This window comes from Trachurus trachurus (assembly GCF_905171665.1).
Source record: "Trachurus trachurus genome assembly, chromosome: 13".
In the NCBI taxonomy this organism is placed as follows: domain Eukaryota; kingdom Metazoa; phylum Chordata; class Actinopteri; order Carangiformes; family Carangidae; genus Trachurus; species Trachurus trachurus.
Window position 1 is genome coordinate 10,667,489 of NC_139892.1, and position 69,661 is coordinate 10,737,149.

Consider the following 69,661-nt stretch of genomic DNA (forward strand, 5'->3'; position numbering starts at 1 on the left):
GGAAAATACTCTGACAAACCAGAAACACGAAGTAATCAGAAAAACAGAACTTTTTTCTTGCTGATTGATTTGATTTCTGACACACTGACCCATCTGTCAACTTCCTCAAATATTAACTTTCGTTTTAAAAGATAAGAAAGATTTTTCCTCTAAATTGTCTGTTTCCACAATAACCAGTCTTTCAACTAAGAATGTTGAAGGACTGGTTTTAGTCATCCAAGCTACATGCTCTGTTATCTGACCTGGGCCTGCAACAACCCATCCTCCCTCTTCTCACTCTCATTCCTGCAGCAGCCACCGACTGTATATAAGTCAACTGTCCTGTCGGGTAGTGATCTGACTTTTGACGCCTCCCTGCAGAGCACCACTTCACTTTCAGGTAAACAGTCACTTTATTTACAAAGGGATGGGTACCTTTCACATTTAAACCAATAGAGCACCAATACCTGGTTCCTGGGAAGCGGTACCGGTATGCAGTGATACCTGTTTTTGGTATTTTTTGTGTGTTTTTCTGAATTTTAAATAGTTGCTGTTATGGATCAGTGTAAACAAGCAGACCTGGCATATTGAGGGGTCTTCTTTAATGGCAATGTAAATGGGATCTCCCCAACTATAACCTTTAAAACGGGCCTCAGAGTGTGCAAGGCTGTTCACAGACAGGTCCGTTATTAATGTGTTTGTGAGAAATAGAGAGCAGCTCTACAAGAAAATAAGACTTTACACATTTTGTGTTTATTTGCATCAGCCAGACATTTCTCTACTATCTCACAGACAAAAGGTTGCGATCGTACCTGAACCTGTGGTACCTTTGGATTTTATGTGAATCTTTACCCATTCCCACTTTTTAGGCTTTTTAGATTCTGTAAAAACTGCAAACTTTTATTCTTTATTCTTCTTTCTTTCTACTCCAACAGGTCAGCCTGACATCTGACATCTAACAATTGTCAAATCTGTGTGATTTGCTTTGCTGCCATCGCCTTGAATCCCGATCAGTTTTCAGAGCATCAACCCTTCGTCACCATGTCCAACGAGACGACCAAGAACGAGCTTGAAGCGTCGTACCTGTCGCTGATGAGAGGCTTGAGACAGCTGGATCTTCGCCCCTTACCCCAGACCCCCTGTGATCTGGTTCTGACCGGAGACCACGCCTTTCCTTTGGCCATGAACAGTAAAGGCCAGGTCCTGATGGCTGCCTCTCTCTACAGCCGTGGAAGGATTGTGGTTCTTGGTCATGAGGCCTACCTGACGGCTTTCCCTGCTCTGGTAGAGAACGCCTTGTCATGGCTGGTAAGAGATGGATCTGACAACCTGTCTGTAGGGATCCACAGGAACGTAAAAGCAGTCGCTGATAACCTCGGTGAATCCATCTTCGAAGCCGCTGTGGTGGAGGACTTCAGTGAGGATCTGGAGGTTGGTGTGTATGTGACGGACACCTACAGTGTGGGTGAAGACCCAAAGCACCTGGTGGCGTTCCTGAAAGCTGGAGGAGGAGTTCTCATCGCAGGTCAGGCGTGGCACTGGGCCTCAGAGCACCAGAACGTGCTGCTTCAGTTTGGGGGAAATAAGGTTTCTGGTGTAGCAGGGATCTACTTCTCTGGGCGTGTCGGGGAGAAAGACTACCTGCCTGTCTACCCTCAAATCCCTTCCTCCTGGATGGCTGTTGCGTGAGTGTATACTCTACATGTACCTCTCTTTTGTTATTGGTTTTCACAATTGAAGAGTTCATTTGCAAAAGCAGATAACTCAGATAAAAAATTCTAGAATTTTTTTTAATTTTTTTAATTTAGCCTACATAAGGTGATATCAGTCAAACCAAAATTGAGTGACTTTGAGATGTAACAAAACAGACATATCTCAAAAAAATAAAGTTTTATTGAAAACAATACTATGCAAAGAATAATTACAAAGCCTCAGCTCATCTTTTTCAAAATGGCACTTATCTGCTTTTGCAAATGAACTCTTCAGAAAATGTAACAGCATGTAAACAGAAATGCAAAGAACAAACTTTTTTCCTGCTGAAATTCTCATTAAGACGTCGTAGAGCCAGTCTAATCTTTTCTAGCTTCAGGAGTTGTAATGTATCTCTAACCCAATGTCTGTAGGAGGGCGGGGCAGCCTGTTTCCAATTTAAAGCAGAAGCGAGTGATCCGGTCGTTTTCGCTAATGCTGCGTTCCAGGCAGGCTTTTGAAATCATAAATTACAGCTTCAAGTCAAAACTTACGACTTCGTAGCGTTCCAGGCAACCCACTCGTGTTTTTCTGACCTGTTTTACCTGTGAAAGTCACTATAACGGCCACTCGTAACTTCCGACCCGTGAAATCGTACCAGTACGTCTTTTTGTACAGTCTATGTACCGAACTGGTACGACTTCACAGGTCGGAAAAAAACGAGTTTCCTTGAACGCACCATAACAGTCCTCGTCCCTACGTCACCACATTCACGGCGTCCCTTGGCTGCACACACAGCCCTGCATGCAGTTCTCTCTCCTCATTGGATAAAAACTGTAGGATACGATAAATGTTTTCTCCTCGACTCAGAGCAGAGCAGAGGGACTGGGAGACCCGTGTTTCAGACCAAACACTCTATGTAAGTGATTGCTGTCGGAAGATACAACTATTTAAGACTTATATTAACACAAATATATTCTGCTTTAAGTAAAATTATTCGGTAACGCTTTATATTAAGGTCCTTGTAATAAGCATTAGTTAATAGGTAATAAGGCCCTTATAAGTGATTACAAGATGCTTATTAACATTATTATGCATTTATAAGACTATATATGTATTAATAGACTCATTATAATATAGTTAATAGCAGACTATAAGAGATTTATAATAACTTATAATAAACTTAGTTAACTGTTTGTTGATGCTTATGAACATTAATAAAATCCTTATGAGTATCTTATAATTGTTCATAATAACATTACAAACACATATATTGACTCAACTAGCCCAATCATTATGTCTTTATTAATCTTAAGGTCTGTGTAATAAGCGTTAGTTAATAGGTAATAAGGCTCTTATAAGTGCTAACAAGTATTAATAGTCTCATTATAATATAGTTAATAGCAGACTATAAGAGATTTATAATAACTTATAAGAAACTTGTTAACTGTTTGTTGATGCTTAAAGGGCAACTTCGGTTTTTTTCAACCTGGGTCCTATTTTCATATGTTTTTATGTATATGTGAGTGATGGATAACATTTTTATTGAGGTCGCTCCAGTATTGAGCCCGGCCGGCAGCCGGCAGACAGCCTGCAGCCTAACTAACGCTCTTATATGGGGCAAGTGGCTCCCGTCAAAGTTCGCCGTATAAACGGTCATTTCTTTCAAACTGGCGGGCTCAGCGATAAGACACCGGTTGGGTATACCGTACGGTAGGCTACTGTTGCCAGGCAGACTAACTACTACCAAAGGGCTTTGCTACTACGTACTAATCCCAACCGGTGTCTTATCGCGAGTTATAGCGAGATTTCAGAACGAGATTTCTCGCCTGTTGACAGACTCAGATCACAATAAACAGCGACCTCCAGCAACAGGTAAAGGCAATTTCATTCACTTCTCCTCTCTAGTATGTTGCTGGACACTTTTTGTGACTATCTGAGCCCGCCAGTTTGAAAGAAATGACCGTTTATACGGCGAACTTTGACGGGAGCCACTTGCCCCATATAAGAGCGTTAGTTAGGCTGCAGGCTGTCTGCCGGCTGCCGGCCGGGCTCAATACTGGAGCGACCTCAATAAAAATGTTATCCATCACTCACATATACATAAAAACATATGAAAATAGGACCCAGGTTGAAAAAAACCGAAGTTGCCCTTTAAGAACATTAATAAAATCTTCATGAGTATCAATTTAACCCAACCATGATGTCTTTGTCATGCCTTTATTAATCTTTTTTTTGTTTGATTTATTAACATTATACTTTATTGCTCATCTATTATAAGTTTACTTGTTTACAGTAAACTGTGCTTTTTGCAGGTACTGGATCTAAAGCGAGAACAATGTCTTATTAAGGCTGATAAATCTTTTATTATGCATTTGATTTTGGTTTTCAGAAAGGTGCGTCACTTGAAACATTTTACCCTTTCGCTTTTATTTTGAAGGCAAACAGCAAACCGGAAGTTCCGGTTTAAGCTAGCAGCTGATAGCTTAACACATGCCCATGTGTAAAATGGAGGTAGTTGCCCAACATTTCTGCCCCCGAGTAGAATTCAAACCCATTCTGGGCCTCGAAAAGAAGCAGCTGACAAGAGGAAGCGTTGTGAGACGGAGGATGACTCTTCTGGTAAGTTTAACTGCTGCTAACTAGTTAGTACAAACTCAAACATGCATAGCTAACGTTAGCCGAAGCTAGTGTAGACCTAGCCGCCTCATGACTGTTGCTGCCCTACGGAAGCGCTCCTCTGTGTATCAGTGAGAAAGTTTTTATATTAAAATGTAGTTTATTTTGTCTCCAGCTAGGCTTATATACAGTACATACAGTGTACATTGTCGAAATATATAACTTCTCTCTTTCGTTGTGCACCGTCTGATATGTTCTTGACACTTTTCTGTACATGATAGCCTACTTACTGCTGTGAACATTCTGCACAGTCATTTGAGTTTGAGTTTAATGAAATGTGCTACATTTAAAATGCTTGAAAATTCAACTGTAAAGTGTTATTGCAGGATATATCGAGACTTTTATTTTTATGTTTTTACATTAAAAAAAATGTCATTATGAAAACTCAGATGTAAATTTCCTCTATCCTCATTCTCTACCGACCCCTCCTCAGACTCTCCTCAAGCTCCTCAACCTCAGATGATGGCAAGAAGAAGAGGAAGAGGGAATTGCTTTTGATGCAAACAAGAGTGCAAAAGAGCAGCTGCGTTAAATGTTCAATGGAATTAAAAATTACAAAAAATAAAAGTGTACTTTTTTTTCAAAGACCTGTTTTAGGTTATTTTTATACATTTTAAGTATAAAAATCATGTTGCACTTTGCAAAATTGCACTTTTTTGAGTTAAATTATTACCTGTTTTAGGTGATTTAGATTTTTATATCCTACATTTTCAGTAAAATGTCTCTTTACTTGACAGCAATGAATAAAACAATGTTGGGCTTCACTGTTGAAACATTTGTATTACTATGCAATCTTTTCTTTACATTTCATCAACCTTGACCACATGTATTGTTCATTACAGATGTGGAAGTTGTGAAAATCATTGTTAACCATTAATGAATGCATTACAAAAGATTTATTAGACTTAATAAGACATTGTTCTCGCTTTAGATCCAGTACCTGCAAAAAGCATAGTTAACTGTTAACAAGTGCATAGTTAACTGATAATAAGGGCATAATAATGCACAATAAAATATTTATCAGCCTTAATAAGGCATTGTTCTCGCTTTAGATCCAGTACCTGCAAAAAGCATAGTTAACTGTTAACAAGTGCATAGTTAACTGATAATAAGGGCATAATAATGCACAATAAAATATTTATCAGCCTTAATAAGACATTGTTCTCGCTTTAGATCCAGTACCTGCAAAAAGCATAGTTAACTGTTAACAAGTGCATAGTTAACTGATAATAAGGGCATAATAATGCACAATAAAATATTTATCAGCCTTAATAAGACATTGTTCTCGCTTTAGATCCAGTACCTGCAAAAAGCATAGTTAACTGTTAACAAGTGCATAGTTAACTGATAATAAGGGCATAATAATGCACAATAAAATATTTATCAGCCTTAATAAGACATTGTTCTCGCTTTAGATCCAGTACCTGCAAAAAGCATAGTTAACTGTTAACAAGTGCATTGTTAATTTATAATAGATGAGCAATAAAGTATATATTAAATGTTAATAAATCAAACAAAAAAGATGAATAAAGGCATGACAAAGACATCATGGTTGGGCTACACTCAATGTGTTTGTAATGTTATTATGAACAATTATAAGATACTCATGAAGATTTTATTAATGTTCTTAAGCATCAACAAACAGTTAACAAGTTTCTTATAAGTTATTATAAATCTCTTATAGTCTGCTATTAACTATATTGTAATGAGACTATTAATACTTGTTAGCACTTATAAGAGCCTTATTACCTATTAACTAACACTTATTACACAGACCTTAAGATTAATAAAGGCATAACAAAGACATAATGATTGGGCTAGTTGAGTCAATATATGTGTTTGTAATGTTATTATGAACAATTATAAGATACTCATAAGGATCTTATTAATGTTCATAAGCATCAACAAACAGTTAACTAAGTTTATTATAAGTTATTATAAATCAATTATAGTCTGCTATTAACTATATTATAATGAGTCTATTAATACATATATAGTCTTATAAATGCATAATAATGTTAATAAGCATCTTGTAATCACTTATAAGAGCCTTATTACCTATTAACTAATGCTTATTACAAGGACCTTAATATAAAGCGTTACCAATTATTCTTCTCGCTAAGAGGGCGACAAAAGCAATGCGATCAGATTGTGCCCTATAGAAAGATGATTGTCCTCACATTGAATACCAAATATGGCCGTGAGAGGGTTTGGGTTGATTGGTCTTTTAAATATCTTGGATAGGACAACGAGTATGGATGACCGGTTACCCGATAGTCTCGGACAAAATCTATGAGCTTGTGTTGCAGGTGAAAATTTGCATCTATTATCCGTTGCTGGATACATCTTTGCGATCCTGGCTTTGGACAAGTGCAGCCTGTGTGCTACTTTAAATTGAAGAAGGCTACTGTATGTCTGGCACAAATTGATGAGGAGTGTAGGCTATCCTTGAAAATATGTCTGACCATTCAGTATCTGTAATTTTTAAATTCAGATCAGCCTGCGTCCGTCAATGCATCAAGAGATGCTAACTGTAAAGATGAGAGTTTCATATATAACAGATATTATGCCTTTGTTAGATGGAGCTGTTGGATTGCAGGACATGTTCAGTTCAGTTCAGTTCAGTTCAGACAACTTTATTAGTCCAATTCAGTTTAAGCAGTTCTGGCGTAGAGAAAAACACACAAACAACAACCATGACATAACAACAAGCAGCAGACGACAACAGGAGTACAATATGCAAATCAGTACATATCCCCAGGGGGCTAAGGCACTTACAGTGAGCCACTGTCTCATAATTGTGTGGAATGGCACAATTTACAGTAATAACAGAGACCAACCATATGATCGTGTTTGGTTACGAATCCAATCCCGCACCTGTAGAAATCTTAAAAAATTTGATTTTGGTAATACTCTACTCTTCTTTATCTGTACATTTAGAAAAACAAAACGTGTTTACGACAACTTTAATTGCATGTCAGCGTCTAAACTCAATGTATTTGTTCAGATGCTTGTGGTGAGAAGAATTCATTGTCAGTTAAACTTGATCATCACGCTGAAGCAAAACTGTCTTTAATTCTTTGATATACTGTAGCCCTCTCTGTCCTCTCCTCTTCCTCCTTTTCTAACACAGGACCGGTAAGGACTTTAAGGACGACTTGGACTTCCTCCTCCAGGGGGTCTCAGACTTTGACCTCCAGGGTGGAACAATAGCTTCTGAGATCCTGGTCCACGGCCCTCTGACCTTCCCCATCGGCAAATCTGAGGATGGAAGCGTGTTTCTGGCAGGAGCCTACTACGGGAAGGGACGGGTCATTGTGATTAGTCATGAAGGACTTCTGGGACGAGAGGTAATGACCGGTCTTAAAGGGATAGGTCAACATTTGCCATAATCCCTATAGTCATAGCAGTAGGTTCGTTACCTTTAATTGTCGGTGCAAGCCATTTTTAGAACGGCGGAGCAGAGCCGCGAGCTGCTCAGAGCTGGGATTTCTTGGTTTCCCTCATCAAACTCATCAAATACACAATCCAACAACTCCAAAACGCTCTGGTGGACAAGTTGTGACCTGCACATTCACCACGCTATGAGATAATAACAGAACGTTACCAGACAGAGTTGTTTTAGAGGGAAAATCCGAGACTGCAACTGCTCCTGACGGGAATGTGCATCAGCGGTTTTGCATGAATTTGCCTCAAACAACTCTGTCTGGTAACGTTCTGTTATTATCTCATAGCGTGGTGAATGTGCAGGTCACAACTTGTCCACCAGAGCGTTTTGGAGTTGTTGGATTGTGTAATTGATGAGTTTGATGAGGAAAACCAAGAAATCCCATGAGTCTCCGTAGTGTAGCTCTGAGCAGCTCGCGGCTCTGTTCCGCCGTTCTAAAAACAGCTTGCACCGACAACTGAAAGTAACGAACCTACTGCTATGACTATAGGAATTATGGCCAATTTACCAAAATGTTGAACTATCCCTTTAAGTTTTCTGTCTTAATCAATCAAACTAGTCAATCAATTAGTTGTGGCATAGTAAAAACGTATTACATAATGATATAGTATTTAGGAAGCTAAAAAGAGAAAAGGCAGTATTATAGTATAGGGGGTGAGATTAAATAAGTTTATACTTATTCACACTCCTTTCGAATATGAAATATACAGTATATACAGTACATATAGTATATGTGTGTGTTTTGTTTGTCACATATTCAAAGAAAGAAAGAAAGAAAGCTGAGCGCTTGATAGATGGATATGACTTGGACTCCATTTTTAAATGATGAGTGTGAGGATCTGCCAAAAACATTTTCACGTGATTTGCTGCTGCCGCTGTTTTTCAATTAATTCCTGTCATTACAGACTTGGGCTCCATTTTGGAGCAACGCCCTTCACTGGTTGGACGAAGGCCGACAGGGGCTCATTGGTGTCCAGCCCAACCACGCCCTCGAGGTTCTTATGAAGTCGGGGTTATTCTGTGAGAAGACAAGCTTCAGAAAGGACCTGAGTGTGTTTGTGTGCACGGCGTACAGCGATCAACATGCGGAGGAAATCCAAAACTTTGTGGCAGAGGGAGGCGGCCTGCTGATCGGCGGGCATGCCTGGAACTGGCAGTACTCGCACAGTGGGCAAAACGCACTGACAGAGTTTGAAGGTATGATAATGCGCCACCTGCCTAAAACAGAGGCAGTTTTCATGATTTGCATGATGTTTTGTTGACTGCAGTGTGAGACAAATATGTTAAAAGCTGAGCCCAACACCTGTGTTTCAAGGTGTCAATTAGTAGCCTATATGTTGTAGCCTACACATTCTCTCCTGCAAGATAATCACAGGGTTACATCAAAGAACATGCATGGAGTGCTGCATGGGTATCAGTTGTCTTTGTCTCTTAATTTCTACAGTACCTCTAAATAATCACAGGGTTACATTTAATTCTGAAAACACTTGCAGACAGACAGTTGAGTTTAATGGAATTTGTGACCTTCACACTAAGCTAGAAAGTCACAGTAATTGGCAGACACATTGACAGTCCCTTTGTGCCACTTGGAAAGTTGTTGGCAGGGGGAAGGGGTTTCTAATGAGCTGTTCTGACGAGGTTTATTTTTGCTACAGAGAGTCAGGAGAAATTTTCCAGACCCAGATAATATGACAGATACGTATTTCCTGTTGGTACTAAACTTTGATGTCACGCCAGTGGCAGTGACAGCAGCAAATCAACCAAATGTAAACTAATGTAAACTTGGAGATGTTAAAAACAGAGAAAAACTCCAAGGCACTCTCTCTTGGGTCAATTAAATGCCTTTAATTAATCTGGCATTGTCACAATGACAAGTTAAAAATAACTACAACACGTTCATCAGAGAGTAAAACAAACCTGGCTTGGCTTCCTCCTGCTCCTTTTCTAGCATGCACTGTTTATTGATTTGAATATTCGTCTTGTGGGACACTAAAACACATGTTATTTGTTTAATATGTCTGTTTGTTTTTTAAATATGTTCGAAATAAAGAATACATTGAAAAATAGAATAAACTGATGCTCAGAAAGCTGCCGCTTGGTGGTAGGCCAATGGTCAAGAAGTAATCATTACAGTACAAGGCACTGATGACACCATGAGGGGGAAGTGGAGAATGACAACTTGTAAAACACAGATAAAATATGCAGTGTGAGAAATGTTAATACTGTAACAGACCAACAGACCTGCAGACTGGAATTTAAAAGTTTCAACACAGAAGATTAAGTCAGGTTCATTTTTTTTTTTTTTCATTTGATTTGATTTATTCGTCCATTCCACAAGTCAAACACAAGTCAAAATTTCATGATCAATATGGGCGAAAGGGCAAAGGCAGAAGCAAAGCTTATTAATGCCTACCCTATTTACAGGAAGAAAAATTACAATAACAAAACAAAACAAAATTTGTAGGAAGATTACACTCGAAGAGTAGATAAGTAAAGTGAATAGTATCAAAACAAAACAAGAAGAACCATCATTTACCATAATTAACTTACTTTATCATAGTGTTAAATATTTATTCAATACATTGATTTTAAACATCCTTTTAAATTGGGTAATAGTTGTACATGATTTTAATTCATTGTCAAGGCTATTCCATAATTTTACTCCAATAACAGAAATTAAAGCAGAAGTAAGCGATCCGGTCGTTTTGGCTAATGCTGCGTTCCAGGCCGGCTTTTGAAACCGTAAATTACAGCTTCAAGTCACAACTTACGACTTTGTAGCGTTCCAGGCAACCCACCCGTGTTTTTCCGACCTGTTTTACCTGTGAAAGTCACTCGTAACTTCCGACCCGTGAACTCGTACCAGATCGAACTGGTACGACTTCACAGGTCGGAAAAACACGAGTTACGAGTTGCCTTGAACGCACCATAACAGTCCTGGTCCCTACGTCACCACATTCACGGCGTCCCTTGGCTGCACACACAGCCCTGCATGCCGTTCTCTCTCCTCATTGGATAAAAACTGTAGGATACGATAAATGTTTTCTCCTCGGCTCAGAGCAGAGCAGAGTGACTGAGAGACCCGTGTTTCGGTCCAAACACTCTATGTAAGTGATTGCTGTCGGAAGATATAACTATTTAAGACTTATATTAACACAAATATATCACTTACTTCTGCTTTAATTTGGCTTTAGTATTTGTCCTTGCTTTTGGTTTGTTTAAAATGCAGGTCCCCCTGAGGTCATAGGCTACAGATTGTTTATTGCCTTATAGGTTATTACAGCAGTGTTTAAATTGATCAGGTCTTCGAATTTCAATGTTTTGGTACAGGTGAAGAGCGGATTGGTTGGTGCTAAGTAATCCTTTTGCTTCAATGTCTTTCAGGGAACAAGATCCTGAACCAAATGGGCTTGAGCATAATGGCAGACACAATCGATGGGGGTTTATTCAAGGCCCCCGAGCACCGTGAAGCCGCCGAGGACGGCTACCACTTCCGCCACCTTCTCCGCCGCTTCGCCGGCCACGTGAACGAGGGGAGGGAACTCACCGAGGGCGAGCTGGGATGTCTGAAGAAGCTGGGCAGAGACTGCAGCACCTACTTAAGCCTGAAGGCCCACTGCTGCCCCGCCTACACGCAGGTCTTGTCCACGCTCACTGATGTCGTGCTGAGGGCGGGAATGCCACAGGTGAAAATAAACTCCTCATGATCATGTTACAGAAACGAGCAGTAAGAGTTATTTCTGCAGGCTTATTGAAAGTGGCCGATCTAATAGAACTTCAGACCTTAAAAATAATGTATAAAGCAAAGAACAGATCATTACCAGAACATTTACAGAACTTGTTCAAACGGGAGGAAGAGGACAACAACAGACTGAAACTTGATTTTAAACATAAATGTGCAAGGCTAAGCTTAAAACAAATGTGTAATTTCTGTTGCAGGTGTAAAACTATGACATTCACAAAGCAAGGAACTGAAAAGTTGGACAAGTATATCTCAGTTAAAGAAAATGTTTTTTAAAAAAAAGAAAAGATAAGTGCCTACAAAAAAGAAGAAGGAGAAAGAGAAAAAGAAGGGGAAAAAAAGAAATTTTTTAATATTTTTTTTTTTTTTGAAATAGAGTATAATATTGGTGTTGATAGTAAGCCAATGCAATTATAACAATAGACAGGGGCAGGTACTATAAGTTTTTCTTCATCCTGCTCCTTTTCATTTATGGTGACTATTATGTAAATATATGCAACCATGTGAAGAATGTATACCATGAATGGAATAAATCGAAAAATGAAATGAAATATTCTAAAGCTATAAACCTTTTACAATATAATCATGATTGATTTTCTGTCAAGGTTTCCGGCAGCAGCCCTGTGAAGACCCCCAAAGAGCACCTGCTCCTCACGGTCGGGGGAGAGCTGTATGAAGCTTCTTCAAACCCCGACGCCCTCCTTCCTCACCTCATCAAAGACAACCAGCTGATGCCGGTCGTCTACAACCACAGGATCATGATTAACGTTAACACAGCCGGTCAGTGTCTTGTTGACAAAACACCCATCTCTTTAATCTGGCTTTTATGTTATTATCTCATAGTTAATTTATTCTATTCTACAGTTTTACAGTTCGTCTTCTATTTTATTACTTTCTTCTCTCTTATTGTTATCTTTCGTGTTTTTATATTTTGTCTTATATTTCTATCCTGCATTTTTTTCTATCTTATTAATTTTATTTTTTATTTTTACTATTGCTATAATTTATTGTTGTTTTTTAATCTTCATGCATTAGTCTCCACGTCATTCTTCTTGATTCACTTCTTATATATATATATACTTTTTCAATCAAAATGTAAAGCACTTTGATAATATGTATCGAATATATTTGTGATTACAGTAGATCAATTTTAAAATGCAAATCATTGAGTGTAACTTTGCTGCTGCTTTGTATTTATGTGTGTGTGTGTGTGTGTGTGTGTGTGTGTGTGTGTGTGTGTGTGTGTGTGTTAGAACGGGAGGAGTGGGTCAGTACAGGTCTCTACCTCGCTCCTGGTATGAAGACCTACGTGATCATACCTGCAGACATCGTCAACAGCGGGTGGGAGGTACAGTCTGCAAAATCAAATATTAGACAAATAATACAGGTGGACTGTGGAGTTCAGGTGTGTTCACAGTTGATTCAAGTGAGAATAAGGCTGAAAGTAAAGTTTAGGTTTTTAGGTTATAATAGAAATACACCTACTAACAAATCAACAAATAAATGATATCCAATAATGCAGCTTTTCCTTTTTCTTCCTCAGGTCCAGATCGGCTGTCAGACAGATCAACTGAAAGCTGAGGAGTTAAAGAGACCGCCGATGGTTTACAAACGATTCCCCATAACCTCAGAGACGATGCAGGTGTGGAACCTGTGGGGGGGGCTCGTCTACCTGGTGGCCCCGCCCAAAACACAAGTGGAGGGACCGGAGGTCATAGTGCAGATGGCTGTTTCTGCCCCGTATTACAAATCAGGTCAGTGTTTGGAGGGTAGACCTGTCATACTGTATGTACGTAGATGGAGAGTGACGTTTTGTGAAATGAGTGGGTCTTAGAGTGTCATGATAGTGGTATTAATTTGTGTGTGGTGTATTGTGGAGGTGGCTTTGGTTTTTGTAGTAACTCTGTGGTGATAAAATGTCCTGAAAGTGTTTATAGAGTATAGAGTATTTGGCTAACCCTAACCCTAACGCTAACCAGCAAGAGACTCATTCCACCACGCTGCACCATGGCCATTAAACTATACAATACTTATGTGCAATAAACTTGCTCACTATGGCCTGCACTATGAAGCAGCTTATTTCTAGGTGCAATCTCACCTCAACAGAGATTTATTTATTGTATACTTATATTTTCTTTTGTATATACTGTTAAGATGGGGGGAGGAGGAGGAGGAGGAGGAGGAGGGGCACATTTTGGGGTTTATTCTTATAGTTTTTAACTTTTGTAATTCTGGTAATATTTAACTTTGTAATTTTTGTAATATTTAATTTGTAATTTATCTTAAGTTGTTGTATTGTATTATTCTTCTATAATATTCTTTACCTTTGTACACTGGAGCGCTGTGATGAAAGAATTTCCCGCAAGGGATTATTAAAGCAGAAGTAAGCGGAATATTTGTGTTAATATAAGTCTTAAATAGTTATATCTTCCGACAGCAATCACTTACATAGAGTGTTTGGTCTAAAACACGGGTCGGTCAGTCACTCTGCTCTGCTGTAAGCCGAGGAGAAAACTTTCCTTGTATCCTACAACCTTTATCCAACGAGGAGAGAGAACGGCATAAAGGGGTGGTCCTCTCTGTGTGTGCAGCCAAGGGATGCTCGTGAATGTGGTGACGTAGGGACGAGGGCGGGGACTGCTAACTCCATTGGCTGACAAGAAGTTAGCCAAAATGACCGGATCGCTTACTTCTGCTTTAATATAAATTAAAGTATATTCTATTCTATTCTATTCTATTCTATCCATGAGGTCAGGGTGATTTATTGTTGGCTGTTTTTTAGTATTAGGAATAGGCCTTTACCCTTTTTTAGATACAGTAGTCTCTAGGTCAGGGCTCCAGACTGCCCCTAAATATTTGCTCCTAAAATTTGAGTCAGTGCAAGTAAATTTTTCATCTACTTGCGCATGTGCAACCAATAAATTTACTGTTTTTCTTTTTTGATGATGTTGTTGTTGTTTTAAACACTGGGGCAGCTCAAAGAATCTGTAATCTGTCATTACAGGTGTCAGGCCAATGTGTGTGAGAGTTTACAGTGTGTGTACCCCTAAATTTTCTGCTTGTGCTGCTTACATTTTTAAGTTAGGGGCCACTGTGAGCCTAGTAAAAAAAAATGTTAGTCTGGAGCACTGCTCTAGGTAATTATAGGTTATTTAAAAAGATATCTGTTCCTATCTGGTTGTTTCCCAGAAGGGGGTTATTGGAAAACATCTGGTTATTTTTGTCCACTCTGGTATGTGATGATTATGGTTGTTTTGGAGAAACACATATTACAGTGAGAGCATCTCAGATCGAATGCATTATGTCACATTCAAACACCACTTGAATGCTGGTACAAATCAAGTGGTAACAACTTCAAGTGTCCATTTCACTTTTATAAACTGATACTTCACACAGAGATGCAGTGAACACACTTAAAAATATAGATTTCAACACAGCTCCCTGTTAAGTGGCCATAGTAGTCAATGGGCCACTCATACTCATGACCTCTATCACACTAAGGACTTGCTAATATCAATATCATGTGCATTGTTTTTTCATGGTCATGATTGCAGCCTGGCTTCTATTATTCGTCATTATTCTGCAGTAGATGCAGTAGAGCTGTATGGTCCTATACTACATTCGTAAGCAGTACAGCGATTCATGACACACAGTCTGTGGAATGCAGTTTGTGAATCTCGTGGTGTGTTTTCATCTTAGCATGGGGTGTGTTGCATGAAAAAATAATCCAATAATACAACAATTCAAAGCTCAGTTTTGAATACATCTCTTCCATCCCTTTTGTTCTCTCTAGGTGTGACAACAGCAGCTGACTGGTCCTCGCTGCGCACTTCTCCCTCTCCCTGGGCGGAGTTGGAGTTTGACAACATCATCCTCACTGTCCCGTCCAGTGCTGTTCGAGACCTGGAGCATCCTGACAAGTTGGCGGCACACTGGGACGCCATGATGAGAGGAATCGCTGATCTTGCTGCCATCCCACACAAATTACCCCGAAAAGAACGTTTTGTGGCAGATGTGCAGATTTCCCATGGTGAGTTTGTTTGGCTCAAATACTGTGGCCCTGTCCCATTTCTCCACTTGGCCGAGTGCGCTTGGTTATGCACACACGTTTTGCTGGTGGAACGTACATTTGCATATAGTGTGCAAGCATGTATTAACAAAGATACTCTATTTAAGTGGGCAAGCGCGCAGGGATATTTAAAAGCAATCGGGACAAACTTGACAAGTGCAGCCTGTCCCATTGTGCAGACTTGCACAACTACGACACACACAGCACAGCAACAGTTTTAATAAACAGTGCTGATGGATCACAGTCTCATCAACTCCAAAAGTGTCTCTATGTGCAAGATTCAAAGCGTGAGTAAAAAAAAAAATTTAAAAAGAAGAAAAAAGAAAAACACATACGATTAAACAGAGCGTGATGAAAAATATTCACATAAGTTATTATCAATAGAGAGAATTCATAATTATTTGATAACAGGTCAAAAATGAACAGATGTAAAAGTAAATGTAGCCTAAAGCCAACAAAACTGAGATTGAAAAATATGAGATAAAAGAATATAAAATATGAGATTGAAAAAAAGTCATAATTATGAGATAGAAAGACGAATTCATTTTATTGAAATTTATTCAACGGCACTTCCCTAACATGGCTTGTGACTGCACTGGTGGGATTTATACTTGGCCAAATACCGCTCTGATGCGGTCTTAACGTAAGTGTGTGTAAAGTGCAAATCAAGCGCGCTGCACTTTTGGTCGTTGGAGAAATGGGACACACTTGGCAACTTACACTAAGCCCATGAACGCACACGCCAAGTGCCCAAGCATGTAAGTGTGATGGAGTGTGCATGTTGGGACAGGCCCTCTGATTCTTGAGAAGGAGATGGAGCATATCACAACTGACTTTTCCTCTGCCCAGGTTGGATGCATGCAGGTTACCCCATCATGATGTTTGACATTGCAGTGGATGAGCTGATCAACATCGACCTCGCCACAAGCAAAGGCATATGGGGCCCCATCCATGAACTGGGACACAACCAGCAGAGAGGATACTGGGAGTTCCCACCGCACACCACAGAGTGCACATGCAACCTGTGGTCAGTGTATGTGCATGAGGAAGTGCTGGGGATCAACAGGGCAGAGGTGCAGTAAATCAGTTTTGTTTTTTAAAGGAGAATTCCGGTCATTTTTGACCCCTAAATCGTTGTCGTGATGGTCACCCAGTGTTGGGGGGAGCAAAAAACGCGACTAAAATTGATGCAGGCAAACCGGAGTTACACCATGGCTACCCGGCGGTAGGGATAGTGACAGCGCTAACCTATGGGGGCAATTCTTTCAACCACAACAAACAAAAAAAACAATCAAATATCTATGGTACATGACTGGAATCCTTACGAGACACCACTGAACTCATATAGTGTACAAACTCATATAAACAGTATAAACTTTGTGTTTTTGCATGTAGTCACTCACCTCAGACAGCCGAAATCTGAAACATCCTGGAAAGACATTACTATCCGATCGCAGAGCGCCTGCTCTCCTCGCCCCAGAAACAAACACTTTTTCCTTGTTGTGATGATTTCTTTACAAAAATAAACGGTCGAGCAGTGCAGTGACAATGTCCGTAATATCTCCGACCGTTTATTTTTGTAAAGAAATCATCACAACAAGGAAAAAGTGTTTGTTTCTGTGGCGGGGAGAGCAGGCGCTCTGTGATCAGATAGTAATGTCTTTCCAGGATGTTTCAGAGTTCGGCTGTCTGAGGTGAGTGACTACATGCAAAAACACAAAGTTTATACTGTTTATACTGTACACTATATGAGTTCAGTGGTGTGTCATAAGGATTCGAGTCATGTACCATAGATATTTGATTGTTTTTTGGGTGTTTGTTGTGGTTGAAAGAATTGCCCCCATAGTTTAGCGTTGTCGTGGTGTAACTCCGGTTTGCCTGCATCAATTAGTCGCGTTTTTTGCTCCCCCCAACACTGGGTGACCATCAGGACAACGATTTAGGGGTCAAAAATTACCAGAATTCTCCTTTAAGACCAGTGGTGTTTAGGTTTTTTATTGGGATGATGTTGTTTCACCATCTTCTTCTTCTTCTTCAACGCAGGCTCACAGCTCTGTGACGGCAGAAAGTCGAAAGAGACAAACAGAGAAGTACGTCAAGGAGGGCAGGAACCTCAGCAACTGGAATACGTTTGTGGCGCTGGAGACTTATTTGCAGGTAAGAGAGAATTACTCCATATCTGACAAAACACTAGAATCACACATTACCTTCTACTGTAATACTTTTCCCCTCTACCTGTTTTATTCTGACACTCAGCTCCAGGAGAAGTTTGGCTGGGATGCCTTTAAGAGGGTGTTTGCTTCCTACCATGACATGAGCGACTTCCCCAATGACAAAGAAGGAAAGATGAACCTGTACGCGGAGACTTTCTCCTACGCTGTGGAGATGAACCTGTGTGGGTTCTTCAAGGCCTGGGGCTGGCCCATCAAACCAGCCACCGAGGAGAAAGTTTCCAACCTGCCGACCTGGAGCGACCACCCCATGGTCCAGTATGACTGAACTTACGTCTGCTGCTGATTTAAAGTGCAGAGAGACGAGTTCAATGAATGCCAAACACTGGCATGACAAAATTTAGCTTTCTTGATATATTTGACCAAACTTATTGTAATATTTTAAAGAAGACAGAGGTCACACAGCTGACCAGATAGATGCAATTTTGAATTTCACGATCTGAGATAGAAATACAGTAGGGTAGCTGTTTAAGGGATAGTTCACCCAAAATTCAAATTGCACTCATTATCTACTCACCCTCATGTCGACTAACGGCTGGGAGAATTTTCAGAGTCCTCCGTGGCTTCTCTGGGTTACAGGGGGTCTCGGCGTAGCAGTGCATGTCAATATAACGGTTGCAAATGGATACCACTTTTCTTCGTAACAAAAAGACACGTGTAATGTAGCCGATGTCGATCTGGCCCTCTGCGTTGTGTTTCTCACGGCCTGCCCTAGGTGGGGTTCGATCCCACGACCTCCCGAACCGGAGGCGACGATGCTAACCTCTTCGCCAAGAGGTTGACAACTACTTGGCGGGTTGGTTAGCACGTCTTTTATGGGTGGAGTGAGTGCACATCCGTTACACTCACTCCATCGGCTGACAAGAAGTTAGACAAAACAACCGGATCGCTTACTTCTGCTTTAAATCTCTATCAGCTCTTGAACTATACAGGAGTGACTGACAAAACACACCCAAGAACAGCTATTAATAAACTATTAATCATGTGACCAGTGCCACCGTATTTGTGTATTAGTGTTGTCTTTCTGCCCACTTTAAGAGCCATCAGTCTGACTGGGACATTATTAGTCATCATGTGTCATGTTTGTGGGCTGGGCAGCTCCAGTGCAGCTGCAGCACAGCGGAGCAGCGCGTCACACATGGAGCTGCTGACAGGGAAGTTGCCGAACATCCGCCCCAGTCTTTTATACAGTCTGGTCCAGACACCAGTACGAACCGCTGCTCTAGTACGGTAGTTGTTGCTGTTCAACCGTATCACCGGTAGTCATCGTTACTGACACTCTTGAAACAAGTGTTTGGATTTCCCCCCAGTTCTGGTCTGGGATCATGGCGACAAGTTTTACCCGGTCGGGATCTTCTTTCCACATAGGGATAATGATGCATTCATGACAACTCAGAAATACGGGACCTTCAACTACTCTTCCTGTATTGGCTTAAAACGGGACGCAAAAAGTGGGCGTGCGGCGTCTCCTGACTACACTCCTTTGTATCTATTTTAATGCTTGGTAAAAGCTGCTGCCTATAAAAGCATAGCAAGGTTTTATTCAAAAGACATATTTGCGGAAAGTCGGAGTGTTACAAACAGTCCCAGACTACAGACTCGGGCTTGGCAGGTAAATCAGCTGTCTGTGGATCGGTGCCGTGGGTTTCTGTAGGCTACCTGCACACGGGCTTGCAGGAATACCACGATATTACAGTAAGCCTAGTTGAGCTCCCCTGCACAACAGAGACACCGGGAAACTCTTAAAACACAAATAAGGTTAATATGCTGAGAAGAGCTGTATGTTTGTCTGAACTATATAATTTCAATGGCCAGCACAAGTGCATAATAGAGTATCTATTGCAAGAGCAATGTTGTCATATATGCCTATCTATTAGCCTATGCATAAAATATAAGTTTATAACAGATAGAAAAAATTGTAACATTTGTCTACATATACTGTAGGTAGGCTATGTGACATCTCCATGTTTTTATATATATTACATTATATCTAATTGTTGTTTTCAAGTTTATTAAAATATGCTTGCATACTTTTGACATTTGAATTCTGGGAGACAGGTCTCAGATTTTCAGATCCCATGTTTATAATATCATTACTTACTGACAGGCTTTGATTTATTAATGTCTATGATGTCATGTCCATATATGTTATAAAAATAAATGTGTCAATACATGTGCATATATTACACCTGAGTGTGGGCACTTATGTGAAATGTTGACAATTTTGACCATAACAACTGTAGAAAAGGACATTTGTTGGACTGAAACAGTGTGAGGGGAATTATCTGTGTGAAATAAGACATAGGCCTACTGTACAATCTTGATAGTGAACTGATCTTTGTTTTTATTGCTGCTGAATTTTACCTGTAATTTGCATGAATTTTACTTTTGTTGCTGCGGTACTGTTTCTGGAGTCCATAACACTAATGTAGTTTTTCTTTTGCCATCCACCCTCTGCTTCATTAGATCTTCAGAGCACCAGTCCGTCTCACCATGGCCACCCAGCCCACCCCAAACCACCATGAAAGGGCCTACATGTCCCTGATGAGAGGCTTGAGAGAGCTGGATCTCCGCGGCCCCGCTGTTCCAAGTGATCTGGTTCTGACCGGAGACCACGCCTTTCCTTTGGCCATGAACAGTAAAGGCCAGGTCCCGATGGCCGCCTCTCTCTACGGCCGTGGAAGGATTGTGGTTCTTGGTCATGAGGCCTACCTGACGGCTTTCCCTGCTCTGGTAGAGAACGCCCTGACGTGGCTGAGAGGAGATGGATCTGACAACCTGTCTGTAGGGATCCACAGGAACGTAAAAGCAGTCGCTGATAACCTCAGCAAAGCCAGCTTCCAAGCCAGTGTTGTCGGGGCCTTAAGTGACAATCGGGGGGTTGGTGTGTATGTGACAGATGCCTACAGTGTGGGTGCAGACCCGAAGCACCTGGTGGCGTTCCTGAAAGCTGGAGGAGGAGTTCTCATCGCAGGTCAGGCGTGGAGCTGGGCTGCAGATCACCCCAAAGAGAACGTGCTGCTTCAGTTTGGAGGGAATAAGGTTTCTGGCGTAGCAGGGATCTACTTCTCTGGGAAACCAAGTGAGGCAGAGTACCTGCCTGTCTACCCTCAAATCCCTTCCTCCTGGATGGCTGTCGTGTGAGTACCTCTTGTTCTTTGAACATTTTAAACTGTTATTAGTTTTGAAGGTATAAAACTAAAGTATTGGCTAACAAGAAGGCTACTTGTGGGAAATTTGAGGGATCACTGAAGTTATTTAAATGTATTTTAAGCGCAGCATGAATGTCTATGTCAAATTACATGTTGGTCCTCTCAGTAGTTGTCAGAAAGATTTTTCTGCTTCATTGGGGTTGTTAGAGGAAGTCAGGGGCTCACCAAAAGGGCAGTCGCCATCAATTTTATACATGTTTTTGTGGCGATCCATTCAGTGGCTGTTGAGACTTTTCATTCACTATTTAAGTGGTGGACCGACTCACTGACATACTGATGGAGCTTGTATAAAGAATGTGAACAGCCCTGAAAATGAAAATGATTATTTTTCCTTTTCCATTCTCCATTTTTATGACTTATAGACTTGGTAAGGACTTTGAAGACGACTTGGAGTTCTTACTCCAGGGGGTTCCAGAGTTTGACTTCGGGGGTGAAGCTTACTGCTCTGAGGTCCTGGTCCACGGCCCTTTAGCCTTCCCCATTGGTACCACTGAGGATGGAAAAGCGTTTCTGGCAGGAGCCTACTATGGGCAGGGAAGAGTCATTGTGATCTCACATGAAGGACTTTTGGGAAGAAAGGTGCCGTGTGGATTAAGAAGTAGAAGTTACTAAATGAGATGACTGTTGGCTAGTTCGCTAATTCATTAGACATATGTTTAATCTGCCACATATTTGTATGTTTTTGACTAACTATTGTCTTCTTTATTGGTTAACAAACCTTCATTACAGGCACTTGCCCCGTTTTGGACCAATGCCCTGCACTGGCTGGATGAAGGCAGGAATGGGGTTGTTGGAGTAGCACCAGGCCTTGAGGCAGCCCTTACTCTCTTCAGCGAGTCAGATTTTAATTGTAAGAAGACAAACCTCAAAGAAGACCTGAGTGTGTTTGTGTGCAAAGCATACAGTGATCAACAAATGGAGGAAATCCAAAACTTTGTAGCAGAGGGAGGGGGCCTGCTGATTGGTGGGCATGCCTGGTACTGGGCACAGACACACAATGGACAAAACCCAGTGACAGAGTTTTCAGGTATGATAATGCACATTACACATTGCCAAGTAATTATATATATACCAGTGACAAACCTGAACCACCAACGGCACCATAAACATTGCACACTTGCAATTACGGACTCAAGCAACATCTCAGATAACAAGCTTAGAGGTTTAGACCCAGGAAAGACAGTCCCAAGTTGATATTATACCACCTGAAATTTACAGGATTGATATTGTATATGTATATGTCTGTTGAATCTGGTACTGATCAATATTGACTAGATCCTTCTAGATCTTAAATGATGGTTCAATGGAATAAACCAAAACTATGGAGACCAAGCAATGATTTCTCCATTCTACTGTTACCAACCTGCACAAACTTAAAAAAGAAGTTGAACTATGAAGGCATGGGCATCCGTCCTGAAATCGCAATAATACAACAAACTGTAACGTGTAGATTGAGATATGTTTCTTGCTTTTTCTTTCAGGAAACAAGATCCTGAACAAAATGGGTTTGAGTCTGCTACAGCATGTAATTCGAGGAAGTTCCTTCAAAGCTCCTGTGCCCAGCCAGGCCATCAAAGACACCTACCACTTCCGCCATCTACTGCACCGCTTTGCTGGTCATGTGAACATGGGGGAGGCACTTACTGGGCATGAGGAGAAATGCCTTAAGAAACTGGGTGGGCACTGTGCCAGCTACTTGAGCATGAAGGCTAATGATTGCCCCTCCTATGTACAAGTGATGTCCACTCTCACTGACATCCTGAAGAAGTCAGGCATCCCACAGGTGGGTAGTTTGTATGCAAGGTAGGGGTGGGAATCTTTTACTGTCTCACGATTAGATTTGGTTCAGATTTTTGGGGCTACGATTCGATTCAAAATTGATTTTCGATTCAAAACGATTTGATTCATAATGATTTCTGCTTCAGTCTATCGGTGTGCAAAGGATCCTCATGATCTACTCCAGTCTGCTTTGCGAGACAGAATGACTAAAGTGTCTTTTTCACATTTATTGAGTTTTAAACATTTATCCATGCTTATGTGACAGTTGAGATTCCTGTCACTATGCCTCCAATTGATCATGTGCCCTGGCTACTTGGCCAAAGGGGATGTCCCTTTGGGTGACTGGCAAGTGCGCATGACTACAACCTGGGGGGTGTGGGTTCAATCTCCGCCCGGGCCCTCTTCACCTTGCCACACTTACAGTAGATGGAATTGTTGAAACTGTTGCATAAAAGCAATATCACATATTGCTTAAGTAACAAAATTAAAAGTGCCTATTTATTTAAAAAAAAAAATAGTGCAGTTAAACATGCTGCCTTTTAAATTCTACGGAAATGGAAGCCGACAGCCAGCAGATTTGTTTCATTTTTTTATTTTTTAAAATCGATTTTGGGACATTTTATATCGATTCTGAATCATATTAAATGAGAATTGCGATTCTTATGTGAATCGATTTTTTGGCACACCCCTAATGCAAGGTCTAAGTTCTTTCTGCCTTTAGTGTTTGGATTCAGGTCATTACTATTCTGTAAACAGAGGATTCAGTTTTCTTGTGCATATGTGTTGAAGGCATGTGATATTTACAATGGTCTCCAGTACAGATTGCTTTCAAAATATTCAACATTATTTTCAAGGTGTGCAACAGTTGCCCTGCAAAGAGTCCCAAAGACCACCTGCTCCTCAGCATGGCGGCAGACGTATATAAAGTTTGTCCAGATCCTGATGCTCTCCTGCCCTACCTCATCAAGGACAACCCAGCGATGCCGGTTGTCTACAACCACAGGATCATGGTTAATGTTAACACAGCAGGTCAGACCACATTAATGTGGACAAATGCAAAACAGAAGTGCAACAAGTAACATAACTGTTTGCCGAAATGTAACTGGTTTTCAATTATGTTTAGAACGGGAGGAGTGGATCAGTACAGGTCTTTACCTCTCCCCTGGTATGAAGACCTACATGGCCATACCTGCTGCCCTCGTCAACAAGGATTGGAAGGTACAGTCTGCAAATCAAATAAAACAAGTGTGATACAGGGGACAAAGCTAAAATTAAAGTTTAGATTATAGCTTTCTATAAAAAAGTAGCTTTGCACTTCCTCTGCAAAGGGGCTGGTAATGAGTGTTGGCAGTAATGATCAAAGGAAATGGTCCAGGTCTTCAAGGCAGTAACACATTTTCCTTTTTCTTCCTCAGGTCCAGATCGGCTGTCAGACAGACAGACTGAATGCTGAAGAGTTAAAAAGAGCCCCATCAGTTCATGAACGATTCCCCATAACCTCAGAGATGATGCAGGTGTGGAACCTGTGGGGGGGGCTCATCTATCTGGTGGCCCCGCCCAAAACACAAGTGCAAGGGGTAGAGGTCATGGTGCAGATTGCTGTACCTGCACCATATTATAAATCCGGTAAGTGTTTGGTGGGTGACACTGTTGCATGTGCAAAACTGGGATTTTTTTATGCTGTTTTGCTATTCAGTAGGTATTCCTGGGATTTATTTACATCACTGCATAAGATAAATTATGGGTTTGTGGAGGTAAGAACTGAGGGTTACTATAGGTCAATTGAGAAAAGGCAGGGTCTGACTAGATAACAAATTGGCATATTTGTTGATGGTTTTTCTTAGAAATATTATAACAACTAAAATTATCTTTTAGATCAAACATACATAATTACTCAACTCGACATGCTGCTGGAGGTTATTTTATTTTACCCAGGGCACTCTCTCAAGGTACAGTATTATATAGAGCTATGAAGGAGTGGAATGCCCTTCCGAATTATGTTATACAACAAAGAAATATGGTTAGTTTTAAAATGAAACTAAGAGATTATTATTTTTGATCGCAATTTTTGATCGCAATCCATTTGTCTTGGATGTTTTCTTTTGTACGCGTATGTATTAAAGCAGAAGTAAGTGATATATTTGTGTTAATATAAGTCTTAAATAGTTATATCTTCCGACAGCAATCACTTACATAGAGTGTTTGGACTGAAACACGGGTCTCTCAGTCACTCTGCTCTGCTCTGAGCCGAGGAGAAAACTTTTCTCGTATCCTACAGTTTTTATCCAATGAGGAGAGAGAACGGCATGCAGGGCTGTGTGTGCAGCCAAGGGACGCCGTGAATGTGGTGACGTAGGGACGAGGACTGTTATGGTGCGTTCAAGGCAGCCCGTAACTTGTGTTTTTCAGACCTGTGAACTCGTACCAGTTCGATCTGGTACGAGTTCACGGGTCGGAAGTTACGAGTGGCCGTTATAGTGACTTTCACAGGTAAAACAGGTCGGAAAAACACGAGTGGGTTGCCTGGAACGCTACAAAATCGTAAGTTGTGACTTGAAGCTGTAATTTACGGTTTCAAAAGCCTGCCTGGAACGCAGCATTAGCCAAAACGACCGGATCGCTTACTTCTGCTTTAAGTATGTGTTTTCTGTCTCTCCAGGTGTGACAACAGCAGCTGACTGGTCCTTGCTGCGCACTGCTCCCTCACCCTGGGCAGAGTTGGAGTTTGACAACATCATCCTCACTGTCCCGTCCAGTGCTGTTCGAGACCTGGAGCGCCCTGACAAGTTGGCCACACACTGGGACGCCATCATGAGAGGAATCGCTGATCTTGCTGCCATCCCACACAAGTTACCCCGAAAAGAACGTTTTGTGGCAGATGTACAGATTTCCCACGGTGAGTGATGAGATGAGGCGTGTCACAACCATAGACTGTAAAAAATATGGACGTAGCATCCGTGACGTCACCCATTGGTTTTGGGGAGTTGTTTTTGTGACTCAAATATGGCGGCCTGAACAGCGCCATGTTGGATTGGCCGGCCGAGAACCCGCCCACTGGCCTCGAAGCAGCCTGTCTCCGGACCAGTCACTCAACGTTTCCGCGCCCTAATTGGCGAGAATTTTAACCTAATAATAGTAAAACGGTTAAAAAAGTTAAAAAAAAAAAATTCACCCCCCTCAGAGTGTGTGCGGGGGTAGAAACTATCGGTTGAGACCAAAAAACGTTCTGACACCAGGCTTTGATCATGTTTATTGAGGATGTAAAGTCGGTGATTTTAACATGGGGGTCTATGGAGACATGCTGCTTTCTGACACCAGCCCCCAGAGGCAGCCGAGGGGATTGCAGTTTTTTGAACGCGGAAGTGAGCTTCACTTCTCAGACTGACAACTGCCCCCTTGGTCACAACTCATAATGGATGAGAGCCATCCATGAGTACAGCAACATGAGTATTCCTCAACCACAACTAACCCCATAGACTGAGCATCACACTTTTTTCCACTTTTCCTCTGCCCAGGTTGGATGCATGCAGGTTATCCCATCATGATGTTTGACAGTGTAGCCTCTGAGCTGATCAACATTGACAAAGCCAAGACTAAAGGCATATGGGGCCCCATCCATGAACTGGGACACAACCAGCAGAGAGGATGCTGGGAGTTCCCACCGAACACCACAGAGTGTACATGCAACCTGTGGTCAGTGTATGTGCATGAGGAAGTGCTGGGGATCAACAGGGCAAAGGTGGAGTAAATCAGTTTTGTTTTGTTTTGAGACCAGTGTCCGTTCAGAAAGTTTTTCAGTTTGGGCTTATAATATTTCACAACCTTCTTCTTCATGTAGGCTCACGAATGTCTGACTCCAGAAAATAGAAAGAAACGAATAGAGGAGTATGTCAAGGGGGGTAAGAAACTCGACAGCTGGGCAGTGTGGGTGGCCTTGGAGACATATTTGCAGGTAAGAAACAGAGGAATGATTGCTTAATCAATAAGGGTCAGCTGCTACTCTGAGTTGTCAGTCACATTGGACTGTCTTTCTGTATAATGGTATTTATGTACTTTGAACTTTTTTTTAAACCTGTAACTATTTTGTATGAAAGGGTCAGTCATTCTGACAGTGGGTGTTCAGACTCTTGAGACCTTTGTGGTTGAGAGCGGCTGCATCCTATTTGGCCGAATAGCAAAACTCTGTCTTTATTTTGATGATCATTGTTTATTCTTTACTGGTTGTTCCCTTTGGTTAGACAAAGGGTTGAAATCAATTCTCCAAACCTCGGTAGGCCTCTGCTGTTTCTTATTCCTCACCAGAGGGCAAAGTTTTTTGCCTCTGCATTGACCATTGGGACTTAGTTTCACAAATTACCAAGAACAAATTACAAATAAGTCAACAAAAATATTGACTGACAAATCAAAGGACATGTTGTATGAGTGAATCCAAACTTACCAAGTTTGATCACTGTTGACTATTAAATTGCATGGTTAGCATGTTTCAAGTCAGCTAGCACATGGTGTTTTGTCATGGCTGATAGGGTGGGGACGGTTGCAACAATATCTTGCAACTGTCCCCATGCTAAGCAGCCATATCAAAACAGACCACACAAAAGTTTTGTTTTTGAATTTCAAGATTTTATTTTAAATAAGTGCATAAGCAATCACACCAGAGGGAAACGTTTTTTGCCTACACATTGACCACTGGGACAATTTCTCATTTCTCAAAATCAAAGGACAGCACTTTTTTGTTTCTTTTTACATTTCTCTCTGCCCTTTTGTTCTGACACTATAGCTCCAGGAGAAGTTTGGCTGGGATGCCTTGAAGAAGGTGTTTGCTGCTTACCATGGCATGAGCAACTTTCCTGGTGACAAAGAAGGAAAGATGAACCTGTATGCGGAGACTTTCTCCAAGACTCTGGGGATGAACCTTTGTGGGTTCTTCAAGGCCTGGGGCTGGCCCATCAAACCAGCCACCGAAGAGAAAGTCTCCAACCTGCCGACCTGGAGTGACCACCCCATGGTCCAGTATGGCTGAACTTAAGACTGCTTCAGACTGGCTGAAATGCAAAGAAATTGGTGTTAGTTGATAAGCGGGTAATCAGTTATTAACTATGTGTAGAACTGGGCTGATATATTTTTATTGTGGAAGTTATTTCAAATAATAATGAAGGGAAATGTCAATGGTGTAGAAATATTAGATTATTTTACTACAAATTAGGTCAGAACATGGACATTGTGCAATAAATAATATGCAATATATTTGTCTGCATTATTAAATGTTTTATAAATAAAATTACAGTACACACAAATTTAGCTGCATACAACCATTTTCTATGTCAAGACTACTAATTTCCGGTTCGAATGCACTAATCCGGTGAAGAACGGTCTTGCATCGATCGGCCTGAAGTAGCTAGCCTACTTTACAATTACAGGACAATGAAGAGCGCGGGTAAAACGATTTTCCAGCAGTAAAAAAACAAAAACAAAATTGTATTTATTTGTATTTGTTTGTACTAGCCATATCAATGTAATTAGTGCCATCTGTAGGCCTACCTATTATACCAGCATTGGCAGCTTTGTGTCTGAGTCTGCTCTGGCTAAACCCAAGATGGAGAAACTTTCCCAGCAGCTCCATCCTGACCCTGAATTGGATTTTCTTCTCCAGGTGTAAGCAGGGTGTGTGTGTGTTTTGGTCTGAGATGTTGTGTAGCGCGACACCTACAGTAGTGGCAGCAACAGTACAACAAGTTTCTACCTCTTCTCTCATCTTTAGCCCTAGTTACTCTCTGAATCTATGGATGCTGTGATTGACAGCTAGCTGACACTGCATTGCTCTTGCTCATATGCAAAAAATCTTCTCAATTTTCCCTCTGTGGTAAACACATAGAGTTGTCTTCTATCAAGGAAGCAGCTAAATCCTTAAAGGTAAAATGACACAGTGATTTGTTGTTCAGAGTGTCCCTGACAGTAAAACTCATTAAAGTAAATGAATCAATTTTTATATGTACCATGAAACGTGGCTTCTCTTGGTTTAAGATAAAGAAGAAACAAAGAAAAACAAAGGAGACAGTCAGACAGCAATAAAATAAATAAATAAAAGGTAGTAGCTTTATTCTCTTTTGTTGTCTGTATTGTGTGTCTGTTGTTGTGTTTGTCTTGCTATGGACCCTCAGTCTGAAATAAAGATATATAGCTACTATTATAGGCCTATGCAGTTAAGCAAAAAAAAATAATGTTCAACCTTTAGGCAAAAAAAAAAAAGGTCTTCAATATTATGTGGTTCATGTGGAGATAATCCAGTTCATTCATTGTAGTGCCATTGCTGTCTTGCTTCAAAAGCCTTCTGTCAAAATAGGGCAACATTATTTGACTGGGTTTTAAGTGCTTTATAAATAAAGTTGGTATGGTATGGTAAAGCGAATCTTAGTAAAACAGATGGTCAGTTCCATGTGGCATTAGGCCTATATCTAGCCTACTGCAGTTTCTTTGTCAGACTCTATAGACCAATGACCAGACAGCAGCATAGCTACTGTATCTGAGGCTATCTGAGTTTACTAAGGGTGCTAATCTGGACCAAGTTTTACTTTCGCTTCCTCAGTGTTGTTATAACTGTGATCATCAGCTCTCTTACTGTTCACACATTCTGCCTCTGAGTTTTTCCAAGTGTTGACTTCTGTCGACTTCAAGGGCCATGTGATCAGTCTGGGATATTAGTCATAATGTGTCATGTTTGTTTGTGGTCTGGGCAGGTCCAGAGTACAGCAGAGCAGCGCGTCACAAGGGGTTGACAGAGAAGTTACTGTTATGCGAACTTCCGCCTCAGTCCAGATGCATCCTGGAGTGCGAACAAAGTACCAGGCTGCTTCTCTGTCGTTGTTGCTGCTGATCTTCATCTGTAGGCCTATTTTACAGCTTGGTAAAAGCTGCTGCTTAATAACATAGCAACGTTTTATTCAAAGGACTTGTGTTAAGTGTCGAAAGTCCCCGACAGCCCCGGACTGCAGACTCAGACTCGGTCCTTGCAGGTGAGTCCGTGGGTTTTCTGTACCTGCACACGGTCTTGCAGGAATATCATATCGGTTTACTTTTTCTCTTCGCAAACTATTTGAGTAATTAGTTGAGGTCCTCTGCACAACAAAGACACCAGGAAAATGTTAAAACGTTTTTTTTTTTTTTTTTTTTTTTTTTAAATGTTTTAGTGCTAAAGGCATCACTACATTTTAAAGAGTAGGTAGGTAATGGTTTGTTTAGGCTTACAAAGCACACATATTTGTAATAGCCTATGTATGTAAATGTGGAATTTTCTATATAATTATCACATGTGCTTTTATTTTGTACATGATGTACATAGCTATATGTTATATATATTATGTAAATTCAATTAATGCACATATTACATTAGTTATTGTGTGGTAGACTTGCTGACTGTTCCTTTCATGAAAATTTTGGAAATGGACATTAGTGCACTTAAAGATCATTGGGACTGTAACAGTGAGAGAGGAATTATTTGTGTGAATATGAAATAAGACCTGCAAATATCAGAATTCAGAATCTCAAAAACTGAATTTTTGAGAACATTTTGAATTCTGCTCTCATATGAACAACTGCAGCAATGTAAGAGTGGCATTTTTAAACGTCGGGTTTTCTCTTATGAAGCAAAACACTTATCGTTAAAAACAAATCACCAACATTTCCATGCTGTCAAGATTCAATTAATGTATTGTCAGATTTTTGTTTAGATAACAGAATTTCTGACATTTTGACTTTTTTTTTTTTTTTTAATCTGCCTTGATGACTGCTGCCTGGCTGGTGACTCCCTGAGTCCATTTGAGAAGCCACACCAAGTCTCACTTCCAGTGAATTAGCTCAATGAGTTAGGAGCTGGTTCTTGGTGAAAGAAGTTGTGAATTCAAGCCTCAGCTAGGGTGATGATGATGACATATCAAAATGCCAGATGTCCTCAACTGGAAATACAAGACAATAGTCCTAATGGTGGCGTTACAGCACACCTCTAAATTTAAAAACAAAATTCATAACAAATCAACCATATGTGCTATAGCTTTACAGTAGAACTTTGACTTACAAATTGCATAATTTTGCCCTTAAAAAAACATTGCTACCCAGCAGCTATAATTGCATATTAATTTTACCTGTAATTTGTAGCAATCTTAATTTTGTTGTTGTGGTACTGTCTACTGTCTACTGTACATTGTGTGTTACATATGTGATGGACTGTGAGAAAAATTTACCCTTGGGTCAATAAAGGCATTGATCTACCCACCCTCTGCTTCATTAGATCTTCAGAGCACCAGTCCGTCTCACCATGGCCACCCAGCCCACCCCAAACCACCATGAAAGGGCCTACATGTCCCTGATGAGAGGCTTGAGAGAGCTGGATCTCCGCGGCCCCGCTGTTCCAAGTGATCTGGTTCTGACCGGAGACCACGCCTTTCCTTTGGCCATGAACAGTAAAGGCCAGGTCCCGATGGCCGCCTCTCTCTACGGCCGTGGAAGGATTGTGGTTCTTGGTCATGAGGCCTACCTGACGGCTTTCCCTGCTCTGGTAGAGAACGCCCTGACGTGGCTGAGAGGAGATGGATCTGACAACCTGTCTGTGGGGATCCACAGGAACGTAAAAGCAGTCGCTGATAACCTCAGCAAAGCCAGCTTCCAAGCCAGTGTTGTCGGGACCTTAAGTGACAATCGGGGGGTTGGTGTGTATGTGACAGATGCCTACACTGTGGGTGCAGACCCGAAGCACCTGGTGGCGTTCCTGAAAGCTGGAGGAGGAGTTCTCATCGCAGGTCAGGCGTGGCACTGGGCCTCAGAGCACCCTAAGGAGAACGTGCTGCTTCAGTTTGGAGGGAATAAGGTTTCTGGCGTAGCAGGGATCTACTTCTCTGGGAAACCAAGTGAGGCAGAGTACCTGCCTGTCTACCCTCAAATCCCTTCCTCCTGGATGGCTGTCGTGTGAGTACCTCTTGTTCTTTGAACATTTTAAACTGTTATTAGTTTTGAAGTAATTAAACCTCTACTGGACAAATTAAGATTTTGTTGAAGTCACTTGAGGAAAATTTGGGGGATCATTGAAGTTATTGAAATTTATCTTGAGAGCCAAGGTCCATGTCAATTTTCCCAGCAGTTGGCATCAAAACAAACAGTAGGAGTTTTCGCCTGGTCACCAACCATCAATTCTGTGCATGTGTATGTGGTGATCCATTTAGTGGCTGTTGAGAGATTTTTTAGGCAGGATTAAAGTGGTGAAGAATGGGAACAGCCTTGAAAGTGAAAATTCTTATTTTACCTTCTAAATCCTTTCCCACTCTGCCTTCTCCCTTTTTCTAATTTAGACTTGGTAAGGACTTTGAGGACGACTTGGAGTTCTTACTCCAGGGGGTTCCAGAGTTTGACTTTGGGGGTGAAGCTTTCTGCTCTGAGGTCCTGGTCCACGGCCCTTTAGCCTTCCCCATTGGTACCAGTGAGGATGGAAAAGCATTCCTGGCAGGAGCCTACTATGGGCAGGGAAGAGTTATTGTGATCTCACATGAAGGACTTTTGAGAAAAAAGGTGCAGTCAAGATTAGGAAATGAAAGTCACAAAATGTTTTGATCAGCATGAAAATTATGTAAACCATTTGTAATGGCTGTTAGCTATTTTGCTAATTCATTAGACATATTTTTAATCTGCCACATACTTTTTTGACTATTTATTGTCTTTTTGATTAACAAACCTTCATTACAGACACTTGCCCAGTTTTGGAACAATGCCTTGCACTGGCTGGATGAAGGCAGGAATGGGGTTGTTGGAGTAGCACCAGGCCTTGATGAAGCCTTTACCCTCTTCAGCGAGTCAAAGTTTAATTGTAAGACGACAAATCTCAAAGAAGACCTGAGTGTGTTTGTGTGCACAGCATACAGTGATCAACAAATGGAGGAAATCCAAAACTTCGTAGCAGAGGGAGGGGGCCTGCTGATTGGTGGGCATGCCTGGTACTGGGCACAGACACACAATGGACAAAACCCAATGACAGAGTTTTCAGGTATGATAATGCACATTACACATTGCCAAGTAATTGCATATATATAACTCACAAACCTGAACTACTAACGGCACCATAAACATTGCACATTTGCATTTCAAATGATGAGAACATGTTACCAATCTGCAGACGCCTAAAGAAGAAGTTGAACTATGAAGGCATGGGCATCAGTCCTATAATCACAATAATTTAAACTATGTAATGTGTAGATCGAGTTATGTTTCTTGCTTTTTCTTTCAGGAAACAAGATCCTGAACAAAATGGGTTTGAGTCTGCTGCAGCATATAATTCAAGGAAGTTCCTTCAAAGCTCCTGTACCCAGCCAGGCCATCAAAGACCACTTCCGCCATCTATTGCACCGCTTTGCTGGTCATGTGAACAAGGGGGAGGCACTTACTGGGCATGAGGAGAAATGCCTTAAAAAACTGGGCGGGCACTGTGCCAGCTACTTGAGCATGAAGGCTAATGATTGCCCCTCCTATGTACAAGTGATGTCCACTCTCACTGACATCCTGAAGAAGTCAGGCATCCCACAGGTGGGTAGTTTGTATGCAAGGTCTCAGTTGTTTCTACCTTTAGTGCTTGGATTCAAGTAATTACTGTTCTGTTGACAGAGGATTCAGTTACCTTGTGCATACGTGTCGAAGGGATGTGATATTTACAATGGTCTCCAGTACAGATTGCTTTCACAATATTCAACATTATTTTCAAGGTGTGCAACAGTTGCCCTGCAAAGAGTCCCAAAGACCACATGCTCCTCAGCATAGCAGCAGATGTATTTAAGGTTTGTCCAGATCCTGATGCTCTCCTGCCCTACCTCATCAAGGACAACCCAGCGATGCCGGTTGTCTACAACCACAGGATCATGGTTAATGTTAACACAGCAGGTCAGATCACATTAATGTAGACAAATACAGAACAGAAGTGCAACAAGTAACGTAAGTAAAGTAAATTTAACTGGTTTTCAATTATGTTTAGAACGGGAGGAGTGGATCAGTACAGGTCTTTACCTCTCCCCTGGCATGAAGACCTACGTGGCCATACCTGCTGCCCTCGTCAACAAGGATTGGAAGGTACAGTCTGCAAATCAAATAAAACAGAACAACTATTGAGTTCAAGTTAAAGTTAAAATTAATGTTAAGATTATAGCTCTCCGAGTCCATGGTCCAGGTCTTCACAGTAGTAACACATATTCCTTTTCTTCCTCAGGTCCAGATCGGCTGTCAGACAGACAGACTGGACAATGAAGAGTTAAAGAGAGCTCCATCCGTTCACGAACAATTCCCCATAACCTCAGAGATGATGCAGGTGTGGAACCTGTGGGGGGGGCTCATCTATCTGGTGGCCCCGCCCAAAACACAAGTGCAGGGGGTAGAAGTCACAGTGCAGATTGCTGTACCGGCACCATATTATAAATCAGGTAATTGTGTGGTGGGTGAAACTGTTGCATGTGTAAAGCTGTGGCTGGGACTGCAGTTTGACTACAGGGGAATTTACACAGGTGCAAAAGCTAAAACTATGCTTGTGGAGGTAAGAACTGAAAAAAGGTAGGGTTTGACTAAATAACACAAATTCAGATTGACCGCACATACTGCTCTGTTCTCTCCAGGTGTGACAACAGCAGCTGACTGGTCCTTGCTGCGCACTGCTCCCTCACCCTGGGCAGAGTTGGAGTTTGACAACATCATCCTCACTGTCCCGTCCAGTGCTGTTCGAGACCTGGAGCGCCCTGACAAGTTGGCGGCACACTGGGACACCATCATGAGAGGAATCGCTGATCTTGCTGTCATCCCACACAAGTTACCCCGAAAAGAACGTTTTGTGGCAGATGTACAGATTGCGTATGGTGAGTGACGAGATGGAGCATGCCCCAATCCTGTTGGATGAGACTCAAGGTACACCAACAACAGTATTTCTCTAACACAAGTAACCCTCTAGAGCATCACTTTTTTCCACTTTTCCTCTGCCCAGGTTGGATGCATGCAGGTTATCCCATCATGATGTTTGACATTGCAGCCTCTGAGCTGATCAACATTGACCTCGCCACAAGCAAAGGCATATGGGGCCCCATCCATGAACTGGGACACAACCAGCAGAGAGGATGCTGGGAGTTCCCACCACACACCACAGAGTGCACATGCAACCTGTGGTCAGTGTATGTGCATGAGGAAGTGCTGGGGATCAACAGGGCAGAGGTGGAGTAAATCAGTTTTGTTTTGAGACCAGGGACTGTTAAGAAAATCGCTTAGCTTTCAATTGGGGTTATATTGTTTCACAACCTTCTTCTCTTCTTCATGTAGGCTCACGAATGTCTGACTCCAAAAAATCGAAAGAAGCGAAAAGAGGATTATGTCAAGGGGGGTAAGAAACTCGACAGCTGGGAAATGTGGGTGGCCTTGGAGACATATTTGCAGGTGAGAGAGAATTCATAGGCTATGTGTGCAGACAAAATTCTTGAGTCAAATTGTGACTAGGACAATATTTTTAGGCTAGGCTATATATTTTTTTGCATTTCAATCCCTTTTGTTCTGACACTTAAAGATCCAGGAGAAGTTTGGCTGGGATGCCTTCAAGAAGGTGTTTGCTGCTTACCATGGCATGAGCAACTTTCCTGGTGACAAAGAAGGAAAGATGAACCTGTATGCGGAGACTTTCTCCAAGACTGTGGGGATGAACCTTTGTGGGTTCTTTAAGGCCTGGGGCTGGCCCATCAAACCAGCCACCGAAGAGACAGTCTCCAACCTGCCGACCTGGAGTGACCACCCCATGGTCCAGTAGCCTATGGCTAAAGTTCAGACCCTATGCTTCAGACTGACAACTGAAATGCAAAGACATTGATTTTAGTTGATGTTAAGCGGTTATCTACTACTGGGCTGATATCTTTTATTGTGGAAGTGATTTTAAATAACAATGAGGGGAAATGTCAATGGTGTGTTAATATATCTACCTAAGATATTTTTTACACTAAAAAATAGTTCATAACCTGGTCATTATGCAATATAAAATATACCAACAATAAATGTGTCTGCATCATTCAGTGTTCTATAACAGTAGGCCTACACACAAATTTTACTGCATACAATCATTTCCTATGTCAGCAGGATTACTAACTTCCGGTTCGAATGCTCATCGCTAGGTAACACGGTCGACTAAGCGGAAGTAGCCTACTCGACAATGAAGTGCACAGGTGAAACTATCTTGGATTTTCCTCCACTGAGTAAACCCAATTTTATCCAACAATGAAAACAACCGTGGATTTTTTCCCCCTCCAAGTGTAAAAGTAAGTCGGTGTTTACATGATGTTACACAGGCCTTTTGTTCTTTAGCGACCAGCGAGGCTGATGAATTGCAAACTGGCGATGCTAGTGGCGGCTAATAGTTGGACTGTTTGTGTTTTGTCGGCTCTCTTGTGCATGGAATAACTTAATCCAGCTGTGCATCTTGTTAAACATTTAGTCTGTTTTGCGGTGCTTCCAACATTTAGTTACTTTAGAGCAGAAAAGACGTGTGTTTTGGTCGGAGATTCTGTATGCTGTAGCGCGACATCTAGTGGCAGCAACGGTGGCTTACAAAATTACAATTTCTATGATCCATGTTTTTGAATCATGTGTGAATCCAGTTCAAGGAAGCCTGTAAACGCATACATTTTTGTTGCATGAGTCTATGGACACATATTTATAAGTAAGTAGACTTGTTAGCCATCTTTGAATGTATTCATTTATATTTTTTAGTGTCATGTAAGCCCATATGGTAATGTGCATGCCACCCAAATAAACAAATCAGTCTATGGAGGTACCTCATCCTCACTTACTGTAGCTCTAGTAACTCTTCTCCTGCATAATTTGACAATGTTCAATCCTCAAAATCTTCATAAAACAAAACAGGGGAAAAAGCAACAGTTCAAGACTGTAAAGTCTTTAGCTTGAAAAACAATGGACTGATTCTCACACTTACACACTGCAGAATTGAACAGGAACTCCAGACTGTGTGTGTACAACTTTGAGCAAATTGCTTAACATTACACATTCGACCCCTTGTTAATAACAATTACTGATTAGGCCCCAGTATTTTTCAGCCACTATAACCAGCAGAAATTGGCATGAACTTAAATTACATTGCATTTATTATTAGTTCAGTAGATGCAGTTGAGCAAAGATAAGGTTCATCCCTTAGGGCAAAAAAGGTTTGTTCAATATTCTGTGGCTCATATGGAGATAATCCATTTCATTAATCATGCATGCAGTTGCTGTCTGCTTCATAAGAAATATTACCCTCTATCAAAATAGGACAACACAATTTGACAAATAGCCAATCTAACTTAAGTGGAACAGACGGCCAGTTCATTGCCAGACTTTATGGGCCACACAGCAGCATCTGAGCTAACTTACCCTAAAATATATAAATTATGAACCAAGCAATGTTTTCCTCATCCTCGACAGCCTCAATCTAAATGTTTCTGAAGATGAACCAAATTCAGATAAATAAGAGGAAAGAAATCTGCCCTAAAACGCCATTTTCCTTAATGTTGTTTAATTTTTTTTTTTTGAAGTTAAAGTAGTTCCTCTTCTTTTTTGTGATGATTCAATAATAGAACAGGAAAATAAGCGCCCCCAGCTGTTTGTCTGGACAAATTATCAATCAGTCAGCATCTTCCTTTTCAGATGTGCTCAGATTCAGAATTTAGTTAAAATTAATGGATTTAAATGTGTTTGCTGAAATGTCTGACTTATATGTCCATTAACTGAACTGAGGATGAAAAACTTACAAATGCAAGTTTTGATGTGGTTTTAATATACTAAAGGTTAATACTAGAGCTGTGAACTGAAACATCATTTCATTAGCTGCAGGGAAAACTAATCCCTGAATCAACAGACAGAGGGAGAGAACAGACTTGTTTGAAGATGTTTTCCAGCAGACAGCTGGTTCAAACTGCGTAAAAAATTCAGGTTATTGTCAATTTATTTATACGAGCAAATGCACATTTAACTGAAGCAGAATCTTTGCAGAATGAGGCTATTATTGTGTGCATGAATGGAAGAGACCAAGACTGTTAAAATCAACAGCACACAAACAAAGGTGCGTTTTTACCATCCAACAAAAACTGGGAATGTGTTTGCTTGGTAATGCAGCTTTAATCCTTCTGTTGCTGCAACAATTGGCGCCTAATTGCTCTTAAACTCATCATTTTGTCGCATGATTTCACTCTCTCAACTTTTCATTTGCTGCTGAACACATTAGGGAGTTTTTATTTTCATAATACAAGAAGCAACTCATGAGTTAAAAAAAACCCAAAACATATTCCAGTTGAAAAGTAAATCCAGGGTCAGGTCTAATACTCCCACTTACAACATATTTTTCCTTGATGAATCATATGTTCCTAAGTGCCATGTGACAAAATACATAAGTATATAACTTAGCTACCGTATACATGGATTCCTGTAATTGCTGCGTGGGTGGTGTTATATACTGTAACCTTGACGGGATGGCTCATCGTTTAGACGAGACAAGATATACATATTTAATTCATACTTTAATACACCAATATGGTCCATGCTATGTTAATAAGATAAGATTCAGTTGTGCATATACCATCAGTGAAACACACACCAATAAACAACCACTAGCCTATATCCCTCTTCTACTTAGTTTTATTAGCCTAATCTATTTGTTGTTTAATGAGAAGAGTGATGGATGCATTTAGTCTATCTTCAACAGACACAGAATCAAAATAAATTTGTTTATTTGTTGTATTACCACTCTACAACCAATATCAAAAATAGTTCTTTGTAGTTAATGTAAAATTAAAGGGCAATGATGCCCAAAGTTATTTGTTCATCGCCCCTCAGTCTGCTCCCTCTGTCTTTCAGGCCCTGCAGTTGTTGTAAAACAGCTCCCCTACTGGCTGATTGGAGAACTGCTGCAGGAACTCCCCAAGTTCCTCCAGAGCGAGCTTCTCCACCCGGTTCTCCTCGGTGTTCCTCGCCGTGGCGGCGCCGCTCTGAAGGGGCCGGTCGTTGTTGTCCACGCAGCAGAAGGCGTTCCACAGGTAGTCTGGGATGTTAACACGCTTCACATTGTTTTTGACGATCCAGTTGTCTGCGGAGGGAACGGCACCGACCAGCACGTAGGCCTTGGAGCACTTGCTCCTGAACAGGTCGTTGAGCTCGGACTCGTGGATCCTCCAGGCGTTCTGGTTCATCTTGGGGTTCTGAGGGACCACGTTGGTCAGGGTGAAGGTGGCGTTGCGACTAGGGACTGAGGTCGAGAGGGAGAGAGGAAGTGAAAGATATGTTCAGCTGCGTCATTCTTGTTCTACAAAGGCTGATACATGTCAAATGAATATTTCTTAAAACTCACTCACTGATAACATTCAGGCCAAATACCCCATATTTATGTCAAACCTTAAACTATTAAAGCTGTAGCATAGTATATTTAGTCATGTGGTTACAACACTGACATGTCATTGTCATGGTACTTACACTGTTTATTGCACTTGTCTACCGATTAATCTAACACTTTTTTTTAAATTAATTTTTTTAATTAACTTTTTATTTGTTTTCTTTTGGTAACATACATATATATGCGCCAACTGAGTCAACATAAGCACATCATATACATAAAAACATAAAGATGCTGCTTAGAAATAGGGAAAACATTTTCTATTAAAGGTTTTGAACTTATCTTTGCCATTTATATAAAATCAGGTCTTACAGTTGACACAGTTTAACCAGTTTTCTTTAAAAATATCAGTTTGGTTCCTTAGTTTGATTGTAATTATCTCCATAATAATTTAAATTATATCAATCCACTCATTTATTGTTGGTTTGTCTTTCTTAAGCCATTTTCTGGTCAAAGCCTCTTTACATCCCACTAACTGGTAGACTTGATTTTTAAGGTTACCGATTTACTGATAACCAGTGTTCAACCAGTCCTACCTGCATGGTGTCCGTTGGGGTTAAGGTGACCGCGGTCAAAGCCAGAGTGTGTGTAGTCTTCATTCAGAGCCTGTTTCTCTCCCAGGTAGACCCCAGGGTGGTCCTTCCCCAGCCAGTAGCCATCCTTCATCTCAGCTTGCCAGGACAAGTTTACCAGCTAAAAGGTACATCACACAAAAAAATACACAATGCCCATACTTGAAACATTGACAATTTTGACGATAGATGTGCATGTAAAAGTGTAAACACCAACCTGAGGCTCCACAAACCACCTCCTCTCCCTGCCACCGCCGTTGCTGGGCTGGAAGTGATAGGCAGAGTAGACAGCAATGCGATGGTTGGTGTCATACAGTGTGGCAAAGTGGTACCTGACAGAGAAAGATGATGTGTATGTAACGCTTGAGAGATCAGATGCTATGTGTGTTGCTATGGAAAACAAAAGCCAAAGAAGCGCTTAGTGCTGAAAATAGTAGCAAAGTAGCAAGATTATGCAGCAAATGCCAGAGTTTCTACGATTGGAGGTGAGTGAAAATATTCATCACCAGGCAAAGGAGCAGAGCTATTTACATCCGACTGATTAAACTTCCTCTAAACTACTCCTCTTTCCACCCTTTAATTACCTGTTGGCGAAGCGTTGGCAGAGACGGGCAGCACCCGGTGTAGCTGCCCCCCACTCTGGCACTTTCTCTTTATAGAAGTACTTCAAGCATTCTGGCTCATCCTGGGATAAAAATAAGTTAAAAAAAAAAAAAATAAAACACCGCTCTTAAGTGAGCCACATACACAACAGGTACACATTTCATATTCAAGGTTAACAAACCTCAAAACGATCCACAACGTCTGCATGGACAGAGAAGAGGGACAGGAGGAGAGCGCACAAAGTTACCAACGTCTGCATCGTGGACTTTGCTATCATGGACTCGCGTTCCGCCCCTTACTGTAGAAGTCAATTTGGACAAAAATAGAGATAATATTCATTGTTGAGCCTCCACGTAAAAGGAGTACCAGCTTGTTTGTACTATCTGTGTGTGTATTTCCACTCACCTGCTGGTGCACTTGTCTGCTGCCACACGCCTGAGCAGAAACTGGCTTTTATATGTGACTTCTCATCACCTTTGACCTTGTTTCTCCTCTGTGTTTTATCTGTGTTGCCGTTCACACGTGATTTTTTTGCGTGGGATGAACCTGAATTCGGCCTCCTCATTAGGCGTGGATGTGGATTGGAGTGTTAAAGTGCTAAAATTGGCTCCTCTGAGGCGTGAATATGTGAAGGATATGAGACGGTATCCTATTTCTGAAGAGCACTTTGTCATGTGTTATCACTATAACAGTGTTTCACGTCATTCAAGTATTGTACTGACTGAGGCACTTTTTACTTGAGTGTTTCTATTTTTCTACTCCACTGCAGTTCAGAAGCAAATCGTTTTTGTTTTGTTACACTTTACAAAAAACTTCAGTTTCTTGTTACTTTAAAAACATACAATAACTATATTAAGCATAACCAGAAAATTGACAATGATATATTAACATATAAGTTCAGAAATTACCTTATTGATGCTCAGGGAAAATTCTGAAGCTACCCATTACTGTAGATTTCGAGTCATACGTGAGCTTTATGAGCTATTATAGTGTACACTATCTTTATATTTTGTTTCTTTTTGTATTTTCACTGTCTGGCAACCGTTTCCTACACTGTTCTACATTTACTTTATTTATAGATCTTACACTTCTTCCATTTCTGGTTTCAGAGGCTGCTTAATTCATATTTGCCTCAGATATTATATGAAATCATGCACATTTCCAATACATCACTGTCTATTTTTAGCTGTGATCTAATTTCTTGGAAACAAACTAATTTTACACAGTCAATGTAAGCGAGACGGGGAACTGCAGTTTTGTTATGATGATGATGATGAAATATTTAAGCTGATATGTTCAGATGCAGTCGACTCGTCACCGCGTTAAACCTGATAATGAGTAATGATGCAGCAAAACACAGTGATGTGCGTTCCTGTTAGTTCAATATGAAGCGCCCCTCGGGAATATTTACAACATGTGTATTGAGCAGGTTCACTCACAGCCTCTCGCAGCTGGCTGTCAGGGTTAGGTAACGCTGAGCTATCAGTTCATGTGCTGTTTTTCCCACGATCACGGTCACGATCACTAGGCTGTGAGCAAACATGTGGACTCCTCCCAGTTTATCTGACTTAACATTCCCAAACACAAAACTACTCCAAATGAATTACTGGAGCGTGTAAAGAGATCTGCGTTCTTGCTCAAGGACACGCCACACGCCACACACACACACACACACACACACACACACACACACACACACACACACACACACACACACACACACACACACACACACACACACACACACACACACTGGAGGCTTGTTCAAATGAGACTTCCCAAAATGATAGCATGACACACAACTGTGCTTTACTCAGCTCCCATTTTTGGGATTGATATTGGCGGTTAATCTTTGATTTCTTTATCTACAGTCCCTTTGATCACTAATGTGACCTATAGAGACCTTTGTTACAACAATATTACTATAAGTATTATAAGTACAATATATACAGAGCTGAAACATTACAACCAACTCTTCAAAATATGTATATTTATCGAATACAATAAAGCATCTAAGCCCAGACACAGTAAACTCAATGCTTTATTTATCACTTTACTTACTTATACAAACCAACTTATTTCAGCCAATCTACTGTATGGCTGATCTCAACACATCCATCCTTTTACCAGGCTGCCTCTTGTTTTTCAAATGCCACTCTTCCTTGACAACAAATATACTCCAGAGTTCCTCATCTAACCCTTGTCAGAGTTAAAGTGTTCAATTTTTCTCTCGAGTAGAAACTTCTCCAAATGAAAGAAAATGCCAGCAACACTTGGTTTATAAAGAACAACGTATTGTGAGACTGACTGACTGTAAAATTGAGAGGTGGTTGACTCACCGTGCAGCCCTGTCACTTAAAAGCATATCCTAAGAATAAAAAAAAGTTATTAACTACTTGCCTCTGCTGCCTGGCAACAAAACAATCCTTGCGAATATAGATGCCTCATCGCTGCTTAAAACTGGAGCTAGTTTGTGGATGCTGCACTGCATCTGAAGCGACATAAATGGTCAATTTGGATGAAAATCTGACTTAACGTGGGGTTTTTCTTAACTTAGATATTCTCTTTGAAGCCCTGAAATAGTTCAAGGCATATAAAAAAAAAGAAAGGTTACTAAAGGTTGAGTAGTAGTGAATTGGTAAAGTAAAGTTACAGACTGGCATAGAGAGAACACAGAAAACATAGGGATAAGATAAAGAGAGTGAGGCTTTATTTAATCAGCCTTGTGTTTTCCCATTACTCATTTTTCACATCAACCGATCAGAGTCAACCTCACAGTTAAAATGACTGCAAGACACCTCGCGGCGCCACGCACTGTTATAACAGTGTTTGCTCAGTGTAATTGCTTTGTTATTAAGGGAAATAAACAAATGTAGTATAGTTAATGACCCATGTTGTTTGGTTTTCTATCTAATTTCAGATGTAGATAGTGTAAACATCCAGAGAGGGGAGAAAAAAAAGGCAAAGTGAGGACACAAGATAATGATAATGGAAGGGAAAAATTGATTGATAGGCCTTTTTTGTTGTGTGTGTTAAATTAAACAATAGCAAATTTAAATAATGTGTCCTTTTTAAATTTCATTATTAAATGATGAATTTCTCCTTGATGTTGCATCAATAAAGTACTTTCTTTATTTGTTCTGGGTAAAAAGCAGCTGCTGCTGTTGTTGCAGAAGTCGGCCTCTAGGTCGCAGTGTTGAATTATGATTTCAAGTTCAATCTCTGAAGCCCTGTTTTTCCTCCTCTGAACACTTATTGCATTGCAGATTATTCAAGTGCTCTCACACCTGGAAAATACTCACTCTGCGAAATGATGATGCGGCCATTGATAGGCCGTGCTATCAACACACTAAACAAGCAAAAATTACGGTTTCTGTCTCGATTGACGCCCTCAGAGATGTAAAATACCTTCAAAGTGCTGATTGTTGGCAGATAATCATTAAAGATGACGCTGAGTGACAAGAGAACGGATTGAATCACCGCTGTGATGGATGCTCAGCTACGTCTTTCATGTTTTTCATTTGGCCTCGGAAGTTAATTTGAGTGGACTGCATCTTTAATGGACTTGAACGGTGCTTTTGTCGCTTGCAAAGATCACAGACTTGGGTTCCCCAGACACAGATTTAGCTTAATCCCTGCCTCAAAAGCATCCCCAGTTGCTGTCTGTCAGCGAGCGGGAGTTCAGTGTAACTCAACAGGAAAACTGAGCCAGAAGTCAGAGTCCGTTTTTTTTCTTTTTACATTTATTTATTTCTTTATGTTGCTAAATGGGACCTGTGGTGTGACTTCAACCTTTAGACACCAACCTCTCCTGAGTCCAGGAAGCCACATGCTTTGATTTACATCGGTGCTGGTCACTTGATTAATTGTCTAGTTAGAATGCTGATTAATTTTATTTGATTGTTAATTGCTTTTGGGCTCCCCGGTTATATTGAACCAATGTGGATAATGAAGGTTATTGTTGCTGAGTGATTATGTTAAGTAATCAGCATTTTAATTTGTGTGTGTGTGTGTGTGTGTGTGTGTGTGTGTGTGTGTGTGTGTGTGTGTGTGTGTGTGTGTGTGTGTGTGTGTGTGTGTGTGTGTGTGTGTGTGTGTGTGTGTGTGTGTGTGTGTGTGTGTGTGTGTGTGTGTGTGAATTTGCACTAAAGCTTTTAGAGCAAGATTCTTTTGTTATTTGCATTAACCCTAATGTTCTGTTTGGGATCTTTAAAACTCTTCGGCAGCTCACGAAATACACTTAACATTGTTTAATCAGCTAAATACTTCACGGCTTTTTACCTCGTTTTAGGAGAATTGCTCATAAACATGATTTGGAACTGATGACATATATTTCACGAGTGCACTAGAGAAAATGGTGAATTACTCCTGTTTGTTCCCGGGTTATAAAAGATGGTTGAATACAATGGATTTTTTACTTCTGGATAATTGGAGTTATTTATTCATTTATTGTTATTATTCATTGGAGGCCTAACAGGTCTAATTTTAGGTTCCCAGCCTGGGAGGTTGATTAACAGAGAAAACACTCTGAGGGTCAATCTCTAATTCAGATTTTTACAGTGATGTAAACGGCTTTTGATCATATCGGATGATCGTTTTCATTAGATGGAGTCGCCCATTTGTCATTTATTCATTGAAGTTTGATTTAGATTTAGGTTTTTTAGGGTTTTATTTGAAGCACTTAAAGAACTTGTTGTCCACGTTAACTTAAAAGTGAACATGTGAATGGCAGAATCAGTTGAGGAAACTCGTATGATAACAGCAAACTAAATGTTCCCTAGGAAAATCAAAGGAAAAATGAACATCTCTACTTCACCACATTATGCTTATTTTCTAATGTTGGATAATAATTTTACTTTTTGAAAGTGATTGAAAAAACACAATTGAGCACGTGACAACCTTTGACAAAGTGTCACAAGCTAATAAAGAGAACTAGTTTTCTCTTTGACTTTAAATTAATTGTTAGTAGAGATGCACGATGACCCCTTTTCTCCACCGATACCAATAACCGATAACTTCTTGCTTCTCATAACTGTTACCGATACCGATAAGTCAAATCAAGTTTTTAATAGTTTATATAGCTACACACCAGAGGTTAAGAAAGGCTAAGATGTACAGTAGTGAGTAAAGATGAATTTAACATTATAGCTCTGCCTCTGACTTTATCAAATAATATAACCGACATCACTAGCCACAACAAAAACAAGAACAGTTATTACTCTACAAAAATCAACATTTATTATTGTTTCAAATCAACTTGGGGGGGCAAACGGACTGATAATTAGCAAAATCAAATCAATGTTGGCTGATTGTAATTGGCTCTGTCATTATCGGGACTTGTCTGTATTTTGGCCGATAATTATCAGCCAATATCGCTATGTTATGATAATTATCTGTACCGATAGTTGTCATGCATCCATACTTGTTAGCAAACACTCATCGCACGTCTGTAACATAGTCTATAAAAATATGTATAATTTCCCTGTTTCGTCCCCTTTCTTTAACGATCAAGTCTGAAACAAGAGTCCCCACTTTGTTACTTCTTTCAGAGGAGAATAGAGAGACTTGAAGTTCATAGTGTTCTTCTTACAAAGGTCAATAATAAGTCATTTTAAATCGGTTTTGTGACACGATTTCACGACTTCCACAAACATTTATCAGACCGTCTTGGATGAAACATGCACACACACACTAGTCGTCCAGTAAGTTTCTCTGTGGCTCACTGTGTGGAGTATACTGTAGGGTCTTGGCCGTCTCATTATAGTTTTGGATGGAGCAGGTTTTAGTGACTGTGTGTGTCTGCGTGTGTCTGTGTGTGTCTGTGTGTGTGTGGGGCTCAGTATAGTGGTTGTGTAGGTAGAGTGTGACTGCAGCGCTGCTGAGGAGGCAAAAAGGTGAGACTGCATCTTTACCTCTGTCTGCTCCAAGGACAGATGGCCAGACACACAGCGCAGCTCAGACACGAGATGGAAAGAGAGGAATTCAATCACACACACACACACACACACACATACACACACACATACCACAGATGCCCTCTCCCCCCAACCCACCCCCCCATTCCTGATACCCCCACTCCCCCCCCCTTATCATTTTCTCTCATTCTTTTTTCATCTTTTTAAGTCGCTTCATTTCAGATGCATTCATACATTTCCAATATCTTTATGTATGAGTCTGTCTCCCTCCTTCCTTCCTCCCTCCTCCTCCTCCTCACCTCCCCTTGCCTGTCCCTTCCCTCCTCCTCCTCGGTTTCTCTCTCCCCTTCTCCCCCCTTTTCTCTCCTTTTTCAAATTCTCTCTCTCTCTCTCTCTCTCTCTCTCTCTCTCTCTCTCTCTCTCTCTCTCTCTCTCTCCATCCTTCCTTCCTGCTTCCCTATCTTCCTTCCTTCCTTCCCTCCCTCCCTCCATCCTATTACTGTAATCCATCACTCTTCCATCAGCCACCATGCAAACAGGCCTCCTGGTTTCCATAGCAACCACCTCCGGCCCGGCAGTGCGCAGCCCCTCTCTGATTGGCTGGCAGGGCCCAGGCAGTCTCAGTCTGTCTGGGAGATGTGGTAATTGGCTGGGAAGTCATACACACACACACACACACACACACACACACATGGCCACACACACACACGCACACACTTCATACACATAGTACAGTATTCACACAAACTGACATACAGTATATGTCTTCACGCATACGCACAAACACTCACACACACAAACACATATAAACACACTTGTGCTACTCTGGGCCTAAATAAAAACACACACATAGTCTATTGGGTATTGAATGGAAACACATACACACACACACACACACACACACACACACACACACACACACACACACACACACACACACACACACACACACACACACACACACACACACACACACACACACACACACACATACATACACATACACACACAGACACACACAGACACACACACACTGCATAAATATCCTCAGAGATATGAAAGGGAGAGTGGGGTCAGAGTAATGAAGCTCATAAGAAGACGGGGGCTCTAGGCTGTGTATGTGTGTGTTTGTGTGCACGCATGTCTGACTGTGTGTATTTCTGTGTGTGTGTGTGGTGTACAGACGTTTGTGTGTGGGTTTCTGTATGCACAGGACAGCGGGGGTTGGGGGTGGTGTGCAGGATTTTGGATAAGGTTGGAGCTCTGCCAAAGGATGGATGGAGGAATTGGTTTTTTCGGAGCATATTGTTAAAAATACCTATATTCCCCCAAGGAACCAAGTGTGTGCACTAGTTTTTTTGGTTTTCTGGCTTCTGGAAGGAAAGCAGGGAAGAGGAAAAGGGGAAAAAAAGAAAAAAAGATGGAATTGTTGATCAGCTTGACTTCACCCTGCTGCTGTTGCTCAGCCAGGTCTGGCCAACACAGCAGCTATGATGAATGTCTCATCTCCAGGAATACATCACAAATAGCAAAACTGTACCTGCCCTGAATAGCAAAGTGTATTCTCTCTTCTGCAGTGTTGTCGGAAAACAATCGTGGACAATGGGTCTCTTTTGCCCCACCACCACCACCACAACCACTTCTCCACCAGCAGTCTTTCCAGCCAGCTACAGAAGCAAAACAATGCTGTCCCCTTAATCTTTTGTCAATTTCCTGGCCAATTTCTTCTTTTTTTTTCTCCAAATACATGAAAAGGTTAGTATATTTTTGGATAGCGCTGCAAAAAAAACAGAAGAGTCCTGGTGAATGTACTTTTGCTGCAAAGTGCATCGAACTGGAAATGATAATTAGTTATTCAAAGGTCTGGTAGCTGACTTTGAACGCACTCACTGCTCTGATAGATTGTTATCTGCACAGTAAAAAAGAGGAGGAAAATGGTCGGCGTTGGCCTCAGTCTGCAAGTATAACTACATGTGAGGGAAGAACTGTGTGGGCCAGAGCGTCCTCCCCACCTGAGGGGGAAAAAAAATGTTAAACTGACTGCTGCTAAGCTGTCCTAGTTGGCAACAACACAGAGGACCAGCCGAGCAGACAGACAGACAGACAGACTGGCTGACTGACTGACTGACTACTGTCCAAAAACACACAAATATTCAGTGATTTATAGAACAGGAAGTGGAACAAATAAACAAACACATGCGCAGTACACACACGCACACACACAATGACACACAAAGGTAGAGGTCATTTTTCAATCTCATCTTTTTAATGGAAAAAAATGAGTCAAGGGAAGAGAGAAAAAACTGGGTAAATTGAGAAAGCCGGATGAATTCACAGAGAATGACTGACAGCAGTGATGACGGCAATGCGGTCACAGTCCACATTTCAAAGCATTCCCAGGTACCAGACAGAAGAGAAAGAGAGAGAACGAGAGAAAAAGAGAGAGAGAGAGAAAGAAAGAAAGAGAGAGGGAGGGAGGGAGGAAAGAGAAGGAGGGGGAGAGGGATCAGGGGTTAAAAAATGTCCAAGAAGATTTCATCTTCCTCTCAAAGGTAAAAAATACAAATTAAAAACTCATCTTTATCCAGTGTTTGTTTACAACACACAATCACGTTGAAAAAATGTAAAGATTAAAAATAAAAAGTGCACCCGCACTCGCACACATACATACATACATACTTTACAATTAGTTTCTTATTTTTGGGAAATGGAAAAAAAAAACCCAAAACCAAAACGAACAAACAAAGAAAAAGTGCAAGCAAGATCACAGAACGACAATTTACAAGAGAGGCCAAGAACGACCCAAAAGTCTCAACCCTCGGACCGAGCCGGGTTGGGGAGGGAGAGGGGGGCAGCAACATGAGACCTGGAGGTTCCTCGTGTGGTTTTGTTTGACCCACCCAACCCCATCATCATCATCATCATCATCATCTTCACCACCACCACCATCTTGGTTCGTCCATTTGTACAAGTTTCATTGAACACCCACCCACCCTTCTAGAAAACCCCCAACATGGCCTCCCCACCCTCCTCAGATAGTACAATCAAAAATTGGTTTGACTCCACCATGCTTCTCCTATCAAGTGCCCACAGAGGCTCCCAATAAAGGCTTTTCAGTCACCGTCATCATCATCTTCATCATCAACGTCCAGCCGCACCAACACTTCCGTTATAATTAGTCCAACGATCATCGTCGTCAACATCCATCTCATCATCAAACTATTGCCACTCAAATCTACATGTGAGCTCTGATTAGTTAATAGAAATAAAACAGTTTTGTTGGTTGAATACTTCTGGTTTTGTTATCAAATACTACAAACTTAAAAAAAAAAAAAAAAAAAAAAAAAGCTTAATTCAAGTGAAATGTTGTGCACTCACATACTTTTGTTCTAACCGCACTCATCATTACAATCTTCTAGCAAGTTGCTGTGCATGTGGCTCCACTGAAAAGGGGGGAAAAAAATAAAATACTAATTTACAGTTTAGGTTTTGGTTTGCTTTTCTCTGACCTTCCAGTAATCATAAGTGATTATACAAAGACACACACACACACACACACACACACAGTCTCCCACACACAGAGGCATAAACACACTTGGCGAGCAAATGCAGCCACACTGTGCAAAATGTGAAACAACACAGATTACAAAATCAAACAAGGAAACAAACAGAAAATGAGCAGAAGCTAAAGGTTACTCCTCATCGTTATTTAACCAAAAAGAAAGAAAAAGCAACAATTCTGCCAATATCAAAACATTTTCAGGTTCATTCATGCATCAGTGGAGTTGCACTGAGTCGAGGGCGGCTATAGCACAGTATTTGCACCTAATGTCTTTCTCTGTCAGACGGCGAACACACAACAGCAGGTCAGGTACATTCTCACAAGCCACCTGATCTCACCAGTTTCTTTTTTTTTTTTTTAGAGACGTAAATGCAGCATTAAGATGAGATGGTCATTCAAAAAACCAGAACCAAATGAGTTTGTTCGGCTCCATACTTTTGATATGTACAGTACACGAGGATATGAAATAACAATTTGTTGCCCTTAAGTTCAACTCCCTATTTACAGCTATTGTCTCCAAGCTTAAAGCTCACAAGTCGCTGCACGGATGCCTTCTCGATTCAGAAATGTCGAAAACATCCTCGATAATCAGGACTTCAATGTGCCCATTTAAGTTTGCCTTGAGAATTTTCAGGTTAACTCAATGAGGATAATATAACGGGCCATTGGGTTAAAAAAAAGTGCAAACTCAAAGGAATATGTGCTGGCTGTGTGGCTCAGTCCCTTTGTGGGAAACTCAGCCTTAATGTTTCGGCTCGGTCCTCGAGTGCTGATTTATTATTCTGGCTTCCAATGTGCAGAGCTGACTGGCAGGTAGAAGAAATTTTCAGCAACAACATTTCTCAGTAACTGTTTATTTGAATAGTCTGGCCCGCAGAGATTTTAACTGCAGGGGTGCCCAAACGTTTCCATGCCAAGGCCCCCATGAATAGCAGTAGCTTCTGGCTGAGCACCCAGCGACAATACTAAGGCAACTATATATTTAAAAAAAAATCGCAAAGCAATAATAATCACATTTGTAACAGTCGGGTCTTTTCCTTGTCACAAGTCTGTCCAAATTCGCAGCACCAGCTAGCCAAATGCTAGCAAGCAAACTATTCTGTTTCCTTCGAGGCCTTCGATTTAATGTCAATTGACCGACAACATGAGACAGTGCCAGTGGTCATAAATGAACAGTATTCACAGTGTCTGCACTTGATTGCCTGCCATTTACGCTTATCGTTGTTCTGCTTTTTAATTTATTTGTTGGTCAGTTGCCGCTCTGTTTATTGTAGCATGTTATGTACTGATCGGCTCTTGGCCAGGTCATCCTTTGCAAAAGAGATCTTGGACCTCAGAGGGTTAATTAGCTGGTTAAATTAAGGTTTGATAATAATGGTTAAATTTAAAACAGTCTCACGGGCAGGGCAGCTTGACGACAGGTGCAGACTGCCAGGTAAAAACTAGTTTAAGACATGATTAATGATGTTTTGACTGGCAGCAATTATACTTTGATTAAATTTTGACATTTGAAATGACATTTTTCCTCATCTGCCCTCCACCTTTTGGGCCTCTTAGGGTTTTTGGAACATCTCAGCAAGTTATTAATTTAGAATAAATTCAATTCAATTCAGCCAATTAATAATTGGTGGTAGAAACACTATAAGTAAAAACTTGTGGGCGGACTATCCAACAAAACACACATTTTCTCCTGACAGTGTTTTACTCTCACAAAAAAACAGGTGTCCTCGTTGTTTTCCAGGATGTAACAAAAGGTGATATAAACAACTAGTTTCGCTTGGTGAGAAAAAGAGCTTCGCAAAGTCGCAGGCTAATTAAACCTGCCATTTGACTTTGTCTTCACACAGTCACTTAGCCGGTCGTTCTCCGAACCAAAGGCCAAAGATCGAAAGCACTGTTTGTTAAATGCCGTCGTATGTTGCCTGAGCATGCACGACACGTGTTGGCGAGTGTCAAACAGAAGCCGAGTATTTAGCCGTGTTGTTGTGGTGACACCTTGACTTTCTGAACCATATTATTTATATAAAGTGGAGAGGTTGATTAAGTTACAGGCAGGTTTAGTGTCACCTTTTAAAAGTACATTTCATCCTAAAAGGACATACTTTGGATGGAGTACTGCTTTAAGCTAATAACAGTTAAGCAGCGTGTTATTCATTTAAAGTTTAGGCTCCTAAATGTTTGATTGATTAAAAGAGTCCTTGTGTAGGTAAATAAAATACAATTAATATTTTTAAATGGCATTGAATCTGGTGAAGAAATCTTAACTTTTGAGGACTCAAAACTTGGTGCCTTGTAAGGAATAGTTTGACATTTTGGGGAATATGCTTATTCACTATTTGGTGACAGTTAGATAAGAAGATTAGATGGTTGGTTTAGCTCAGCATCTACTGTACCAGCACTTCTGAAGCTCACTAATTAAAATGTGATATCTCTTTTCTTTCATCCGTACAAAGGTTAAAAGTGACAAGTCATGGTTTTACAAAGGGTAAATGTGCCAGCGTGCGTCTCAGCGGAGTACTGTAGCTTCTTATTTTTTGACTCTTTGGTTTCTGCACTGTTTTCCAAAAGAAATGTCAGACTATTCCTTTTTAAACAATTTTTCATCGGGCTTCATCGACAACACTTGACACGTGCGACTTACGTAACAAAGTCTTTCGTCCCACCTCTGTCACTATGCCTAAACAGAAAAATGCTGACTTTCCTTACATTCACGTATACCCTCCTCTTCTTCCTCCTCCTCCTCCTCCTCCTCCTCTTCCTACTTCTGCTGCTGCTGCTGCTGCTCGAAATCCTCTCTCAGATCCAACCTAGCATGGAGCCGGCTACAGTTACTGTAGTGCTCAGATAAAACTCACACAAACAGACACGCAGGCACACGTAGAGTTTTTTTTAAAACACACCCAGTTTGGCCAAAACAGTTCATATATATCACAAACACATTATTGCGAATTAAGTGTGCTTTCTTTTTCAATTTCAATTAAAAGTCTTTAAAAACAATCGAGATAACAACATGCAAATGAAAAAAAATAAAAAAAGGAATCATAAAAAAGGAGTTTTTTTTTCTTTTTTTCTTCAGGCCTCAGGATGGGCCAGACAAAGATCTGCATTGTCCACACATCAATCCTACATTCTTAACACACCGATGATACGCACACCAAGCACCAGGAGCTTTCCAGTCTTGCATCGGCTTCACAGTCAGTGTTTCACAGAAGGGTCAAGGGTTAGGGGGGTGAACAGAAGAAGAAGTCGGGTGAAGGATCTGTGAGAGATGCTAAGCCTAAATTGTCATTTTTGTCATTTTTAAATACATTGTTTGATCAGAGATAGCTGATTAGAGAAAAAGTCCATCTCTCCTCGTCCGAGAACGTGACGTCCAAACACCAACAAAAAAAACCTTCCAGCGTCGATCTCGAAATGCATCGATTAATTTGTGGAAACCTCATGCAAGAGAGAGAGGAAGAGAGAGAGAGAGAGGGAGAGAGGACGTTGATGGTCTGGTCCGAGTTTCTGACCAGTCGCTCATTGTTTTGCCAGTGAGGGGAGTTTCTGAACGTGTGACGATAGAGAACCAGTATTAATTCTGTACATTTCACTGCTTCCTCCTTGAAACTGCACGTTGCAGCAGGTCCTGCTGACAAATAATGGAGCTCGGCTCTGCCACACACGGAAAAGGACAGAGACAGAGGTGACGGACAGAGAGAGAGAGAGTGTGTATGAAAATTTGGTTCGATGTTTATTTCACAGTTGGTGAACAACACACTGCTCCATGTTCGTCCGTCCAGGGGTCTTCCCGGCCCCGTCCTCGGACTAACACCTATCCATCTTATGAATCCTCACTCTCGTCTTTACGGACTTGCAGCTGAAGATCATTAGGGCTCTTCCGAGGGCCCTTAAGAGGGTTCCTGTGGAGTTAGTATGCCTCTGAAGTGCCCTTGGCAGCCTGGAGTGTGTGTGTGTGTCTCGCTAGCGAACTTATTGCCAGCTGATGAATTCCTGTGTTGAGACGGAGCAGGAAAAGGCGTCGGTGGGGGGGGGGCTGGAGGGGCTGGAGGGGCTGGAGGGTGGGCGGGGGTCAGCTGGAGCAACAACGGCGGGGAACGTGAGTGACACAAGAGGGACGGGGGTCGTGCTCGCCGCTGGAGAACAGTTTCTGGAGTGAGTGCGACGCTGCGGGTGCTGTGTGCTCAGTCGTGTCAGAGGTCACAGGGACGAACTGTAGAGGAAGTGGCGGCGAGTAGATCAGAAGAGGAGGAGGGGTGAGGTGGTGGGGGGGGTGTAGGGAGGGGAGAGGAGGGGAAGGGGGGATGGGTGGTTAGCTGAGGCACAGAGAGCTGTGACGGAGAGGTGGTTTGGGAGAGGATGAAGGGTCGAGAGGATGAGGCGCAGCTTCGCAGATTAAGTGAGGGTGATGTAGGCTGAGGCCTTCTCCTTCAGTTGTCTCAGACACAGATGACAGCTCCAGCTCCCTGCAACACACACACACACACATAGAGAGAGAGAGTGAGCAGAGATCGGAAGTTCAATCACAGCTATTGTAAAGCCTTGTGGATTAATCCCTCATTTCAGACGGGGCGGCATTAAGTAACACTGTAAATTAAAGCCCCCCATGGTAAAACTATCACATGCTGTGCCTGTGGTTTGTCAATGCAGAGGATTTGACAACTAGTTTGGTTTTGGATTTTAGCGTGGGATTTGTAACATTAATTAAACATCATCTACTTGAGACAGATGTTAAAGTGCAACTTTCAACCTTTTTACACTTCAAAGAGAATGTAAACGCGGCTGCATTGTGGCTGGATACGGCGGCAAAACACATGAACACACGAGCAAATTACTGTAAGAAAAACATCCTCATAAACTCGACAATAACAACATGCACGACTAAATACACAAACACGCTGCAAGAACACACAATGAAAACAAATATTGACGAGAACCCGACGTCGATAACTTCAAAACTCACAAAGCACTGAACCCCAGAGCGTTTGTCTGTTTGCTTTAATGTCGTGTGTTATTTGCAGTATTGCGTCTGTGTATGTAAATATACGTCGGCCACCCGTGTCACAGCTCACACAGGTCTCTGCTCTTTGAGTGTGAAACCGAAAATAAGCGGCTGCTGCAGATTTTCAGAGGTTCGTTTCTTCTTGTAAATCACCAAAAAAAAAAAAAAAAAAAAAAAGAAGAGCAAAAGAAAAAAGAAAGTGTTGCGTGTGTGGGCAGAGCATGACACTGTTAGCGAGTGTTGATCACGAGCGCCACTGCTACTGTATGTTCAGCCAAGTGACACGCTTGCCATGGAAACAGATTATCTTTTTTCTACTACCCGTTTCCTCGGCAACGCCATCAAACATCCTTAAGGCGGCAGCCATCTTATGTCTAAAGTAGTGTAGGCAAATGACAGTTTCAGGGGTTTCGGTGCATATATAGAAGGTATTTCTCCGGTTCTGTGATCACACTCGCACACACAGACAGAGGATCGGTCTAGTTCATGGAACACAAGAGTCCTCAAGCTTCCTCGATTAGTTTTATTCTCTAAATCTCAGCTGCTCCGATCATCTGACTGTTTGGACTTGAGGTTTCTTCTATCATCTATCGTCTCCCCCACCTACAGGACAGGACAGTACAGACGGTTACGTAATCCTGTACTAAAAACAAAAAGCTTCCCGGTGGCCGCGCTGTGCAGACTTGACCACATGCAGGTCTGAACGCTTGAGGACTCCTGGTGTGCAGCATCTCTGGTTATGTGTGTTTTTTTTTTTTTTTTTTTGCGAGTGCTTGTCGTCGTCGTCGTTACACATACCCTCCGGTGGTTCAGACATGGGAGGGCTCAGACAGTACATGTGGTAGCCTCTGTCGCAGTCGTCACAAAACAACAGCTGGTCCTGGAACAGAAGAGAATATTCAGATAAACAGATGTCGGTATGAAAGGACAGATTTGAAATCAAAGCTGAGGACAGAACGGCGTTTGTTTCAGTGTGTGTTATACATGAGGGTATGAATTTGTATTAATAGAAAACAAAAAAGGGGTTGTGAGGATTGATATACATCTGTGTCTCCTGGTTGTTCTCAAACTGTGACAGTCGTGAACTCCACAACTTCCCGTCCTTGAAATGATATTTCTTCATGCTGCAGAACAATAATACCCTTCACTGTGACTTTGTCGTCCCTTTGACTTTGTGTGTCGTGTAACCTCCTTATTCTGCAGGACTGAAATAAAAACATGTATTTGTATTTATTGAATATTTGACGTCTGCGTTTCCTCTAAAATAAATTCTCTCGTGGATTTGAAGCTGTTTCATTTCCAGGGAGGCTCATTGAGCAACGGTATAGCCCAGTGGTTAGACACCATCCTACAGCCAGAGGGACCCACTCTTGCATACTGAGAGTGAGACACTGAATCTAAACTAGGTCCTGAATCACTGCTGCTGCTACTTCTCCTCCTTCTCCTTCTTCTTTCTTTCTCCCAAGGATCGATATCAAAATGCCCTGAACTTGCAGCAACTGATCGAAACTTGAGGCGAGAGGTTATAGTTTATTTAAAATATACTATGGGAGTGTATTATGTGTATGTACAGTGTGTTATATAGTGTGTGTGTGTGTGTGTGTGTGTGTGTGTGTGTGTGTGTGTGTGTGTGTGTGTGTGTGCAGCCACATGTGTTGTTAACATGCAGTATATAAAGTGAGATCCTACGTCATTCTCAGAGGTGCCACACAGGCTGCAGGACTTGCACTCGATGCACTGCCAGCGATAAGTCCTCACCGCAGCCGTCATGTTCACTGTGAACTGCAGACAGGATGGGTGGCCTGGGTGCACACACACACACACACACACACACACACACACACACACACACACACACACACACACACACACACACACACACACACGTACCCACACATGCACACAAGCACACGCCCACACAATGTTTTTTTTCACTATCACTGTCTGTGCTCTGAGAACCGCCACCCATCATCCACCTATTCTATCCATCCGTCCGTCAGCCTGTTTGCTTTATGCGTGGGATTTATTTATATTGGAGGAGGGGGAGGAGGAGTAGGGAGGGGGGAGTTGGAGGGGGAGGGGGGGGGGGGTACAACAGTCGTGTTTTGCAGATGTAAACATCACATTAACTTGAGATGGCTGGAAGAATAATTTTTTAACAGCAATTTTCCTGCATTTTTCTTTTGTGTGTAAACGTTAAAGGTGAAGAAACATGGTGATATTTCCTGAAATGGCTCAAAAAATAAGATGCATTAAGTTTGTTGTTGTGATATAGTAACAAATTCCCCCGAACAATACTAGTTGAGTCAATAGAGCAGGAAAATAAATTGTCCGTCCTCGCTAATGCAGTCCATTTAAGCTGCCTCTTCTTCCTCCTCCGCCCTTTTATTTCAGGTTTTCGTGGAACTTGCAGTTACATGATCATGTAAATAGAAGATATTATGTCATCCTCATTCCTTGACCTTCATTTGTCTTCTTTGTGAGTCATTATAAAGACGAGGACCATACCAATGTTTTGCATGCTTTAGCCCATTCACTACAAGTCACGTACATCATTTTTGGTTCTCTCTTTTATTATTCAGATGGAAAGAAACATATGAGGGAAAAATATATACAGTACATGCAAGAAGAAGAAGTACACAAATTATTCATTATATACACTGCAATCTCTGCATGTATACATGTAACCAGAATAAACAAACAAAAATAAATAAGTAAAAATAAACAACAACCATACAAAAAAATCATACTTAAACTCTACTCCAATGAAATTTACTGCACAACCAAAATACATACTACTAAGCTGAGACCATTCTCTCACAAATTCATCTAAGTTCCTCATTATACATGGGAGTCTCTCTCTCAAAAGAAGAAGAAATAGACAATGGTTTATAATATCACAGATGTAACGTAGGTTGATGTACAAAAAGCCAGGATTGAGAGGTTTAAAACAATTTTGTGTTTTTTCTTTTCTTTCTTTTTTTTTTTGTCAGACAAGAATGTCACAACAAGATTACACTTGACTGAATCCAGTAGTAGTTTAAAACCAAGAGCCAAGAAACGTTCATTCCCGCCCTTGGAAAAACAGTAGGTTGTGTAAGTTTTTTTTTGTTTTTTTGTGTGTGTTGACAATCTGCACAGCGTGTCGTTATCATATGTATTGCATATAGTGGGAGCTGCATGCAAACTTGTTGAGTATCTGAAGTTGTATTTCGTGTGATTTATCTAATCTATGTGACATTCTCTGAAGCTATGATACAAAACTTTACAAAATCTCTTTAATCTCTTTACAAATCTGCTCTCAGCTGTGATTCAAGTGTTATCAATCATTAGAAATGGATTATACTGTATATAATAGAATAGCACTTTCTCATCTGACTTTGATTCCTTCAAAATAAGACTTTAAATTCCTGCCACTTTTTTCACCTCTCGAGTGATTTAAAAAAAAAAAGAGAACTTCTTCTTGCAGAGAAGATTTGAGTACATTGTTTATTCTAAGCATGCTGCTGTGTTAAAGAAGTTCTCATGTGTTTTCTACCTTTTCCAGGCAGTAAAGGCTTTCTATTCCTGTCCACACAGAGGGAAAGTCAACTTGCAGAAGATAAGGTGAGAAAAAGGCAATAGGCCTACTATTGTACGTCATGTTTTATTTTGTAAGTTGTGTTATTGCTGAATACTAATGCGGCGATCTGCATTCAACCCTGCTGCAAAAACACAACTTACACAATGAACGCAGGTGTGAATTTGGCTTTAAAGGACAATGACCAACCAAAGTAGTGCCCCTGATTACCAATACTGTATAGATACCGTCTGTCGGCGGCAAGTTAATTATCAACCTTTGTATATTTATGTAATGGTATTTGCATATTATACCATATCTCCAGTAAGGGTTATGTATTTTGTCCTTCAGGGCCACTGTCTCAGGTCAAATCTCTGCAAATTGGTTTTCAAACTGTAGTAAAAAAAAAAAAATTGTAAACACCATTTCTACCTGCAAGGTCAACAAGCTCAAAAAAATTAAAAACAAACAAACAAACATTACAGCAAATGGTTATTATTAAGTATTCTGTACATGATTTGTAGTCGATTGGGCTGAAACAAAAAAATGAAAAAAGCAACAAAAAAAAAAACACTGGTATGGTCCATCCAATTTTTTTAAGCATTACAAGAAGCGAAAGTTGCATTTTGTTTCGTAGCAGATATGAAATCTAGACTCCACACAAAGGAAACTGTGCATCAACAGAGGACCGCCTTCCTCCTGCCAATCATCCCCTTCAGCGGTGCCCTACCTGAGCGTCCACAGTCTGCACAGGAGATAAGGTCTTCAGGACAGCCGGTCTTCTTTGAGCCCCCGAGGCAGAAGTCGCAGTAGCCATTGGCGATCACTGAACCGTCCGGCGCTTTCTTGGCTGGAAGAAGAAGAAGAAAAGAGAAGCGTGGTAAGGGGAAAGTGGAGGATTTCAGCTTGATCCCCTCCGGGCTGTTGGAAGAAGGGGGATGAAGAGTGTAAACTCATAAGTCAGTGTTATGAAATGTTGCCCCGGCCTGGAGTGAAGCCGCTGAATTAATCACTACACTATAGCGAGACAGATCGGAGAAGGAAAGTCTATAAAAGTCTGAACGTATCAATAGATCGGCCGCCATGCACTGAGGTGTGCTGCTGGCAGGGAAAACATTGACTACTAGTTGAGTATTGCACTGACAGAGAGTGATTACAGCTAAAAAATGTCGAGATGTGAGACAAAGAAGACGAAAGAGGAAAGAAGATCTGTAACTAAAAAGTCCCCCGTCGCCTCTCAGACTCGCACACTATCCCAGCTGGGCACAACGACGATGCTCTGTCTGTCTCTTTTTTCTTTTTCCATCTGTTTGCTTTGGTAAAAACAAGCACTGGTGCAGGCCGCCGCCGGAGCCTGGGACTCGCCAAAAAAGCCGAGGCTCACCCAGGAAGTGAGAGGGAAGGGGAGGCGGGAGGCAGGAGGAGGAGGGGAAAGAGAAAGGGAAAGGGGGGAAAACAGAGGGGGATGTCCACTGGGAGCCCATGGGGTCTGGTAAATATTGTCAAGAGTGGAGAAGGGAGGGAGGAAGAAATGGAGGAATATGGGAGAGGCGAGTGTGTGTAAGTGTGTGTGTGTAGGAGGCAGCGGGACAGACCTGCCGTCATGCTGAGTGCGGAGAGGCAAGTGCTCCACGTGAAGCTGTTTCATAATAATTATTAACAAGAGAGAAATTCCCCTTTCCTGCCTGAGTGCTGCTGTGTACATATATATAGTACATGTGTGTGTGTGTGTGTGTGTGTGTGTGTGTGTGTGTGTGTGTGTGTGTGTGTGTGTGTGTGTGTGTCCTACATCTCCCACCACCGACCCCCCCTTTGCTCCTCTGTCTGTCTGGCTGCTGGTTAGCCTTCCTGCCTGTCTGTCTTACTGCTGTTGATTGCATAATCTCTTTAATGGAAGCAATCACATAACCACTGCAGACTATTCTGCATGTGTACTGCTCTTCTTCTTTTTCTCTGAGATCTATAACGCAGCGGACAGGTTCTCCACACACACACACACACACATACACACACAGGGGGTCACACAGGTACACACATGCATATAGAGAAGATATAGATATAGATATATACTGTCGGTATAAAAAAGACATTCGTCCTGCAGAAAGACAAAAGACACAGCCAGGCGTTGCAGACAGAGAAGTGCTGTAGGTGATACTGCTGCTGTGTGTGCGTGTGTGTGTCTGTGTGTGTGTGTGCACATGAGAGGCAGAGAGAGGTCATTAATCCATCCATTTCAGGGTGGAGTCCTGTTTGGCCGGAAGGGGAGGGCGATGAGGAGGAGGAGAGGGTGAATTTGATGGAAAAGAGAGAGAGAGAGAGAGAGAGAAAGAGGGGTAGGAGAGAGAGATTGGGTTTCTCCACCACAGGGTCTGGCTTTAATCCTCTGAGAAATAAAATAATAAAAGAAAGAGAGCAAAAAAAAACCTCTCTCTGATCAGGATGAGAGACAGAAAGACAGACAGAGAACAGAGGAGGGGAGGGAAATGATAAGCTGTACCTGCTCCTGCAGAATTCAACAGAGTTACGCTGAGTTAAAAAAAAACATGAGCGGGAGGGAGAGAGAGAGAGAGAGAGGTGCTGTCATTTATACCAGCACAATCACAGCTATATGGGAATTTAGTGCCTCTCATACAGTGGTGCAGTGATGGAAAACGAGGAAGGGGGGGGGGGGGGGGGGGGGGTTCAACCATCGATATGAATAATCATCAAATATACTCAACAACAATATACTCATTGTCACACACACACACAGTGATTTTCAGTGGCACAGTTTTGCAGACAGATGCCACCACTCTCTCATTCTTATATTATCTTATCTTATCAAACTGTCACCAAAATACAGAATATTAACAATACAACAAATAAATCCAACAGTATAGTCCATAATGTGGACAAGACTACATCTGCAGCCATGTTTAGCCACCCGTGAGGCCGCGGTGATCTTATAGTTTAACATGAGCAGGACTGTGTCCAAAAACCATTAGGCTACATATGAAACACGGTGTAAACCAGGGGTGTCAGAGGGTCCAATCCGGCCCTCGGGATGAATTTGCCAAGTGTGAAAATTACATAGAAGTCAAAAGAGGCATAATATTGTTAAAATTGCACGAATTTTTATCAAGAAATTTCAGGTTGTTCATAATATGTTTTGTAAAAAGATAGTTTGTTTGTTAAACATTAATTTGATCTCTATTTTTAGCCTTGTTGTAGCAGTACTAGCTCCCAATGGCTGCGCGAGATGTGCGAGATTTGCTGCCAGATGTTCTACCGTGTTTACTTTATCATACATCCAATGGTTTACAACGACAATGAACATCTCACAGCAAATCTTGCGCATGCGCACAAACATAAACAGAGCCACTGGGAGCTACTACTACAACAAGGCTAAAAACAGAGATAAAACTAAACTTTTTCCATGTGGTGGCTTCAGGACACTCGGGTCAGTACAGACGAGCAGTATGGAGGTATCTGGATGTTTCATAGTGTGTGTTTTGGACAATTCAAACTCTATCCGCCGCCATTATATGAAAATCCGTGGCCAGTCAGACCCCCCCTGGAACTCCAAAAGCGTTCCCAAACCCTTCCTTGGCATGACGGTGAGTAGATGATTGGTGGATTATCGATTTTGGATGAAGTATCCCTTTAATATCGCACTAAAATAAAGGGGAAAATTCAAAGTTCTAACCCTAACCCTTTATACTGTAGGTTACCATGCTAGGTTACCAGGCCCCTGAACTACACCCCTGGTGTAAACTGTCTTCTGTTTTATTTTGGTGTTGTTATTCTCAAAAACGTGTGCAAAACAAATGTGCACAGTGGAACCAGAGAGGCAGTAAACATGCTGGAGACACGACTGTTTTCTCTATTCTGCAATAGAAAAGAGTCATATTTTATACATGTGGCTGACGGTGGTAAAATACTGAGTCGGATAAATATATGGAGAGTGGCGTGCGTGACCGAACCAGGAAGGAGTTTCAGACACAGTCCGGTCACGCTAGCATTTGCTAATTGGCACTAAATGCATCATGGGAATCCTGTCAGGTATTTAAAGCATCATCGAAGTTTTAACTCATTCAATATGAATGAATCATACAGTGTGTCCCTTTTTTTTTTTTTACAGTAGTTCCTGCACTACTTCGGCCAAAACTATCAGTTGAAATTAAAATGGCGGACTGGTTGACAGCTATGCTACTGTAGCTTCTTGCTTGATACGGTGAAGAGCTGTTAGATAGTGGTCGTACACCGTGAGCCGTACAGTAGCTATAAGACAGTGTTTAAGTGTTTACACTTTAAGGAACGGAGAACACAGCCAGATGTTTACCGAGCGTTGCAGACGGGTGAGTAAAAGGGTCGAGGCGTGCGTGGCGGCTGCGGTGCGCGGCGGCCTGCAGCCAACGCAAACACTTTTTTTTTTTTTTTTTTAGTCTTCTTGTGCTGGTCAAACAAATTGCTTTTTATCTTTGCTGCTTTTATTTGGGCTCACTGCTGCTGCTGATTGGGCCTCGCAATCCCTGGTGGGATAAAGTAGTCAGGCAGGCACACATGTGGACGCACACACACACACACACATACACACACACACAAACACACACTCACATGCTCACACAAATCAAACACATGCAGGCTGCATTTTATCCGTGTCTGTGTGCTACGGTTATGTGTGTGCATGTCTGCCTGCCTTTTGTATTCATGGCTGCGTTCATGTGCAAGTGCTTGAGTATGTATGTGTGTGTGTTTCTCTGTGTGTGTGTGTGTGTGTGTGTGTGTGTGTGTGTGTGTGCACGGAGGCCCCAGAGAGTGAATCAGCAGGTCCTGACGCATGTGAGTGAGCCGGGGCTGCCCGCTGGCCTGCCTGCATGGAGGAGAAAAAACTCCATCAATGATTAAACGCCTGCGGCCATGTTTCAGAAGCCGCCTGCAACCACAGACACGCCATCGCTGGCTGAGGGAGGGAGGGAGGGAGGGAGGGAGGGATGAGGAGGACAGTGATAGAGACGGAGAATAAAGAGGGATGAGCTAATGAGCAAAATAAAAGAGATATATGCCAGGTTGGGGGGGGGAAAGAAATGAGAGATTTGAACAAAGAAAGATGGCACAAGTCGGGCGGTTCTTCTCCTCTTCCCCCTCGTTACCTCTCTACCTCTCTTCCTCCTGTCCCTCTCTCCCTCTCTCTCTCTGTCTCCCAAATCCTTACCTGCTTCAGCCTCCATATCTGACTCCTTTACCTGACCCCCCCTCCTCCTCCCTCCCTCCATCCATCCCCCCTCTCTCTCTCTCTCTCTCTCTCTCTCTCTCTCTCTCTCTCTCTCTCTCTCTCTCTCTCTCTCTCTCTCTCTCTCTCTCCTCTCCTCTTCCAATTACCAGGAGGAGTATGAGCAGAACCGCACACTTCACAGCTTTCAAGTGTTGGAGAGAGATCCTCCTGGGAATTATCCAGCAAGAGATGAATCCTCAAATGCTCCTCACCCCCCCCCCTCTCTCTCTCTCTGCTTTATAATGCCCCCCCCTCCCCTCCCTCCCTCCTTTCCTCCCTCCACCGTCTCATTTTCTCTCCATCCCACCTCTATGCTGCTCCTTCGTTATCTCACATTGTTATTTTGCTCTCTGAGCCTGAACCTCCTGCCCTGCTCCTTTCTCCAACTCCTCTCTTCCCCCTTTGCCTCACTTTTAATTTAAAAAACTACCGGTAATTGTAGATTCTCACATTTCTTATTTTATTTATTTTATCAGCAGTCTGATGAAGCGTTCTTCAGGGTCAGGCTGAAATATTGAGTACCTGGTTTCCTCGGTAAACACAAAACACGAAGAATGAAGAAGAAAGAGGAGGAGAGATGGAGCAGAGTGGAGTAGATAAATTATGAAAACACTCAAATATAAGATCCTTGCATTCAGATCGCTTTGTTATAGGCTACATCACAGCTAAACTTCACAACATTAACTTTTCATTAGCTTAGGAAAAGCAACGCTGATAATTAAAACGGCTTTTAAAATGGTCCAAAATTAGACAAACGTTTCATGAAGCTCATAAAGTAACACGTCTGGACACTACTGTATAGTTAATCATGGAGATAGGTGATCTTCAGTGTATAGCAACAACCTCTGTGTTAATGCCACATTTACTGTAAATTGAGTCTGCAGTGTCTATAAAAGGCGAGAACAGAAGAGATCTCCACCCTCTGACAGAATATAATTGTATCTGAAGCTTCAAGAATAGGTTTATTTGAAGGATCTGTAACTAATGGTGACCTGGATAAGAAGAACATTTCTAACACTGTGTAGCCTAATTAAGAAAAGCAGAAAGATTTTAAAAAGAACAAAAAATAAAACACAAAAAAAAACTTTGTACTTTTTTTTTTCTGTATCAGCTTCAGACTTTCCCCCAAAGTTGTGACCTTGTATCCTCCTCATCCTGACGTTCTGCCTCATTTTCCACCTCTTTCGCTCTTCCCTCCTCCAACCTCAAGCTCTTCACCCCCTTTCCACCCCACCCCCCACCTCTCCTCCCCTCTTTTCTCTCCCTCCTCCTCCTCCTCCTCTCCCCCTCACAGACTCTGACCTGGAACCAACCAAACCACAGCCCGACTCCGGCTGGTCGATAATCTCATCCTCTGGCCGGCCACAGTGGAAGCCTCATCAACTTAGCGCTCCCATCCGAGGGGAATTACCACTGCCCCCTCCCCTCCACTCCCCTCCCTTCCCTTCCTCCACACACACACACACATGCAACACACACATACAAACAAACAGACCTACCTGTAGACTGCCCCCCCCCCCCCCCCCCCCACCTCACTTTTCTCCATCTCCTCCCGCTCCGTGATTTGTTGCGTGTTTAACATTTTTGTGACATTTACTTGAACTAATCAAAGTGATTTAATGCGCTTCTTTTAACTTCAATTATACTCCCCTTCTGTTGTGTAGATAAAGGTAAGCCCAGCCATTTACAAAGAAGCGGTTGCCGTGGTTACTAACATCACAAAACTTGGTTAATCGAGGCTGCGTTTCTTTTATTTATTTATCTATCTATTTATTTATTTATTTTTTATTTCCCGATGGTAAATAACAAGTAATAATGGTTGGGAGTGTGAATGTTTTCACTTGGAGTGTATCTGTTCTTCGCAAATTACCGAAGGTAGAAAACGCTCCCATTACTGCAGGTGTAGAAGGAGGAAGAGGAGGAAGGTGGGAAGGATTTCAGGAACAGACGATGCAAAGAAAGAGAGAAAAGGAGAAAGAGAGGAGGATGAAGATGAGGAGGCACAAAGAGGGGAGGAAGGGAGGGAGGGAAGGAGGGAGAGAAGGAAGGAAGGGAGGTGGAAAAAAAAGAAAAGAAGTGGCTCCCGTTGTATCGGAGCAGCGGTGTGTGAAAACACACACTCTGCACTCCTGTCGCCTCGCTGCTTAATGAGGAGAGCCTCTCAGGAGCAGAGACACACACACACATATACACACACAGATGAAACACACCCACAGCCAAACCACACACACACACACACACACATACAGTAGAGTATGCACACACACACACACACACACACACACACACACACACACACATACACATACAGTAGAGTACGCACACACACACACACACACACACACAAATACACACATACAGACACACTCAGAGATTTACAACCGAGCCTTTGCATAATAACTTTTGCCGTCCAGTTTTAGTCGCCCATCCCCCCACATGCTCTCTTTTAATGTGATGAATGAGAGTCCCTGTAACCCTTAGCCACACACACACACACACACACACATACACACACACACACACTTAATTACAGTAACAAATATTGTGCATGTCCAAACAGGGAACAAAGGGAAAAACAAACGGACATCCGAACCGTCGCAGGTTCGTTCTCACAGTCACAAATCCCAAATTCTGGAGGAGGAGGAGGCGTCTTCAGGTTTTTTTTTTATGCAGACAAGGAGGCAGAGATGCAGTCAGATGGAAACTGTCAGTCACAGATGAAAAGTCACTGCCTTCCCCTCTCTCTCTCTCTCTCTCTCTCTCTCTCTCTCTCTCTCTGTCTCTCTCTCTGTGTCTCCATCTTTCTCCCCTCCACTCTTCCTCCCATCCTCTTCCTCTTTGCACTTTCATGCATTCTCATTATTGCTGCCGCTCTCTCTGCCTCTGATTCGATCTCTTCTCTGTGCCTCATTGTGCTTCATTTTTTTCTCCCCCCACTTCCTTTTCCCTTATTTCACTTCTCTATCTTTTTTTTTTTTTTCCTTTTTTACTCTCAAAGAGGAAATTGGAACTCCTTCCTGCAATCCATCTGTTGTCACTCTAATGCCTGCACCAGTACGATGCTCTGCTCTGTTCCTCCTCCGTTTTCCCCCTCGTTCCTGCTGCTTATTCCATCGCTGCACCCACCAAACACACCCCACCCCTCACCCATACACACACACACAAGTACTACTTTCACTCATGTCCAGTCAGCAGGTTGCGTAACTCCCAGTGCATTGTGGGTCTGGATGCATGCATTTGTGTGTGTGTGTGTGCGTGTGCGTGCAATGCAATGTGAGCTTGTGTGCAGCGATGACATTGCAAAGGAAAGAGGACAGAGGCAGTTTTGGTGCATAATAAAACTTGATCTATGGTTGCTTTGTAATCACACTGACCCGCAGGAACACACACACAGACACACAGACACACACACAATCCGTCAGGCTCTGCAGTCTGCAGATATGTGCACATTAAGCCAATAGACACACATGCAAATAAATCACACACACACCCCCTTTAAATCATGCATGTAAAGAAATCACACACTCAAAGACAGAGAGGCTACTTCAATGTGTGTGGATACTTTGTGCGCACATGCACTCACATTTGCACACGCACTTAAAAAGAGCCACTTAGCCGGGCTTGTGTCCCTGTCGATGAAGAGTTAAAATGCAAATTATTAATCCTATTTTGTTCCAGGGGGGGAGAGTCGGCTGGGAATGTGACTGTGAAATCCTGTTTGAATTGCGCCCATTGCCCAACCCCTCACGCGCTCCGTCCACTACGAGGAAGTGTCAGCCCTGCATGCGCCGTCATGTGCAAGTGTCAAATGACCAGTCGTGCAAAAAACAAAACAAAACAAAACACAGAGAGTGAGGGGGAAAAGTATATATTTAAGTTAGAAATGGAAATCAATCTGCGTCTTATTATTGTGTTGATTGTGCAGTGAAGTGGGGAGTTTGAGTTTCTGTAGGTGGAGCCGTTCTCTTCTCTTTGTGTGCTCAGTCGTACTAACTACTGTACCAATTCGATTTTTTTTCTTTTACTACAAACAAACCAGACTTGGTGCTGTTGTGCAGGATGCGACGCAACAAAGAGTTTAGACTGCTGCAATGTGCAACCAAAAAAAAAAAGTTAAATCTCAGCTCAGAGTTATGTCGACTCACATTTGGACTTTTTTTTTTATCGTAGAAAGGATCATTGATTCATTTATTTATGACTGTGGCATGTATGAAACTGTTGCATTGCTCGCTGTGCTTCACAATTACAGTCAGTCACAGACAGACACAGAGAGAGACTTCAGGAGATGGATGGAGGCAGAGAGGATGGATTTGGAGCTGGTGGGTTTGGTGGTTTTGGTGCAAAGGGAGGGTTGTAGTGTAGTAGTGTGGTATAGTTAGTACACGAAGGGATGGGATGGGAGGGGGGGGTCAGGGGGGTCTTATCCAAACATGGCCAAGACAACTGAGGAACCACAAAACAACCAGGCAGCCCACCACCACCACAGCAGCAGCAGCAGCAGCAGCAGCAGCAGCTCATCTTTAGACAGAATAGCAAATGAAGCAGACTCCAATATTACCCTGCCTCACAATCCCAACTGTCTGGGGGAATCTATATGATGAATCATGAAGAGAATTTTTTTTCTTCTTTTTCTTCTTCCTCTTCTTCTTCCTCAGTCTCTACAACTCTCTGCTTCTCGCTCTGCTTCTCTCTTTGTCTGTTTTCTCTCTCTCTCTCTCCTGCCATTCTTTATGTTATTTTTAATGAACTCTGTGCCCCATCCTCTCTCCTCCTCTCCTCTCCTTCTCCTTCTCCACTTCAACTTCCTCCATTCTTCTTTTTCTTCTTCATTCTTCCTCTCCTCTCGTCCTCCCTCCATACCTCTACTCTCTTTCTCTCTATTCATCTTCCTCTTCCTCTCTCTCTCTCTCTCTCTCTCTTTTCAATGTACATAACAGTGTACTCTTTAGGAGGGAGCCCTGGCGGTATCTATGGCAACCGGATTGCTAGGCAACAGCCGTTTCTCCCTATCCTTTCCTTTCCTTTCCTTTCCTGCCGCCGTCGCCGCCATGCAGCAGCAGCAGCAGCAGCAGCAGCGGCGGCAACAATCAACCAATCAAAAGCTGAGGAAGGATGCCGGTGTGCGTGAAAAGTTCAGAACACATCCAGAAAAGCAACGAGCACGCTACACACACACATGACACACGCGTGAAATCATAGGAGAAGGTTTGGCTTTTCTTCATACTCCAAAATAAATTTAAAAAATTTAAAAAGTCAATTGAAATATTGAGTTAATATTGATTAATTTGCCGTATACAGAGGTTTTGGTAGCACTAAAGACGTCTGTGCATCTGCCCGGTGACACTGCTATAAATGGCAAAGCAATAAACACACAAGAGCTGGAATCGCACCACACTTCAAATCACCTTGGCTGTATTATTCAGAAGAGAGAGAAAGAGAGGGAGAGAGAAGGAAACAACAGAGGCAGTGGTGCACATATGGAGTGACAACAGACCTAGACTGGGGAGTGGCCGTTTTTAGGGCTGGTCAGCGTTGGTTTATACAGTATATTGATGTTGTTGGTTGATCAAAATTTGTCCTTCACTCCTCTGTCTGCAGACAGGAGGAGGAGGAGGAAGAGGAGGAGGAGGAGGAGGAGGAGGACAGGGAGGCCATTTTGAGACACAAAGCAAAAAAAGAAGAAAAAAAAATTGGAGAGAGGGGAAGAAAAAAAAAACACAACAACCAACAATGGTGAGTAGGAACAGAGGGACGCTGACCTTCAAAGGGCTCAATTACATGTCACACACACACACACACGCACACACACACACATGCACACACACAACTATACATAGACACACACACACATGTACACACACAAAGTTGGGCATGATTGCCCATACAGCACATTCACACAACACATGACTCACACATTGCACACACCAAAAAGAAATGCACATA

At 41.8% G+C, this 69,661-nt stretch overlaps 5 protein-coding genes across 7 annotated transcripts in view; 3 read left to right on the forward strand and 2 right to left on the reverse strand.

Moving 5' to 3' along the window:
* Nucleotides 1-1,020: 1,020 nt before the first annotated feature.
* On the forward strand, nucleotides 1,021-18,105 carry LOC310996209 (TRPM8 channel-associated factor homolog; the record flags this gene model as incomplete). The annotated part of the gene is made up of 11 exons (XM_083985592.1): nucleotides 1,021-1,664; nucleotides 7,481-7,697; nucleotides 8,701-8,992; nucleotides 11,180-11,481; nucleotides 12,143-12,317; nucleotides 12,791-12,885; nucleotides 13,081-13,291; nucleotides 15,331-15,567; nucleotides 16,456-16,679; nucleotides 17,650-17,763; nucleotides 17,863-18,105. The coding sequence occupies 11 exons, from the start codon at nucleotides 1,021-1,023 to the stop codon at nucleotides 18,103-18,105; spliced, it is 2,754 nt and encodes a 917-aa protein (XP_083841718.1).
* Nucleotides 18,106-19,338: 1,233 nt separating this feature from the next.
* Nucleotides 19,339-27,993, forward strand: LOC310995432 (TRPM8 channel-associated factor homolog). 2 transcript variants are annotated; one of them, XM_083984492.1, is made up of 12 exons: nucleotides 19,339-19,532; nucleotides 20,304-20,977; nucleotides 21,412-21,628; nucleotides 21,779-22,076; nucleotides 22,531-22,832; nucleotides 23,683-23,857; nucleotides 23,952-24,046; nucleotides 24,244-24,454; nucleotides 25,488-25,724; nucleotides 26,344-26,567; nucleotides 26,667-26,780; nucleotides 27,606-27,993. In XM_083984492.1, exons 2-12 carry the CDS (start codon nucleotides 20,331-20,333, stop codon nucleotides 27,846-27,848), a joined length of 2,763 nt encoding a protein of 920 aa, XP_083840618.1. In that variant the 5' UTR covers nucleotides 19,339-19,532; nucleotides 20,304-20,330; the 3' UTR covers nucleotides 27,849-27,993. The 2 variants fall into 2 exon arrangements, with proteins under 2 accessions (XP_083840618.1, XP_083840617.1); XM_083984491.1 differs by having other exon boundaries at nucleotides 19,520-19,595.
* A 1,555-nt stretch (nucleotides 27,994-29,548) lies between these two features.
* Nucleotides 29,549-35,866, forward strand: LOC310995433 (TRPM8 channel-associated factor homolog). 2 transcript variants are annotated; one of them, XM_083984493.1, is made up of 12 exons: nucleotides 29,549-29,838; nucleotides 31,110-31,783; nucleotides 32,164-32,380; nucleotides 32,555-32,852; nucleotides 33,093-33,388; nucleotides 33,565-33,739; nucleotides 33,831-33,925; nucleotides 34,062-34,272; nucleotides 34,462-34,698; nucleotides 34,824-35,047; nucleotides 35,153-35,266; nucleotides 35,394-35,866. In XM_083984493.1, the coding sequence occupies exons 2-12, from the start codon at nucleotides 31,137-31,139 to the stop codon at nucleotides 35,628-35,630; spliced, it is 2,751 nt and encodes a 916-aa protein (XP_083840619.1). In that variant the 5' UTR covers nucleotides 29,549-29,838; nucleotides 31,110-31,136; the 3' UTR covers nucleotides 35,631-35,866. The 2 variants fall into 2 exon arrangements, with proteins under 2 accessions (XP_083840619.1, XP_083840620.1); XM_083984494.1 differs by lacking the exon at nucleotides 29,549-29,838 and adding an exon at nucleotides 30,623-30,738 and having other exon boundaries at nucleotides 31,118-31,783.
* A 2,849-nt stretch (nucleotides 35,867-38,715) lies between these two features.
* On the reverse strand, nucleotides 38,716-40,991 carry LOC310996210 (endonuclease domain-containing 1 protein; the record flags this gene model as incomplete). Its single annotated transcript, XM_083985593.1, has 6 exons — nucleotides 38,716-39,107; nucleotides 39,788-39,944; nucleotides 40,041-40,155; nucleotides 40,408-40,508; nucleotides 40,608-40,627; nucleotides 40,832-40,991. 6 exons carry the CDS (start codon nucleotides 40,989-40,991, stop codon nucleotides 38,716-38,718), a joined length of 945 nt encoding a protein of 314 aa, XP_083841719.1.
* Nucleotides 40,992-54,298: 13,307 nt separating this feature from the next.
* The window catches only part of dpf1 (double PHD fingers 1), a gene marked incomplete at its 3' end in the record, with an annotated part of 44,541 nt that continues 29,178 nt past the window's right edge, over nucleotides 54,299-69,661 (reverse strand). Inside the window, exons 9-12 of the mRNA XM_083985497.1 lie at nucleotides 59,195-59,314; nucleotides 56,595-56,707; nucleotides 55,704-55,785; nucleotides 54,299-54,369 (exon numbers count right to left, since the gene is read on the reverse strand). Of these exons, the coding sequence (XP_083841623.1) occupies nucleotides 54,299-54,369; nucleotides 55,704-55,785; nucleotides 56,595-56,707; nucleotides 59,195-59,314 (386 nt within the window). The remainder of the gene's footprint in view (nucleotides 54,370-55,703; nucleotides 55,786-56,594; nucleotides 56,708-59,194; nucleotides 59,315-69,661) is intronic.

Coding starts and splice junctions, on each gene's coding strand:
- LOC310995432 (XM_083984492.1), top strand. CDS start 20,331: ATGGCCACCCAGCCCACCCCAAACCACCATGAAAGGGCCTACATGTCC. Junction 23,858..23,951: donor GGTTAATGTTAACACAGCAG/GTCAGACCACAT, acceptor AATTATGTTTAG/AACGGGAGGAGTGGATCAGT. Junction 26,781..27,605: donor CCTTGGAGACATATTTGCAG/GTAAGAAACAGA, acceptor CTGACACTATAG/CTCCAGGAGAAGTTTGGCTG.
- LOC310995433 (XM_083984493.1), top strand. CDS start 31,137: ATGGCCACCCAGCCCACCCCAAACCACCATGAAAGGGCCTACATGTCC. Junction 32,381..32,554: donor AAGGACTTTTGAGAAAAAAG/GTGCAGTCAAGA, acceptor CCTTCATTACAG/ACACTTGCCCAGTTTTGGAA. Junction 33,740..33,830: donor GGTTAATGTTAACACAGCAG/GTCAGATCACAT, acceptor AATTATGTTTAG/AACGGGAGGAGTGGATCAGT.